Raw genomic sequence first — 72,089 nt, 5'->3', positions numbered from 1 at the left:
CGCATACCAAGGTGATTGGGTAACAAAGAAAAGTTGTTCATCAGGAAAACTATCCCTTATAGGAAGGGAATCATCAGGGGAATCAACAACTAGCCTAGACAAGTGGTCTGCTACTACATTTTCGGCACCCTTTTTGTCTCTAATGTCTGGAGAAAACTCTTGCAACAAAAGTATCCACCTAATCAATCTAGGTTTCGTATCCTTCTTAGACAAAAGATATTTTAAAGCAGCATGATCAGTATATATGACGATCTTAGAACCTAAGAGATAGGGTCTAAACTTGTCTAAGGCAAACACAATGGCTAACAGTTCCTTTTCGGTAGTGGTATAGTTCAACTGGGAAAAATTCAGAGTTTTGCTAGCATAGTAAATCACATGAAGTAATTTGTTTTCTCGCTGACCTAGCACAACACCAATATCATAATCTGAAGCATCACACATGATCTCAAAGGGTAAGTTCCAGTTGGGTGCCTAGACTATGGGGGCGGTAGTGATTAAATTCTTAAGCTTCTCAAAAGCCTCTAAACAAGCATCATCAAAGACAAACTTAACATCTTTTGCAAGCAAGTTGCAAAGAGGTCTAGAAATCAAGCTAAAATCCTTAATGAATCGACGATAAAAACCTGCATGCCCTAAGAATGACCTAATATCTCTTACGGTTTTTGGGACCTGTAAAGTCTTGATAAGGTCAACTTTGGCTTTATATACCTCTATACCCTTAGAAGATACGATATTCCCTAAGACAATTCCTGATCGAACCATGAAATGACATTTCTCCCAATTAGCACTAGATTTTTTTCCTTACACCTAGTCAACACTAATGGAAAATGATGCAAGCACTCATCGAAAGACGAACCAAACACTGAAAAATCATCCATAAAGACCTCTAAAAACTTTTCTACCATATCGGAAAATATGTTCATCATGCAACGCTGAAAAGTCGCAGGGGCGTTACATAGCCCGAAAGGCATGCGTCTATACGCAAAGGTACCAAAGGGAAAGGTAAAAGTAGTTTTTTCTTGGTCTTCTGGGGAAATAACGACCTGATTGTAGCCTGAGTAGCCATCTAGAAAACAGTAATGACTATTTTCCAGCTAATCTCTCTAGCATTTGGTCGATAAAGGGAAGGGGAAAGTGGTCCTTCCTAGTGACCTTGTTCAATTTCCTATAGTCAATACAAACACGCCAACCCGTGGTCACTCGGGTCGGGATTAACTCATTGTTATCATTCTGGACTACAGTAATACCGGATTTCTTGGGAACAACCTGAACGGGGCTGACCCACTTACTGTCTGAAATCGGGTAGATAATTCCTTCATCTAACAGCTTAAGAACCTCGGTTCGAACTACTTCTTTCATATTAGGGTTTAGTCTTCGTTGCATCTCCCTAGAAGGTTTGGTATCTTCCTCTAAATAGATCTTATGCATACACACAGTAGGACTTATACCCTTAATGTCTAATATGGTCCATCCTAAAGCTTCCTTGTTGTTTTGAAGGACGGTCACTAGCCTACTTTCCTGATCACTATCCAAGTCGGAAGCAACAATCACAGGTAAAGTCTTAGACATGCCTAAAAACACATACTTCAGGGTATCTGGCAATGGTTTTAGGTCCAACTTAGGAGGCTCTTCTAACGAAGGAACGAGGGTAGACTTAGAAACTTGTAGTGGTTCGAACTTAGGTTTCCATCCGTTACTAGTGTCTAGCAAAGGGGTTGAATCTAACAAAGCATTCACCTAATTAATCACATTATCATCATCGAAATCAATCCCAAAGTGAGCTATGCATTTCTCTAACGGATCTTCTAACAAAGTGTTTGGTAATGACTCCTCGACTAATGTTCCTATCATGTTTACCTCTTCTATGCTCGGGTCATCTAGTTCAGAGGTTATCTTACTAATATGAAAGACGTTCAACTCAATAGTCATATTACCAAAAGACAAGTTCATAATACCAGTTCGACAATTAATGATCGCATTGGATGTTGCTAAAAATGGGCGACCTAAAATCACTGGTATCTGGTTCTCTGGGTCAGGGAAAAGTTGGGTATCTAGGATAACAAAATCCACTGGATAAATAAACTTGTCGACCTCAATAAGAACATCCTCGATCACACCACGAAGAATTTTAACGGACCTATCAGCTAACTGAAGTGTCATCTGGGTAGGTTTCATATCACCAAGTCCTAGCTTGAGGTACACATGGTATGGAAGTAAATTCACACTGGCTCCTAAGCCAAGCAAAGCTTTCTCAACACGGTATTTACCTATTGTGCAAGAAATGGTAGGGGAACCTGGGTATTTATACTTAGGAGTAGTGTATTCTGAATAATGGAATCACGTGACTAGCTAGGAAGGATTTTTTTGGACACTGAGCTTACGCTTTCGTGTACACAAGTCCTTAAGAAACTTATCATAAGCGGGAATCTGCTTAATCGCATCCAATAATGGTAGGTTGATAATAACCTGCTTAGTTGGAACTAGCAGCTGGGGAAACGGGGCTCTGGGAACAAAGCCAGGCTCAGCAGGACCCTCATTGGTCTCTTTAGAGACTCTATCAGTCTCCTCATTTTCTGGATCAGAAGGGTGAACTACAACATGTTCACTATCAGGCATGGAAACCTTATTGTCAACTTTCTTTCCACTCCTAAGGGTTGTGATAGAGTTCACATGATTGTACGATTTCTCTGCTTTAGGATTGGGTTGAGTTTGACTAGGAAACTTACCTTTTTCCCTCAAAGATTCATTATCTGACTAACCTGGTTTTTTAACTCGGAGATAGCTTGGGAGTTACCATAACCTATATTTTTACTTTCTTTTATCCCTTGAGCAACCATTAGGTTGATTTTATCAGAGTTTTTAATAAACGAGGCTAGAGTGTCTTCTAAACTTGTGATCTTTTTATCCGAAGGGTTCTGAAACTGGGGTTGACCTGAAGAGTTCTTAGCATAACCAAAACCTGGGGGAGGCTGAGAATTACTAGACTGACCTTGATTCTGGCCCTTAGACCAAGAGAAATTAGGATGCTACTTCTATTGACCAAGAGTCTTTTAGGGGGTTCAACACAAGACTCCCACTGTTGGGATTTTTCAGCAATAGCTCCTAAGAAGGTAAAAGCATCATCAACATTTTTACGAGTGAACTCACCAGCGCACATAGACTCGACCATGGCTTTGGTCGAATTGTCTAAACCATTATAAATAATCTCAACAAGTTTCATCTTATCAAATCCATGGTGAGGACACTGGGATAGGATATCATTAAATCTCTCTAAAAATCTATAAAGAGACTCTCCCTCTTGTTGCACACTAGCACTAATTTTCTGCCTAACAGCTGTAGTTTTATGCTTAGGGTAGAATTTCATATAGAAAGCAGCAACAAGTTCCTTCCATGTTTCAATGGACTCAGGTGGTAGGTTGTTCAGCCAGGTCTTGGCTTTATCTATCAAGGAAAAGGGAAACATCTTAAGTTTCAAAACTTCATCAGTGAGGTCTTTTATTCTAACTGTCCCACAGATTTCCTCAAAGTCCCTAATATGAAAATAAGGGTTCTCATCAACTTTTCCTAAGAACATAGGGATCATCTGAAAAATACTAGGTTTTATCTCGAAATTAGCTATACTGGCTGGCAATTTAATGCACGAAGCTCGGTTGGTCCTAGTTGGGAACATGTAATCTTTCAAAGTTGCCATCGCTGGCACAGCTGAAGTACTAGGGGTACCTTCCTCACGAAGAGACAGATTTTCAAAACTGAAGTTTCCAAAAATGGGGCTCTCAAAAGAAGAGTCTTCGAGCTCTCAAAAGAAGAGTCTTCGAGCTCCCCGCTTTCACAAGAAGAACTTCTAGGCTTGTCACTAATCAAACGGCCAAAACTATTTATTTTCCAAGCCCTTCGGGCATACACTAAAAAAAACAAAAGAAAAAGAAAAGTCCTAAAAGGAAGGGAAGTTCTACGCAAACAAAAACAAGGCTGACTCCACCACAGCAAACCTACTGATTTCTAGCAAACAAAAAGCATGATGGCTCCACTTAGATTATTTCTAGACCAACTCCTAATCCTCTCTAATGGGAATTCGTTACAATTTGAGCAAACCCCTCTGGAATCAATCCGAGTCAAAGTAAGTTGAATATAGGTGAGGGAAGCTGCGTAGAGCTTTGATACCCAAGGCCTCACCGCATTCCAAGGCGGAGCAGTCACGCATTCAACTCACAGAAACCATCATGAACTTCGAAGTATGCTCAAAAGAGTAACCAATATTTTTAGAACGACTTTCCTATTAAGCTTGTTACCCTATAAGTCTCGTTCTATTCCAAAATTTAGGTTTAGGTTCGCGTTTGGTTTTGTTTTCCTAAGGCGGGCAAGAAGGGAACGGTGATGAAATCCGAACCCTTATCTTGTATGGCCAGTCCTTGCCATTTACTAGGAAATTAAAGCAGCTGTTTTCAAGTCCTCAGCATATATGCAAACGAAGGAATACAGTAACTCGCTGACAGGGGATTCACGAGTGTTTCGACAAACTTACCTCCTGTTCCAGACGGGCAAAGAACCGCTGAAGTCGACTCGGGCCACAACTCCAATGTCGTGTACGAACCCGAGGGGCCGAGGTGATATCGTAATCACCGTCCTTCTCTGCAAACAGTTTAATATTTAATACTACCCTTCCGTAGGGTTTAAAAATAAAAGAATGTCCAAATGTCCAAGTCCAAAGTCCAAAAGAAAAGGAAAGTCTAAAAAAATATAATAATAAAAATAAAATAAATAAAATGTCTCTTTTTTTTCTCTTTTTTTTTTAATAAAAACAAGAAAAAATTCTTCTTTCGCTTTGTCTTTTACTCCAAGTCTTTAAGTATTCACCAAAGCTTTGGCAAAATTTTCTTTCGCTCCCAATTCCAAAATCTGTAAGGAAAAGACAAAAACCCAAAAAACGTAAAGAAGAACAAATAAAATAAAAACAAATAAAAACCTAAAAAAATCTAAAAACTCTAGCCGACAAGTCCGCGTCGGCGGCGCGAAAAATTTGGTGTAGATTTTAGATAACCAAAATTAATGATTAAATGAAACCCAGTTATATCTGCAAGCGCACAGGTCAATAGTAATATAGATAGCAAATGCGGTTCGTTCCCACAGGGAGTGTGAAATACTCTACCAACTAATACCAAAAATTAAATAATCAACAAGATAATGTTTTAAGGATTTTTAGAAATTCGGAACAAAATGAAATGATAAATAATTCAAAGATAAACAAAACGAGTGTGGGTTATTAGGATTTTCGGTTTCCACCAATTAATTATGCAAACTCTACTAATCTTTAAAAGTATATTTCATGCTTTTTCAAATAATGTTTCTCCGCTATAGTTGTCTTCGCTTCATGAGTAGTGATTCTAAAGCATTACCTATCTATCCTTGCATACCACATCAAGGGATTTAACCGAAGCACGCAGTATCAATTCAAAAGCATAAATAATCTAGAAAATCACATCAACAATAGAATACCAAGCCAAATGAAGAAAAACTACTAATCAATCAACTAATCATTAAGCATATAAATATAGAGTTTTCATAATAAAATTGGGTTCTACCTAGACCGTAACATAGCTTTAGCTAGCCATGGCTTTCACAAAAAACCATAAAAATATTAAAATCAAATAGCTGAGCAAAAATGGAGAAGAAAAACTCCAAACCCCCTTCTCTTGTTTCTCTTCCAGCTCTGTGGTCGGGGCGCCCCCTTAGTATATTTTGAAACAACACATAAATATAGCTCACAAATGAATTCACGTTTTTCTTCTTCGTCGCCACATCACCTCCCAATAGAAGTCTGCAACATGTCATGAAAATATAAATTCACCCAATGATGTTGTGCCGTGTGTCATAATATGACGAGACATTGTAAAGTATCACCGAATCTCCACTTTCCATAGTATATGAATTTCATTTAGAAAGCATGATATTTTCTTGCATGTGTTGGGTCCCACCTTAACTTTATTTGCAAAATGACGTCAGTTGGCTTCAAATAATCTTTCAGATTCTTTATATAAATATAGCAAGAGAACTTATGTAAGGACAAGATATATTAATCTTTCCTTTTTCTTCATTTGCACGTGGTCATGGAGGTGATATTCTTCCATTCTTATGCTAACAATAATAAGGTCACTCTTTACCAATCTTAGGTGGCATTAGTGTGCTGACATCGACTCGCTTCACCATTAAGTCTCACATTTTGATGTTTATTCGCTGGATGATCGAATTCACTTGTACTTTCTGCAAAAGAACTAAAATAGTGTCATTAATCAAAATATTGAGTCCTATATAATATAAATATGAGTATAAAATGTAGCACTTTCGTGCTTATCAGTTAACGGAAAAAAAATAAAATAAAAATAAAAATATAGTAAAACAGATAAGTGTCAAAACATGAAAATTATAGTAAAACAGAATGACCGAGGAAAAATCCAATTAAGACGCAGGGTAAGAACAAAAAAAAGGAAATTCAGGTATGATGAATAATTTATTTAATAGGCGCGAATAGTGACGGACGTATAATAAGGGAATGTATAATTGGTAACGTATGCATTGCAAATATTAACCATATATAGGCGCATAACAGAGGCAGGAATGGAAATGCAAATGTTAACATGAAATGTTATTCGCCTTCATATGATACACTCATGCAACAAGTTATCATTGGATTAATTCTAACTGTTAGAAATTAGAGCATTTTTCTTTTTATTCTTGATCACGTGCAGATATAACACAACGAGAATTTACATTGAAGAAAAAAGCCTCAAATTCTTAAGAGTACACGTTAAAGAAAAGGCCCCAATATCCAGTATACAAAAGAGAAGAACATAATACAAATGACTGATAAAGGATTCACAAGCGCGAAAAGGAAGAAAAGGGAAAAGGATCTATAAAGAGTGCGGCTATTTCCCGCCCATATCATCTTCACCATCTTTCCCAACCTCATAGTCGTTGTTCTCTTTATCAGTTATTTTATCTTCTTCATAATCAACCTCACTATCAGAGATTTCAGAATTTTCTTCATTGGCGAAGACTTCAACAAAGTTATAATCTGGTACATGAATATTATGATCAGTGCAGATCTGCACCGCATTCTTCTTAACAGCCGCATCACGAGCACGGAGGGCGTCCTTAGTCAAGTTGGAAACAATAACCACCAACTTTCTCTTAAGTCTACGGTATTTATCATTTCTGGTGGAAAGCTCCGCCTTCAATCTCCTCAATATCCTTCTCTTCAGTAGATACAAAAGGAATTAAAAAGATTAAAGTCGCATGCGAACGAAATACAGAAAGCAACACAAAATGAAGACAATATAAGATTATAAGCAACCTTCTTTTTCAGAAAGGATAGTCCTAACCAATATCGTGTGGTCAGATTCTAAACTAACATTTGTAGCTAAACCGGTCCTAGCATTGCCCATTCAAACTCATCATCATCCTCTATAAGAAGACGAGAGCGAATCTCATTTTCACGGCCGAGAAGAACATTCTTTTCACTTATAACTTGATCCCTCTCCATCTGAATTTGAAGCTGAACTTCATGAAATTCCTTCAAAGCTTTAGCACCTTTAAGAACCGCTTGATCCTTTTCAGTAATGAGTGCGTTCTTATTCTCCTCAAGCCTCTTAGTTTCCTCCTTATTCTCATGGAGGCGGCGTTTAAAACCATTATTCACAGATAACATGAACCTATGTTCTCTATTAAGGATTTTCTATTTCGAGCGAAGTTCATCCAGGCTAATGTTCTCTAACCCATCATTGGGGAGATTATTCAAGGAAAATTTAAGATGCCCAAGAAGAGTCTCATCATCATCAGGGAGGTTAGATGCTTCATTAGAAAAATTGTAGATTTCTGTGAACACAAGCAATTAAAAGAAGACGAAGGCAATGCGGAAGATATCGAAATGAGGAGGAGCGAAAAATACGTACCCACTAGATGATTGTTCTCTCATGAAGATCAACCACCCTGTTCTCATAAGTGGAAAGCTCATCACTGACTTTCTGATTCCCAGTCTCAAGATGGCGAACTTTCCTATGCAAATCATTGGTGACCGCATATGATATACGAGCATTCTATATCAACACGGAAGAAGAGAGAGAATGAGTAAAATATGAAACCTAAACGAAAACTGACGCACAATAAGAAAACTCACCAAAGACCCAAGCGCGAATTGGAAATTTGGAGTTAAAGTAGAGGCAACCCCTTGCAAAGATTCATGACTCAAAGAGGGAGTATCACAAATCTTGGCAATTGCATCACACGTGCGAGTTAGTTCTCCATCATTAACAGAAGCTAATGAGTTGGAAAATATACTTGACAATTGCTCCATAGAAGATGTTGATGAGGAATTATCAGGAAGAGGTAACGCGTCATCGTAGGAGCTAGTATTTGGGGAGAGGAACATCATTGTTGAGGCTCTCAGCGTCTCCAGTCTCCACCTACGCATACAATGAAAGATAAAAAATAGAGGCAACAATATTGTTAAAATTTAAATGAGTATTTCTTACTTCATTGTCGTGCGAATTTGACGCCTGTGACGCATTCTTGTTAGCCTTCTTATTCTGCTTACCAATCTGAATACTGAGAGAATAATAAGAGAAAGCACTGAAGATAAGCGGAAAGATAAAGTTAAAGATAACGCACCACATCATTTTCCTCGGGCCATTTAAACTCCCAAGGTTTGTAGGCGGCAAGATTCGTAGGGAGTGGAAGAGTTGAACCATCATCACCCTTACCAGATATGTAAGGACCCTCCAAAATGATAGGATATTTCCCCCAACGAACATCCATTGATTTACGAGCTATGTTATTGGAGGTATCATGAAAGTCAACATCTCGCATGATTTTTTGATCTTCTGCGAAACCATCCGCTCTCTTCGAGCGAATGCCCCAACGAGTTGATTCATTCTTCATGATACCAACCTCATAATGGCGGAAGAAATTCTCAACAGTGTACTCTGTTTGGATGATTTCTTTTTGCGCGTGTTTTGGGTTACATATTCTAGGTAAAGAGATTTTAACCTGGCGGCACGACGAGCATATTCTACCATAATTCTAATGCAATCACCACTCATTTAGAATATGCCACACGAAAACCATTTAGGTTCAAGAGAAGAAGTAGATTCTGATCCAGGAGGAATGGATAATGTAAAATCTTTATGATCGAATTCAACCTTTAATCTCTTGAACTCTTTAATATTCTTCCAATCTGGTTTAAATGACATTTTTATAATAGGAATAGAAGATGAGGGGGATCTAATCAAGATGATCATGATCAAAATGATCAAGAAGAAGGTGATAATGAAAAACGGAGTTCGCAACCGAGAAAAAGTAAGAAGAAGATAGGAGAAACAGTTAAAGTTGGAAAGAAAGCGCGAAGTAGAGTATGATGATCAATCAAAAATTGAACAAAATTGAAGAACAACTGAAAGATAAAAGTTGCAGAGAACGGAAAAGGAGAGAAAGAGTAAAAAAGTGAAGAAGAGAGCGTATTGGAGTATATAAAGGATCATATCTCCTTTCCCGATATATCTATTTTTACGGCGCATTAATGACAAGATAGATACGAAGAGACGGTTGTCAGATCCAACAGGGACGTGTCGAATGATGAGTGGTGAAGTAAACACGAGGGAATAGTCATACCGAGATCTCGGAATACTGTCAGTCAAAAGGAATATGAAAAGATGAACGGGTGCGGCAAAAGTAAACCAGAGTTTCTCTCACCGCTCCTTCTTTGAAAGAACGATAAGAGAAGAGGAAAAATGTAGGTGCAAAATACCGCACACTCATTAGTTAAGAGAATTAATACATTTAGTGGAACGAGAATAAGGACGCACATTATATATCCAGAATGACGAACTTGATGATGTCACTAAGTCACAATAAAAGTGTGAAGATCTATGCGACAGTGAAGAATCCGTGCGGCAATATAGATGTCTAAGCGACTTTGACGCGCATCAGATCCGAAATTAGGGGCTTTATTAGCTGTCCTCTACTATGTAAACTCCTATAAAAGGAGCCAACCACCATTGTGCGAGGGAGAGATCTTTTTGGTGAGCTGAGATAGGATATTTAGGAGAGAGAAAGTAATTTGTTTCCCAGGGTTTCATCTCATGTTCTTTGTATTTTCTCTAAGTTTTAATAAAATATTTTAAGTATTTCATCATGGTTTCTTAGTTTACTTGATAGATTCTCATTAGGGTGTAGTTGTTGGATTTCCTGCGACTACATTAGTTGGGATACATAATAACTTCCGGAAGCATTTTTTTCTTATAATATTTATGAGAAAATTCTTTTGCTTCGGACATATCTGATAACAAATCCTCGCGCTCTTTTCTTCAGCTTTCTCTTGTTCTTCTTCATTCAAATATTCTCTTCTTCTTCTTCTTATTTGGTTCTTCTATTTGTTCTTCTCGTACTACATATAAGTACCAGACTTGAGTGAAACTAAGCTTTCAAAATAAAGCTCTTTTTGATACACCCATATCAAGCTAGAAACCATTGGCTCTGTAACACTTCCAGATTTAGGATCATATACAGCTAGACCACGACCCCCTAATAAAATCTCACCACTCTTAAAAGAACACATTAGCTCCGGGAAATAGTCATTTATAATTCTTTCATTCTTCACAATATAATGTTTAGTCCAAGATTTTCCAACTCCATAATTCTGCATTACCCATATTTGAACATGATCTTCAAGGTCTTCTTGTAAACAAAGGAATCCTTCTAGCAGCCCCAACCTATGAATAAAATGCTCGGTATCCGATAGTTGTTCCGGTAGTTCCATTTCTTTAAACATGTCGTTGCTGATATCCAGAGAGATTAAAACATGAGAAGAGTCTTCTTGCCTTTGGGCTAACCTGTTAGTAATTTGATTGAATATATTTGATTGTTTGGAATGATTTTGATATGAAATGGAGATGGGGAAAGTATTTCCTCTCTATCTCTTTGATTTCGTTAACATAAAAGTTTCTTTAATGCTCTTTATATTCTTGGTCAATATAAGACGCAAGGAAAGAGATACATGTGGACCTCCTTTGTCCATTCATTTCTTACACTAAAACAGATGCATTCATAAATGCATGATAGATATGTCTTGTACACAAGACTTGTTCATAAGACTAAAGTAACCTGCATTATAAAGTGCATGTTAAACATAGCTTGTACTAAACACTTGTGCATAAGAACATTACATTAACTCTTAACAATCTTCTCCTTAATGTGATGTTCTCCAACTCCTAGTAGCTCACAGAAATTTTGAAATTTACCTTTGGGAAGTTCCTTGGTGAAGATGTCCGCCAATTGGTCTTCCGTCTTGCAATACTTGACTTCTATCTCACCATCTTCAACCGCTTCTCGAATGAAATGGTACTTGAGTTTAATGTGTCTTGCTCTACAATGCTCAACCGAATTTTTGGACATAGTAATTGCCGATTTGTTGTCGCAAAAACTTACGGTGCCTTCTTCTTGCTTCTGTTGAATGTCTTCCATGATTCTTCTTATCCATACAACATGAGATATAGCTATTGATGCCGAAATGTACTCCGCTTCCGCCGTGGATTGAGCTACGGTTTCTTGCTTCTTCGATGCCCATGTGAATATACCCAAACCAAGAGAAAAAGCATATCCCGATGTACTCTTCATGTCATCAATACACCCTCCCAAGTCGCTATCACAATAGCCAACTAATTTGACATCCAAATTTCTTGAATACATGATTCCATAATTCATAGTTCCTTGAATATACCTTAACAACCTCTTTGCCGCGCCAAGATGTAAATGACTAGGTGAACTCATGAACCTAGAAAGCATACTTGAAGCAAACATTATGTCGGGTCTTTTATGTGTAAGGTACAACAAGTTTCCAATAAGACCTCTATAGTAAGTCTCATCAACCTTTATTCCTCCATCATCCTTCTTGAGTTTCTCATTCACTATAAGTGGTGTATACGTGGGGTTACAATCAAGCATACCAAATTTCTTCAACACCTTTTCGGCATACTTGCTTTGAGAAATGAACACTCCATCTTCACTTTGATGAACTTCTATACCAAGGAAGTACTTGAGCAAACCCATGTCACTCATCTCATATTTCATCATCATTTCTCTCTTGAATTGCTCAATCATATGAGCATCATTACCTGTAAAGATAAGATCATCAACATACAAGGCAACGATGAGAATAGACATACCTTTTATCTTCACATATAGTGTAGGCTCACTCTTGCTTTTGTTGAAGTTTTTCCTTTTGAAGTATCCATCTATCTCACTATACCAAGCTCTTGGTGCTTTCTTTAGGCCACACAAAGCTTTCTTCAACTTGTACACCTTACCTTCTTCTCCTTCCACCACAAAACCTTGTGGTTGTTCTACATAGACCTCTTCATGGATTTCTCCATTCAAAAATGCCGATTTGACATCAAGTTGATAAAGTAACCAACCTTTTTGGGAAGCCATAGCAATCACGTCTCTAATGGTGTCAAGACGAGCAACCGGTGCAAACGTTTCATTATAGTCGGTACCGGGTTGTTGTGAGTAGCCCTTTGCCACCAACCTTGCTTTGTATCTTTGAACCATTCCATCCGCATTGTACTTCACCTTGTATATCCACTTCACACCAATAACTTCTTTTTCACTTGGCCTTGCTACCTTCTCCTATGTATCGTTCTCGTCAATGACAAAAACTTCTTCTTCCATAGCTTTTATCCAAACCGGTTTTTTTGATGCTTCTTCAAAATTTTCCGGTTCAACCACACAATAGTTGCATCTTTCATACACTTCACTCAACCTTCGCAACTTCTTTGGTGCCGACGGTGGTGATGTTGATGCACTAGTACTTGGAGATGCTCATTGTCTTGTATTTGGTGGTGTTTGAGGTAGTTTTTCCATATATTCTTCACCTTCTTCAACTTCATTTGTTTCTGAATTTTCTTGCTCTTCATCAAAAATAATGTTTCTCTTCTCAATTTTACCTTCTTCCCAATTCCGTGAAGCTCCTTCATCAAATAACACATCACGGCTTGTAATCATTGTGTTGTTCTTAAATCTAAACAACCTATAACCTTTTGATTGGAGGCTATAGCCAAGAAATATACACTTCTCACTTGATTCATCAAGCTTTGTTCTCTTCACCTTTGGAATTTGAGAATAACACACACTACCAAAAACTTTGAGATGTCTTACCGATGGCTTTCTCCCACTCCATGCTTCAAAAGGAGTTTTATCCCATACGACTTTTGTTGGACATCTATTCATCAAGTAGACGGCAGTGTTGACGTCTTCGACCCAAAACACTTTAGGCATACCCTTTTCATGAAGCATGGACTTCGCCATCTCCATCACGGTTTGGTTCTTTCTCTCAGAAACACCATTTTGTTGAGGAGTATAACCCACGGTTAGTTGCCTTTCCAAGCCTTCATCTTCACAAAATTTATCAAACTCTTTGTTGTTGTACTCTTTTCCTCTATCACTTCTCAAAACTTTGATGTAGTGATCACTTTGCTTTTCAACAAGGCTCTTGAACTTCTTGAAGATGCTAAAAACTTCGGATTTTTTCCTCATGAGGTACACCCAAGTCATACGACTTAAGTCATCAATGAATAAGATAAAGTATCTATTACCTCCATGAGTTGGTGTGTTCATTGGTCCACACACACCGGTATGTACCAAACCAAGAAGTTCTTTTGCTCTCCATACTACACCTTTTGGGAATGGTTGGCGATGTTGCTTCCCAAGTGCACAACCTTCACATACTCCATCTTTGTGGTTGATATGTTGTGGAAGTCCTTGCACCATGTTCTTGTTGGAAAACACCTTGAGACCATTGAAATTCAAATGCCCAAGTCTTTTATGACATATCCATGTTTCATCAATGGTTTCCATCCTCAATGCTACATTCTTCTCCTTTTCAAAGATAATTGGAAAGCTTTTATTTTTCTCCATCTTGATACTCTTCATGACTTGTCTCTTGTTGTTGTGCTTCTTGTCATAAATGGTGCAATATCCATTTTCAGAATGAACCGCATACCAAGCTCCACAAGTTGCCCAACACTAAGCAAATTTTGTGCCAAATACGGAACATATAATACATCTCTAATGTATTTTGCTCCATTGATAGTTTGCACGCAAATTGTACCTCTTATGTTAGCTTGAACCATGTTTCCATCACCCATCTTCACTAGAGAGTTTATGGATGTATCCATGTCAACAAACAAGCTCTTCACACAGGACATATGAGTTGTACAACCACTATCTACAAACCACACTTCACTCTTAGAAGTCTCCATAGCACTTTGACAAGCATAAAACAAATTTTGTTTTTCTTCTTTCTCTTCGGCTCTACCAGCATGTTCTTCATCTTCTTTGTATCTACAATCTTTCTCCAAATGTCCATACTTCTTACGATGATGACATTGGGGTTTTCCTTTTTTCCAACAATTCTTCTTCAAATGACCATTCTTTTTGCAAAAATTACATCTTGGTACTTGAGAGGAATCACTCTTTGTGTAGTTGTTGGAATTTGCTCCTCCTTTCTTCCATTTTCCCTTTGCTTTGAAGTTAGATGAAGCATCACCCTTGTACTCATTTTTCTTTATTGCTGAATTCTTTGAGTTTAAGTTCAATTTTGATTGAAAAGCACTCTCAATTGAATTTTCGGTGTGTCTTGACAACCTTTGCTCATACACCTTCAAGGAAGCCCATAATTCTTGTGACTTCAATGTAGAAAAATCCTTTGTCTCCTCCAAAACCGTCACAATCGGTTCAAATTTCTCGGACAAACAAATAAGTATCTTCTCACAAATTCTTCTTTCTTCCATCTTCTCACCACACATCAACATATTATTAACAACTTCAACAACTCTTGAAGAAAACTCATTAAAACATTCATTCTCATTCATTTTTAGATTCTCAAAATCTCTTCTATATGAATGTAATTTTAATTTTCTTACCTTCTTATTACCTCCATACTCTTGTTGAAGAATATCCCAAGCTTCTTTAGCTATAGGAAAATGGATTACCCTTGGTAGAATAGTGTCTCCAACTCCTTGTTGGATGTACATGGATGCTTCAGCATTCTTCTTCCTACTCTCCTTGAGTATATCCTTTTGGGGTTGTTCTAGAGTTGATGTATCTTCAATTTCATCATACCCATTTTTTACAATCTCCCACACATCTTGTGACATGAACAAGGTCTTCATTTTGATAGCCCAAAAATCATATTTTTCTCCATGAAAAAGTGGTATTGAAGGTTTTTGAATGTATAGACTTGAGTTACCACTACTTGCCATTGATTTGGTTGAAGATTGATTGAAGAAATTCGGTTTTTTCCTTTTTTGATCTAGAATTTGAAAAGTTTATTTGTTGCTGATTTTTTGATTTAATGGGTAGAAATTGATTTTTTTCACTCTCCAAGATCGGATTCAAACGATCTATGCTCTGATACCAAATGTTAGTAATTTGATTGAATATATTTGATTGTTTGGATTGATTTTGATATGAAATGGAGATGGGGAAAGTATTTCCTCTCTATCTCTTTGATTTCATTAACATAAAAGTTTCTTTAATTCTCTCTCTATTCTTGGTCAATATAAGATCCAAGGAAAGAGATACATGTGGACCTCCTTTGTCCATTCATTTCTTACACTAAAACAAATGCATTCATAAATGCATGATAGATATGTCTTGTACACAAGATTTTTTCATAAGACTAAAGTAACCTGCATTCTAAAGTGCATGTTAAATAAAGATTGTACTAAACACTTTTGCACAAGAACATTACATTAACTCTTAACATAACCAATGTAGATCTCCATTAACAAGCACCCGGATTCCTGGTTAGTAAGAAAATCATAAGGTATGTTTCCAATGCTTTTCCATGTGTTTGAGCCTAACGAAAAGACTTCGAATAAACCTCCAAAACCAACTAGTAACTTGTAATCGTCACTCTTGTGATCATAACCAAGTGCAATCGTACTGACATCATACATTGAATATTTTAGTAGCATCTTGTACTCCCTTGTGGCTGGATTTCAAAGACAAAAGAACCGCTTCCCTTCAAACCATAGGCAAACCAGGCCATCACAACAACACATAAGCTCAACTGATTCACCTAAGGCTTCGAATGGGTAATCTAATTTCACTGCATAATCAAGAAACTTATCCGTCGACAATAACGACTCCAATGAATCATGACGTATTGAGTAGTAAAATTTATGGCTGTCCTAAGTGATCAAAGATTTATCAAACCCTTTAAGCATGAGATTAGGCTTGTTTCTTTGTATAGTAACATTAAGTTGCATCTTGACAAAACCAGAGTCAGAAATTAGGGACAACCATGTCTTGTGACAAAGATTGTCATGACATGGAGTTGTATTCAACATATTCGACCAAGATACAATAGTCTGTTCTTATATACAAGAAACAAAGATACAAAAGGAAACAAGATATACAACATATGCAAGATAAGGGAAACAAAGATATACAAGATATACATGCCATGTAGAAGAAGATTATTATCCCAAAAATTCAGGACAATATCTTTTAACACCCTCCCTCAAACTCAAGATGGTGCAACACACATGTTGAGTTTGGAAATTAAGAACTGGAGACGAACTGAAGTCAGTGTTTTGGTGAAAAGATCAGCGAGTTGCAACTCTGAGCGAACAAATGGTAAGACAATGGTCTGTCGCTTGAAGTGATGTCGTACAAAATGACAATCAATATCAATATGCTTCGTTAGTTCATGAAACACACCATTATGAGCAATGTGAATAGCATCCTTATTATCACAACACAATGGAGTTGGATCTGATAGATGAACTCCCATATCTTCAAGGAGCCATCTTAACCAAACAATCTTAGAAGTTGTATGAGAAAGATCTCGATACTCAGCCTCAACACTAGACCGAGATACTATACTTTGTTTCTTACTACGCCAAGAGATCAAAGAGTCACCTAGAAATACACAATAACCTGTGGTTGAACGTCTATCTGTAATGTCACCATCCCAGTCTGAATCTGAATACGCACGAAGAGAAAGATCAGTAGTATATGAAAATTTCACACCTTGATATAGAGTACCTTTGATATAACGTAATATCTGAAGTACATCAGCATAATGTGTGGATCTTGGAGCTGACATAAACTGACTAACTACATGAACTGCATGGCTGATATCTGGTCTTGTGATAGTCAGATAATTGAGACTTCCAACCAGTTGACGGTACAATGTAGGATTGGATAACGGTTTTCCATCAAAAGGATTGAGCTTTACGTTTAGTTCAAGAGGTGTATCTGCAGTTTTACTATATGTTAACCCAGCACGCTGAAGAATGTCTGAAGCATACTTTACTTGTGAGACGGAGTAACCACCAGATGATTTATCGACTTCTATGCCAAGAACATACCTTAAAAGACCTAAGTCTTTCATTTCAAAACATGAACTGAGATAGAGTTTAAGAGCATTAATTCCTTCCAAATCTTCACCTGTGATAACCATATCATCAACATATAAAAGAAGAATAACCATACCCTTCGTAGTTGATCGAGTGAACATTGCTAAGTCATGTGCACTTTGATTGAATCCGTACTGAAGAATAGCATTGGAAAATTTCTCAAACCAAGGACGTGGTGCTTGTTTGAGGCCATACAAGGCTTTTCGAAGCTTACATACTTAATTTGGAGAATGAGGCATTCCCGGTGGTGGTCTCATATACACTTCTTCTTGAAGTTCTCCATTAAGAAAGGCGTTCTTGACATCCATTTGATGAAGATTCCAATTACAAGCAGCAGCAACAACAAGGAGAGTACGCACAATAGTCATACGAGCAACATGAGAATATGTTTCTTCATAATCTATACCATATTCTTGAGTATACCCTTGAGCAACCAAACGAGATTTGTAACGATCTATCTTACCTTCTGAGTTGGTTTTGATCTTGTACACCCATCTGCTTCCAATGATAGATTTTCCTGGTGGTAAGTCAACCATATCCCATGTACCATCATCCTTGTGTGCAGTTAGTTCTTGTCCCATTGATGTTTGCCAGACTGGACTTAATGATGCTTCCCTGTAAGATTTTGGTTCATGTATAGATAAAATGGATGATAAAGAGCAGTGGTAATCTGATAACCTGGCTGGTGGTCGAAGAACGCGTGGAGGTAATGCATCATTTTCAGGCACAAGATCCCTTTCTTGAGATGCATTGTCAGGATTGTCCATAGAGTAGTCATGAGCAGCTTCAGAACTTTCAGAACTTTCTGTAGGAATGACTTCTGTATCAACGGAAGGAATAGTTGTGATGGAAGGAATAGTGGTTGCCGGATAGCTAGGTAGAGACACATTATCAAAAGGATCTAGATAAGTAAATTTTTCTAGATATGATGACTTACTGATAGGAAGAGACCAGAAAGGTATATTTTCCCAAAAGGTAACATGACGAGAAACACGTAATCGTCGACTCTCTGGATCATAACATTGATAACCCTTTTGTTCAATACCATATCCGAAAAACAAACATATATCATTCTTATTGCTAAGTTTGTTTAGTTCTCGTTCTGTGAGAAGAACAAAACATGTTGAACCAAATGTATGAAGTTCAGAATAATTTGGTTTCTTACCATAGAGACATTCATATGGTGATATTCCTCCAATGACTATAGATGGAATGCGATTGATTGTATAAACTGCAGTAAAAACTGAATCACCCCAAAAATTAGAGGGAACAGATGATGAAAGAAGTTGAGTTCTAGATGTTTCTATGATGTGACGATGTTTTCTTTCTTCTATACCATTTTGCTCTGGAGTTTCAGTACAAGATAACTGAAGAAGAGTACCTTTTGTTTTAAGGAAGTCTTTGAAAGGAGTTGATATGTATTCACCCCCTTGATCATCACGAAAGGTTTTGGTTGATTTTCCAAATTGAGTTTTGGTCGTTCTAGAAAAATCTGTGTATATTTTCAAAAATTATGTCATATAACTGAAGAGATATAACCATGTAAAACGAGAGAAATCATCAATGAAGATGAAATAATATAAAGCCCCTCCCTTAGTGGCAATGAGAGACTTTCACCACACATCTGAGTGAATAAGATCAAATGGTTTAACAGAATGAGTAATGCTATTATTAAAAGGGAGTGCAGGTTGTTTACCCAACTTACAGGAGATGCAATGAGGTTCTTTATCAACCAGAATTGTTCCTAATAATCCTTTATTGATCATATATCTAAGACGAGAAAAGGAAACATGTCATAACTTAGAATGCCAAGACATAAACTGAGACACAGTGGAGGTGAGGGAAGTTGCAGCAACAAATTCATTCTTTGACAGTTGAGGAACAATGAGTGTTTCAACGAGATATAGTCGACCAACTCTACGGCTTATCCCAACAAGATTCTCTGTCTTGGGATCTTGTATTACACAACAAAAGGAGAAGAAATAGATGTTAAGACCTTGATTACACAGTTGCCCAATTGATATAAGATTCATTTTTAACTCTGTAACAAGTAGTACATCTGATATATGTATCTTATCTGAGACTTTAACCTGACCAATATGACTAGCATCTATTTCAGATCCATCTGAAGTTTGTATTTTAGGTGTAATAATGGGATGCTTGTTCTCAAAAACATTAGAGTTATATGTCATATGATTAGAAGCACCTGAGTCAAGAAACCATCCATTTAAAAGAGTACCTGATGGAACTCAGAAGGCAGAGGCTGTTGTAGAATTATTATTACCAATTGCAAGGGCTTGTTTGAGCATCTCTTGGATGTCTGCAAGATTATTTGATGTAGGTGCTGATAATTCATGGCTTCGTTCCAATTTAGGTGCTGCAAGAATAAATGGTGATGGTGTATATGTTGATGCAAATCCATTTAGCCTTCTTCTTTCTATCATATTTCTTGAAGATGGAGATGTGCAGTTTCCTACAGTATGACCAGGTTCTTTACAGTAGTTGCACACCATTTGAGAGTTTGATCCTTGATGTGTTGGAGCATGAGAGACTGGTGTTTGTGACACACTCTGTGTAGATGGTACGGTGCAGTTCTTTGCCAAGTGACTAGGTTTCTTACAGTTATAGCACTGAATCTGTGATATATCTCGATAGTTTCTCTGAGAGTTGAGATGATTGTTAAAACTTGTACGTGAAGGCACTGCAAACACAGCAGGTATCTTAGGTTTAATCCTTTTTCGAGTTTCTTCAGTAATAAGTTCGGATAATGCAGCTTCTACGGTTGGAAGAGGTGATCGATGAAGGATTGAGGCTCTTACAGTCTCGAAATCATCTCTTAATGCCATTAGGAGTTGAACAACCCGTGATTCTTCTTTGTATTTTTGCCATAGCTCGATATTTGTTGTCCAATTGGGTTCCATAAGCGCCAGTTGATTCCAAATAATTGATATCTCAGAATGAAAATATGAGATTGATTGATCCATCTGTTGCTTCATAGATCTGATTTCTTGTTCTAGTTTGTAGCGTTGAGCAAAGTTGATTTGGGTGTATCTCTTTGAAAGAAAATCCCAGGCTTCTTTGGCAGTTTCAAAACCAGTAAGCTGCATACTTATGGAGGTGATTATCGTATTGCTTATCCATGTCAGTATTTTGTGGTTGTTAACCTCCCAGCTTTCAGCAGTTTCTCCTTCAGACTCTTTGCCTTTCTCACTAATAACAACACCAGCTGCAGGCTTCTTGGCTTTACCGTCAATGTATTTACACATAGCTTTTCCTTTGAGAAAACTTCTCATAAGGAAAGACCAATGATTATAGTTTGTTCCATCAAACTTTACGGTGATCGGTTGATAATCTTCACGCGACATATTGGACGTTAGCAGAAAGGATATAAAAATACCAGGGTTTCAGTTTTTCACGATTTAACACAGGTGAGGCTAATAACTAAGAGACGGATAATGGATTGATAGGGAGTGGAATTGATCTTGTTGTTGTTGTTGCAGCAGAAGATGGATTGTTAGATCTTGTCAGGTTCTGATGCCATGACAAAAGGAATAATGGAGTTGTATTCAACGTATTCAACCATGTAGAAGAAGATACAAAAGGAAACAAGATATACAAGATATGCAAGATAAAGGAAACAAATATATACAAGATATACATGCCATGTAGAAGAAAATTATTATCCCAAGAATTCAGGACAATATCTTTTAACATCTTGCATACAAGCTTACAAGCTAATAAGGATTTCATTGGTACCCTTAAAATAATTTCAAGATAAATCTCCGATGGAATATAGCTCGACATTGTTTCTCCTTCGTATAATCTTCAAAAAAATTGTATAAATAAACGGAGTTCCCATTACATTCATGAAAAGGCTTAAATAGACTCATCAAAGCCTAAAACTTTAGACTCTAACATGATTAGGAAATACCCGTATATAGTTCAATTAGGAAATATTTAATATTAGGAAATCGGTAATTAATGACTAGTCTAGATTTAGTGCTGCCATCGTGTTCTGATCTAGGACGCTCTGGTCACTGTTATGTAAGAATATTTCTGTATATAGAAATATTCCTTTGGGCCATGTAATAATTTTGGTTAATTAGAGAATATTGCTAAATTATGTCGGTTACCATTTCTGGGATTATTTCCTAATTATCTCTTCCTTGATGGACGGTCGAGATCTAATGTCTAATATAAAACCCTAGGAACTTGGTCCTCTCTCTACCTATGAAGGAGAAACAATAACCATCACTATTGTATTTAAGGAATTAACAACTCATTACGGTTAAGGTCAAGAGAGAGAAACCATGACCCCACAAGGTATTATCGCTGCCTCAAAGTTGATCGGCGTATGTTGGATTAGCGCTACCAGGTATTCCGTATAAACTATTCTTGCGTATAATTATCGTGTGATTATCATGAAGTTCAACGATCCTTAATTAACGATCTATAAAATTAAAACTTATAGTTGGCATCTAGAGTTTGTGTTTAGAACTCATGATCGTCCATTGATGATATGCAATAACGTGTTATTTTGTGTTTACGACTATATTCATATCAAGCTCATTTCACGGCCATGATGTTGCATTATGGAAAATGGGTCATTTGTCCAAATATTTTTAAATCACGGTTCAAATGGACGAGTAAAAAATAGTTTGGGTGAAATAGCCAAAAAAAAAATAGTAAGCTTAAATTTTAAAAATAGCAAGGATGTGGATACATCCAGTGTAAATTAAAAATAAGAAAAAATATTTGAAAATGGGCACGATGAAACTGGTTACATCCTGCCTATTTTTACATTTTTGTCCATTTAAACAGTATCAAAATCTAACTGTCCATTTCACCAAGAAATTATTGATTTTGATCTTTTTAATCAATTTTGTGTTTGTATTAGTCTATCTGTTCGTAAAACCTAAATCGTATTATAAATTACAGATAAAAGTTGCGGTTGTATTAGTGATTAGGTTTCTTTTGTCTCTTCTGTATGTTTGGAAGGCAAAAGAGAATATCATCATGTGGGGCTTGTGGGCAGTGGGATAATAATGGGTATGTGGGCTAATGATGATAGTAACTGTAAGTTCAAAATATGGACTGTTTTCGGCGTGTGAGTGAACCATTAAATAATTAATGGTTAAAATTGTCCATCCTTTCATCTTAATTGGCCGAGAGGTGAGAGCCATAATGTTTAATGGGGTCGTAGCTTATGCTCTTCCCAAACTTTACCAGATTGATTATTTTCTTAAGCAAATAAGCGTTGGAGTTTGTGCGATAATGTAAAGGCATGTTTTACTTGTTTAAGAAAATGGGCTCTTAAAACTTTTTTAGGTCGTGTATTTAAATAATTTGGTCCTTTGCTTAAATGGTTCATTCTGCTCGTTTCATTTTGTTTTGGATAGTTAAAGAGGTCATCTCGATTGTCTCTCATCATCTGACCTTGACTGAATGGGTTTTGAACTGATCTGGTTCTGATTTTTGACGATTCAAACAGAATTAATTTTAAATTTATTCATTATGGAACCCTGTTATAAACAGTATCGTTCTATAATTAAAACCAAATTTAAATTATAATATTATGAAGGTGGTCTTTATCTAGACAGATGTAGATTAACCGTTATTACGCTTCCGCTTTATCGAAACACTGAAACGTTTTCTTGTTGAATTTCATTATAAATTTTATGATCAGAAACATTTTTGACACCATTAAATCTGTGTGTGCATTATTTCTTTCATATTTTTTTTTCTTTGAATTTTATGAGATTATACTTGAAATTATTATGTGACTCTTTAGTTATCACCACAGTGATACTAGAGTGTTATATCTCAGTATAATCATAATGTTATTACAAACATGAATTTGCAAACCGTAAAGTGTAGGTTTAACAGTTATCAACATCATGTGATAATGACATTATTTTAGTTGATTGGCTATCACCACAGTGACGTCAAATCACTTTTGGTCATGATCAAATTTTTTGTCAAATGCTTGTAATCATGTTTTTCTTAAATATATCAGAACAAAATTTACCGACAGGAAATTGGAGTTCACATATTTAAGAAAATACTGATTGATATGATTGTTGATCATATGGATATGAACTGATTTGAATCTTGAGGGTGTCTAGTGTCATTATGTTTCACTTTTCTCCCAATGTTAATGATAATTTCAGTTGTGCGTATAAAATTATTGTGCTTAAGATTCTTAGGCCATAATTATTTAGTTATCACCACAGTGATACTAGAGTGTTTTGTCTTAACAATAATAATAATTTTATTGTAAGCACGAATACGCCAAGCCGTAAAGGAAAGGTTTAGTAGTTATTATGGCATTTTTGAGTTGTTTGGCAATCACCACAGTGATGTCAAATAATTTTTCCATTCATAATCGTTAATATGTCAAGTGCTTATAATGTTGTTTTTCTTAAATGTATTAGAACAACGATTACCCACAGGTAATTTGAGTTCACATGTTTAAGATAACATTGAAGTGTACAATACTGATCATACATTATGGTAATTAAATAATTGGCACATGATTAAACGTTATTTCTTAAAAGTGCATAAAAGAAAATTTACATAAATTAACTCATTATCGAGTTGAATAACCTATTACGAATTTTTTTTTCATATTTTCATGAATATTTTTATTATGTTATCCAAAACTTATTGCATCCTCTATGAAATTGAGGTTTTATTTTTGATAAATTTCTCCATATTTATGAAAATGATATTCAATGACTACTTAACACCTTTCATATTAATTCATTATATATTCGTTATTTATCATGATCTTTAAGTATGTACCATATTTAAATGAGCGATGCATCAAAGAATTTTTCTTCAACGAAATTTCATTGTTGAATTATACTTGTAGACTTGATTAATGCTCGATTTTGTTTTACGAAAAGTTCATTATGTTTGGACATTTCAATTAAAGGGTGTTATTATTTTTACAATTTATGTATGATTACTTGCCTTTAAGTAAAGGTTTATGATTAATGTTTTAGGGTTACTCATAATTGTTTATAATCGACTAATTTTATGATCAGATCAAGGATGTCCATATCATTGATTAGGACCATGCAATGTTACAAGAAAATCTAGTGTGATATTTGCAATTCTACATATTTGCTGGATTGTTTAGTTATCGCCACAGTGATGCTAAATTCTTATCTTGTAAGTGTTGTATATTTTGAGTCCTCTTAGTTTGATTTAACTATTAGAACAATGCTGCTCACAAGTAGTTTTGGTTCATAAATTTAAACAAGCATTAAGGTTATCTAAATGTTTCATATACATGTGAAATAATAGCCACCCACAGGTGACTACAACTCACATTATATTAGGTTGAACATATTTAGAATTATTGGAGTTTGTTAATACATTTTAGGACGTGAGTTTCCCACAGGTGATTCTAGTTATGGTATTAAACAAACATAATGTTGTGTGTATGAGAAGGTAAAATATGTACTAATGCTTTTCATGTCTCACATTGTTCCTTGATAAGGTTTTACCCACAGGAGAATCTTATTGAAGGTATGTAACTATTGTAAGCTTAATTGTCATTTATCTCTATTATAAATTTTAGATTTTGTTCTTATTAATTGTAGATTATGATTATTTTGTAGACTTTTAATGGTTCAATTTTGGAAGATAAAATTGTTTATCACCTGATGATTTTTCGCGTTACTGTGTAAATCTATCGATTGCATTATGAATCTCAATCCATGGATGTATTATCGAACATTCATTATTGAAATTGAGAGTCAATTATAGATAAAATGAAAAATTATAAAGTCTGACAAAGGTGGTGAATATTGTGAAAGGTATGATAAAAAAGGATAATATCTTAAATCTTTTGCATAGTATCTTCAAAAGTTTGGAATTGTTGCTCAATACACAAGGCCAACTTATCCTTGGCATAATGGTAAATAACAAAAGTCAAAATCATACTTTTATGAAAATGGTTAGAAGCATGATGAGTTATGCATGATGACCACATATCAGTGAATGTATGTTTTTTCAACAACTGTGTAATTTAAATAGATTTTCGAGTAAAGCAGTTTCAAAGACACACTTTGGACTAGAATGGCTGGAAACCTAGTTTAAATCACATTTAAGTTATGGTTGTTCAGTTGGAGGTGAGGGATTACATTCCAAAGAATGAAAATTGGATTTGGAAACTATTATTGGTTCATTGGTTTTCCTAAATAATCCAAATGGTATTCTTTAACGTTCTAACCGTAGTATGAGACTTATTGAAACCGAAAATATAAATTCGTTAATGATGGCATAATCAGTGGGAGTACGTGGATATATCTGTTCAAGAAATCATGATAATGATCCCTTTATTTAAGATTTATACAGATATTGTGAATCTTCTCATTATCAGAATGTTAGATAATGAAAGCCCACAAATTACTGATCCAATACTCCATAATATGCCAATAAAGAAATTTTTTGATAACAACATGGACCAGCATTAAGAAGGTCTCAACAGAGATTGAAAGAAAGTTATTCATGTTGTTTCAGTGATTTTCTTACAAGAATTTATTACATTTTGATATGGAGTGGCAAAGACTCGGTTTTAGGTTCACAAATATTATGTGTAATAATTTTGATTAATGGATTGATACTATGTGAGCAAAAATCATTGGTAGAAAGTCAAGTCTCGGATATTGTTTAATTGCTCGAAAGACACAAATCAGTTGTATGAAAGTGGGTCTTTCTGACCTAATACGACTGTAATAGCAATTTTAAACGGTATAAAGAAAGACTTATAGCCAAAGATTTTACTCCGAAACGATGCATTGATTATAAATAAGTTTTTCTCTCGTGTCAAAGAAAGACTTATTCAGAATTGTCATAGTATTATTAGTAGCTCAGTATGACCTAAGAGTTGCATTAATTAAATGTGAAAATAGCCTTTATTAATGATAAATTTTAGTCTACAAATTTTAGAAATCAAAGTATGAAATTTAAGCATCCTCCCATAATGGTATATGAAATTCAACAAAACTATAAATGTTTCAAGTTTTGGATGAAATTATTACAGATTTATGCATATACCTCAAGATCAGTGGGAGAATTTCATACTCTTGGTCTTGTATGCTAAGACATACTACGTACGAGTAGTGATCTTGACTTTATGCATATCTCTATATTTTTTGAAATAAAGGATATGAATGAAGCTTACCATGTGATAGTAATATCATATGGATTAATAAAGCTCTCATATAAGGCATATATCGAATATTCAAGAAATTTTGAGATAATAACATATTTAACAGATTTTATTTCATGTTGGATAGAAGATATAAATTTAATCTTCATTACGTCTTAATTCTGATATGAAACTTATAACAAGTTGTTGATATGTTAACTAAATGCCTTAAGAATCGAAGAACAAATTACGGGAAAGCTATCAAAAATTTTGAAATATTATCTTAACTTATGTCTTATAATTAGTTAGAAAACCCAACTAGAGTTGATTGGGTTTTCAGACTTCAATTTTGTGGGTGTATGGATTCTATAAATGAAGAATCCATTAATGCTAGTCCCACAATTGAGTTTGAATATTTATGACTGCGATATTAAGAGACTTAAGGTTTGTCTCTACATTGCTGAAATTTATCGTCTTAACTTCGCAGCATCAAAGCACGATATGATACAAAAGGAACAAAACACATGAACCTTGAGTATATATGCGTGATTAAGCAATTCAGAAACCATAGTTGTTCATGTATCACTTAAGCACAATTGCATTCGGAGATGCACTTAATGAACAATTACCTTTTAAGACCTCTTAAGAAAAGATTAAAATCTTAGGTCTGTGGGAATAATTGATTACTGAATCAGCTAATTTATGTGCTTCATTTTGAACACTTATTGAGCTCTTATTAATGTCATTCTGACTATTTCTGTATCCATGTTTAGTATACATTTATGTGAATGGATGAATGTTAACAAAAATTGTCTTTCTTTTGAAGACATCAGTGGACCATTATGATATCCCAACTTAAGGCCTAGTTAAGTAAGTTATTTGTGTTGTGGTGCATGGAAGGGAACATGTTGATAACAGAACAACGTGCGACCTCCATGACTCGCATAAGTGATTTACTTGGTTAAGGTATTATGTTTGAACCATTAAATTTTATTTAGCAATTATGCGCGCTTATGTTTTTCTACGATTAACCGTTAAATAGATTATCACATGGACCAGTGGGAGAATGTAAGAACATTTCTGTATATAGAAATATTCCTTTGGGCCATGTAATAATTTTGGTTAATTAAAGAATATTGCTAAATTATGTCGGTTACCATTTCTAGGATTATTTCCTAATTATCTCTTCCTTGGTGGACGGTCGAGATCTAATGTCTAATATAAAAATGTAGGAACTTAGTCCTCTCTCTACCTATGAAGGGGAAACAATAACCATCACTATTGTATCTAAGGAATTAACAACTCATTACGGTTAAGGTCAAGAGAGAGAAACCATGACCCCACAAGGTATTATCGCTGCCTCAAAGTTGATCGGCGTATGTTGGATTAGCGCTACCAGGTATTCCGTATAAACTATTCTTGCGTATAATTATCGTGTGATTATCATGAAGTTCAACGATCCTTAATTAACGATCTATAAAATTAAAACTTATATGCTATGCAATTGAAAATCGGAAGCATGCAAACATTTCAGACTCAGTTGCAAACTCGCTTGTTGTGGGAATGTATGGGAGATGTAAAAAATCTAACACACGCGGATAGACTGTTCCATACGGGTGCACAACTTGGAATACGTTGATTGCTGCTTATACTCATCATAGTGGACATTTTATATCTCTTTGAATTCGAACAGATGATTTCAGCTGGCGTCCAAACTAATTCAGTGACAATGAAAACTATTCTGTTGTCAACTTGATCTTATCAAGCAGCATCAGTGCATGGCGAAACGGTTTATAGTTGCATCAAAGAAATAGGTTTGAAGTTTGATTTATGCTCAATGCGGGAACTTGAGTTATCAAGTGAAATATTTGATTCCATGCCTAAAAGAGATATAATTTCATGGAGTGTTATGATCTCAGGGTATGGAATTCATGGAGATGCAAATGCTGCAGTTGAGCTGTTCCGGCAGATGGAAGACTCGGGTGTTAGACCTATTGGAATTAGCTTCCTCGCGGTCCTACGGGAGTGTATTCATGCAGGTCTTGTCGAAGCGGGAAAGGATATGTTCAGTAGGATGAAACGCTATGCAATTCTACCAACTTTGAAACACTGTTCTTGTATGGTTGATCTTCTTGGCCGAGCAGGGTATCTACTTGATTCAGGGACTGTTTAACTGCAATTCTACTTCATTTAGGAATTACGAATCCAATTGATGGTCCAACTCGAATTCCTACTCTTTGTTTTGCTTTCGAACTCTGCTTCATTCAGGAATTGCTTAGCTTAGTCAAATTCCTGTTGATGCTCAAATTCCTCGTCTTTTGCTGTATTGGTTCTCCTATTTCCTCTATGAATCTGCTTTTGTTTTTGCGTTCTATAAATATATGCAGAGTCTCATGGTATCCATCACACAAAAAAATTTCAGAGTAGCTCTCTACAAGCTGCATCTATCAACTTTTTCTCTTCTAGAGTGTTAAAAACTTTTGATTGATTTCTAGGGTTCTAGAAGTAAACACCTTTGATTGATTTCTAGGGGTTTTCTTCTAGAAGTAAACGCCTTAGATTGATTTCTAGGGTTCTAGAAGTAAAAACCTTTGATTGATTTCTAGGGTTTGTGGTTGTGATAACGGAGATGGAAGATAAACTGGAAAAGATGGAACATGGAAAGAAAGAAGGGGAAAAAGAACTTACTACAGAAGAGATATTTGAAGGGAAAGAAGTACTATCATGGACATCTGTGTGCAAGAAATTCGGTTGGTCATACCACCCTTTTACTCGACAAGAAAATACAGTTATTGAGACTTGTGTTGTTGCTATCTCTGGAATAGCTTTTAGCAGTGGATATGCAAGTTATATGCTTGGCATGACGAAGAATATTGCAGATCAAGGACCATCCATAGCTAACACAACAAATAATGTTGTGACTCTCGACTTCAAGTTGATGTTTGGTTTTCTTTTTGTTATCAGTTTTCTAGGCCTCTTCTCTATTCTTCCTTTGAGAAAGATTATGATAATTGATTACAAGCTGACTTACCCGAGCGGAACGGCTACAGCTCTGCTTATAAACAGCGTCCATACACCCAAAGGAGAAAAGCTAGCAAAGGAACAGGTCAGAACGCTTTTCAAGTGGTTCGGTGGAAGTTTTGTCTGGGCATTGTTTCAGTGGTTCTTTACAGGTGGAAACAAGTGTGGATTTGCATCTTTCCCGATTTTGGGTCGTAAAGCATTTGGCCACAATTTTTACTTTGATTTCTCAACTACCTATGTTGGGGTAGGAATGATCACCCCTCACATGATAAACTTATCTTTGTTGCTTGGATCCATTGTCTCGTGGGGATTAATGTGGCCACTTATTGAACAACAGAAAGGTAAGTGGTATAGTGCAGATCTTCCGGATAGTAGTCTAAGTGGTATGCAAGGGTATAGGGTCTTTACAGCAATAGCAATGATCCTAGGTGATGGTTTATTCCAATTTGTTGTTCTGTTAAGCAAAACCTTATACAGCATATGGAAGAAAACTTTAGAGAAAGAGCATAATTCAACGAATACTACTACTATACCTGCAATGAGCTATGATGATCAACGTCGAACTGAATACTTTTTGAAGGATCAGATCCTACTTTGGTTCGCTGCACTCGTCTATGTTTTGCTCGCAGTCGCCGCTATCATTGTTGTTCCCATACTATTCCCTTCGTTAAAATACTACCACATTATGGTAATATACATCATTGCACCTGTCTTGACCTTTTGCAACTCTTATGGAACCGGTTTGTCATATTGGTCTTTAGCTTCTACCTATGGTAAACTTTCCATTTTCATATTTGGTGCCTGGGTTGGTTCAAGTAACGGAGGAATCATCGCTGGTTTAGCTGCATGCGGTGTTATGATGAATATAGTATCGACAGCTGCAGATTTGATGCAAGATTTCAAGACGGGTTACCTAACCCTTGCTTCTCCAAGATCTATGTTTGCTAGCCAACTAATCGGAACCATAATTGACGTCATTCTTTCTCCCTTGGTCTTCTGGTTCTTCTTTTACAATTCCAGTCTTGGGCAATCTGACAGTTCATCTCCGGCTCCTTTCGGAGTTGTATATCGTGGTATCGCTCTTATTGCTATTGAAGGAGTATCAGGCCTACCCAAGAATTGCTTGGCTCTATGCATTGGATGTTTCCTCTTTGCTGTGTTATTGAAGGTAATCAAAGAAGTTATGATGCATTTCAACATCAAGGCTCACAAGTATGTTCCAAGTGCCATGGCTATGGCCATCCCATTCTACTTGGGTGGGTATTTTGCGATCGATATGTGTGTTGGAAGTCTATATAGGTTGTGGAAGGAGTGGAAAAACAAAGATGAAGCTGATGCTTTTGTACCTGCGGTGGCGTCAGGGATGATTTGCGGTGACTCTCTGTGGGGAATGCCGGCTTCTATACTTTCATCATTCAATGTGAAGCCTCCTTTGTGCATGAAGTTTTTTACCGACGGCAAGGTTGTTGAATTCTTGAAAGCCTCTAAGTAGATTCGTTCAAACAGTTTTACTCTACAAGTTTGGTTTTTTTTCTTTTGTCCCCGGAACTTATTTATTTAGGGTAGTTTGATTTCGTGTTTCTGGGTTGTTTTCATGGACAACTGCCTGGTTCATGATACTATGTGTTAATTTCTCTTCTTTTTATATTAATATATATATCTATTTAATTAGCTTGCCTATTATCTTTATTTACTGTCCTTGGTTATTCGGAGTTCCTGACATGTTTTCCGGAAGCATATATATAACAAATTTAGACATGTCTCGTATCCCTGTGTGTTTGTTTATGTTTGAGTTATGATGTATAACTGAATTTATTCATACATATAGTTTTAAGAGAGAACAGGAAAAACGAAAACATAAGTTGTTAGTTGTTGATAGAGATGCTTGTTATTCTTGTTGTTTAAGCAACACAGATTTTATCGATGCATAATACCGTCAGATGCTTACGAACCTGGTTGAATATCAGTAGTGACATGCATATGAGTTATCGATACTGCTGCGGTCAGATTTTATCTTACACTGAAGAAGATGCCATATTTGTTTAATGACTCTTCAGCCAAACTGCGTGTTTCAACCAATCGAAAAACAAAGCCTTTTGCAGCGTTTCACTTGTTAGTCATGTTCAAACTAGCTATACAACAATGGTCACGTCTTTTTGCATCCTAAAATAAGCTTTTACACTCTCTGACAACCCATTTACTAATCTACAGTGTATAAGTTATAGAGAATTACATACAAAGAACAACTACCAAAAGAAAGAAAAAGGAAAAAACAAGAGAAGCTCATTTTGTTCGATGGCTAAGAAGAACGCTCTATTTTTATGCTTTTTCATCCTTCTGATATTCATCATCCCTGGTGGCCGAGCAAGCCAAAACGCAGAGGCGTGCCAATTTGCAAGACATTTAGCGCCATGCATGACAGACAAGGATTGCGAAGCGCATTGTGTCCACGGTCAAGGTCCAGTGTCACCTAGTTGTCATCCACCTTATTGCGTGTGCTGGTATTGTTAGTAAAAATAGCATTACATAAGAGAGATTTTGTCATCCAAAATGCAATGATGGATCCATAAAAATTCTCCACCGCCAAGGTTGTTGAATTCTTGAGAGCCTAAATTAGTAGATTCATTCTATCAGTTTTACTCTGCAAGTTTTTCTTTTTTTTTTTTCTTTCTTTACTTTGCTTCAGATGTATTTCTCTTCTTTTCATTTTAATGAACAAGTTATATATCTGTTTAGCTTGCCTGCCTATAATTTTTATTTACCGGTCTCATATCCTCTGTTATTCTGATTTCCAACATGTTTTCCGAGTATCAGAAGTATACCAGAAACAAATTTAGACATGTCTCGTATCCCTGTGTGTGCGCGCTTCACCTGTTACCCCTAAGTCGATTCCCCCAGTTGCTGGGAGAATCTACAGAAGTATCTTCAGAATCTAGAACATACGATTCATCAGGCTATAAAGGCGATGCTACAGTTTTTGATACAGAAAACCGCAGACAGAAGAAAACTTGATGTACATTGAATAAGAGGATAAATGTTCAATGAAATTGAGATAATTATCTTATACATTCTCATTCTTATTACAGAAATGCTAACCTGGGCTATATATGTTATGCTAAGTTGAATATGTCTTGATACCTTGGATTCAAGTCATTGCCCTCCAGAACACCAAAACGGTCGAGCCATTGACTTGGGCTAGGGGTAATTTCAGTCTCCTCCACCCAATCTGAAGTCATATCTATATCATCAACTAAAATAGGATCGATATCTGTTGGGTTAATTTTCATCCGACTTGCTAATTTGAGATTGTAATTTATGTAGATAAGGTCTGCTAAAGTTTCTTTATCTAGCTTATTTCTTTTCTCCGAATGTATCTGCTGAAAAGTGCTCCAATTCCTCTCAAATGTCGAAGCACTGCAAACTTGACTCAATATCCTAACTGCAACTCTTTGTAGCCCTGGTGCTGAATCACCGTATTGTTCCCACCACAAACCTGCAATTTCTCATAGATGCATTGTAAGAATCAGCAGTTAACAGTTCAACATGGCTTTGTGACCCATCATACAGATAATCTAAGGGAACCTTACATGGGGATCGCTCCTTAGAAGATGCATTGAGGTCTATCTAAAACTTTAAGCCTATACAAGTGTTTGTTATAAGGAGGTCATCTAAGACCAGACTAACAGGTAATTCGTTTCATTCTGACTCAACTGACTCGTCTGAATCTCACAGGTGGCCTGTGCGAGTGAGAATCCAAACAAACAAGGTGCAAGTCATCTATCTCCATGAGGTATTCACAGTTGGTCTTGTTAAACTACAAATATGCATAAAAATACAATAAAACAATACATACCAGGTGCGACAGTGTTGCGTGCCTCTCGAGCAAGATTACATCCAAACAACCCTTGAGATTTTTTGAATACGAAAATTTGTGATGTGATATCATGTCTCAGTTCTGGTGTCGGAAGAAGTTTCTCTAAAACCTTTAAAAACTCTTCCTTTATACGTCCAAGAAATTTAACATCTGGATTGTATTGGATACTTGGATTTAAGAATGCTGCAGCCGCATGTAGAGGTGAATGGAGTTGGTTCTGCCACCTCCTATCAAGTATGTCTAAGAATGTCTTGCATTTATTCTCGTCCATAATGTAGTACGTTCTTATAGATTCCTTTGCTCTGGTCATTGATTCGTATATAAACCCAACAGCAGGTTTCCCTCCAGCAATCTCCCTTATTACTTTAAGAATAGGCTCAGAAACTGCGACACACTCTTCAACCGTCCTCCAAAAATCGTTATCCTCTAGAATGGAGAAACACGATATACTCTGTGGTTTATTTGCATAAGAAGGATCTGTCGAATACTCTGGACTACTGAACATATGTTTCAACCTTGATCTTTGCTTCAACATAGACTGCAGAGAAATAAAATCGGATGTGGACTTAGTAATACTTGTACGAACTAGCTCTTGCCCCCCTGTAAACCTTTTCATCAGATTCAGCACCCAGGAATGATTGTATATGTACTTCGAAATTGATTGTGCTTGTAAGATACATTCGTTCACCCAATCGATTTGAGAAAAATCTTCCAAGATAGAATTCAAACAATCCGCAGCACAAGGAGTACAAAAAATAGAGCTATAGCTCTGCATTATATGACTCCGAACACCAACATAATTCAAATGATTATCCATAACTACCTGCACCACATTCTCCACCCCGAAATCTTGAATAACCGAATCAAACAAATCCCCAAGATATTTCGTGTTCTTAAAATACGTCGAAGCATCAACAGTCCTATGAAAAAACATCCCTGCAGGCGAAGAAACCAAAAAATTAATAATCGCCCTCGTTTTATTATCAGTCCACGTGTCCGCTATAATCGTACACCCAGTCGTCCCCCATTCTTTCATAATCTCTCTCGACTGCCCCATAACTTCACCTTTCACCCTCTCCAACCAATTCGTTTTCAAATCATCACATGACGGCCCTCTAAACCCATATCCACCACCACCACCACCACATTTCGCAACAGCATTCATCATTACCTGATACGAACTCGACCTTGCAACACTAAAATCCAACTTATTCTCATAGAAAAACAACGCAATACTCCGTTCGGCATTCTCCCTATCATACACAGTCCCCCCAGCTGAACCCAAAACCTGCGGCACTATCACCCCAGAACCAAACACCTTGGACGACACGGGCAGCAAACTAGCCGCCGCTGTCTCAATACCCGCCAATACATTCGGTTTTGCCGCTGCAACCATACTCAATTGGGCAGCATTGGCATTAGAACTAGACTTATTATTGTTTTCGTGTGCAATTCGTTGTTTTTTGCGACTAGGTGATTCTTTACCTTGTTCTTTAGAAGCTATAATGATTTTAACACGATCGGTAACATCGTCTCGGACTTTACTACATGGATGAACTCCTTTACTAGGTAATCTTGATAAATGATGTTTTAATCTACTAATCCCACCGTTTAAGACTTTCAGACAGAATTTACATCGTACCTTGTTTCCTTCTAGTTTCTCACAGTACTCCCAGCATACATCTTTCTCTCGTACCATTGATGATTGATGATGATACCCTGAACCCTGAAATCAAAACATAAACAGCTGATTAGTACTTCCATTTGTCGGATTGATTGAATTTCCGGCAAGTGAACGAGATTCCGGAAATTGAAATTTTAGGTTTGAAGGAAAAAAAAAAAAGAAGAGGGAAATGGAATGAAATGAGAAATGGAAAGGAGAGGAGAAATTACTTACTGATGAGATGTTCTCGGGGGTGAGAAGAGATACCGGAAAATTTGTTGCCCGAAAATAAAGAGAGATTTGAGATTAGATTTTTGCAGAGAGAGGAGATTTGGGATTTTATTTTGAGATATCGCGAGATATTGAATTTGATCTTAGGGTTTTGATTTGGATGAGTTTGTTAATGTATGGTGGAGCTGGATATTGAGATTGGTGCATCATGGGTATTGACCGTTGATGATTGAGGGTTGAATTTTGAGTGTGGGATTTAGGGTTAGATTTGTGATGTATAGTAAGGTAAGTTGTGGTTTGTTGGAGGGGAATATTTACTCATTTGTAGACGTTATTTGTGTCTGTCTTGAAATTATCGAAATGATGATGATGATAAGATTAGTAGTTCTTCTCTTGTCAGGTATTCAAGTTAAATACGCCAACTTTGTGTGGCCAGATTTAAAAACAATTTATACATTGTGCAACCCCTATGACGCGTTCGTTTGTATGGAAGCTCGCTTCAAGCCAGGATAGGAGCGATTCTACACCCACGGTGAGCTGGGCATCCGGAATAACCGTCCTTCTCTACAGACCGAGAAAACAAAACCAGTTAAAAACTTATAGTTTTTTCCTTTTTTTTTTGTGGGTCCCAGTAGGCACAGCCCTTCGGATGACGTGCAGGGAGTGGGTTTGTGCGTGGCGGTTTTCACCTGGTTTTTTCAGCTCGGTCTGTAAAGACTTTTTATCTGAATAATACCAGGTGACTCAGTCACAGTGGGCCTTTTTGGGTGTTTGGTAGCGGCAGTTTTCGGGTTGGGTGGGGCCCACTTTGAATGTATCACGGGGGATCATCCGCGATGCCCGGCTCAACGATGGATAAGTCATTTTTTTAAAATAAAATACTTAAAACCACAAGTTGATCAAGCAACGGCTATAATCAGGGTGGGATATTTGTATCGATTCAGAGTTAGTACGATGAAAATGACAAAGTTAAACCAGTACAATACTTGAAATATATATAAAGCATCTACATGAATGGATCCATTTTATCCCGGCCTTGACAGCTCCACAGACGGGTGCAGTACTTGACAGAAAGAAAAAATCCTTACCAGAAATGAAATTAGCCTTATATTGGCAGAAAGATATTTCCCATTAGATGTCATTGATTCCAGAGTTTTTGGTTCCTCATATTGGACTGATGTTTCCTCCTCCTCTGAGATCTTTGGCCAAGACTTATATACATCATGCTCTTCGGGATGGATCAATTCATGAAGCATGAAGGCCGGAACCAACTACTTATGGAAAAATAACATCATATTTTATCGTATAATAAGAGTACTTCAATTATGCTGGGTGAATAAGGCTAAAAACTTACTCGAAAAAAGTTCTACAGTAGTTGTTGCAACAATGTTTGAAGATTTAGGATTCAATTCTGTGACATATCAGAACCGAGGTATTTGTTTCCTTAACAGAAAATGGCTGATAAAAATGACTACTATTATTAGGGGAAATCAAATACCTTTCCCCCGATCTAGTACCACCAAAAAGTACAGTATAAACAGAGTCTCCAGAAGGAACAAGCAGATTCATAAAGTGGATACAAACAAAATGATAATTATCAAACTTTCTACACAATAGTTTCCGCACTAGTAGACGAAGGTACGGGTTTCGTTACCTACTAGTAGTCGGTGCTTCAGTCGTAGAGAAAATTCAGTGGAATGTGTTGTTATTCCTTTTGAATATCCTTTATTCTTGTGTCGAAGGTCGCTTTAAAAGTCTGACCAAAACTCTAGACTGAATAAAATCAAACCTATGAAACAACCAACTACTATCATTTCTTCATCATAGATTGAGATATTCTTTGCTACTATCATTTCTTCATCATAGATTGAGATATTCTTTGAACTTGATGCACAACGAAAGAGAATGGCGGAAAATAAAATATTTTTGTCCTTCATGTTCATTTTTGATGGCCGACCAATACTGCACACCATCATTTAGCTATCAAAATTCTTTTCCAGATAGTCGGTCATATGCATATGAGTAACTGGGGGATTGTTCATGGCCTGAAAGATATTTTAGAGGCTCATAAAACGAGCTAAGATAGATAGAAATAAACGAATGGATTACCTCCAGTTGTTTCACTATATCTAATATATTTCAAAAAGTATGAGTCCACAGAAGCGGCGTAAGCAGAATTCATATGTGCTACATGTGAGGCCTGGATTGAAGAGGACATGGAATTTACTTACTGACTCTTTAGATCCTCACATGTAGGACATCTAAGTCTCGATAGAGTCTTGAGGCCTTTTAGATTTACTCAACTAAAATAGGAGAGGAGCTCATTTTTTCACATATGAGGTTCCTTGGGGAATCGAAGGTAAATGAAAGAGTGTTCACATACTTTCCTTATTATAATATGGAAAAGGCAAAACTAAGAACTAGATCACACTGCAAAGCCTCAACTTTCAAGTTTTCCAACCCGACCTTGAGACTCTATCTTCCCGATTTATATGGACTCCTGCACAAGTAGGTCTGAATATTCGACCGTAGAGGTCTCTCCTTTTAGACGAGTAACTAACCCGACTATGGGAGATTACCAAATTTCATGAAAAACTACCAATCTAGTGAAAATGGTGGTTACTAGAGAGGATTTTTGGGTAGATATTCAAGATTTGGTGATGAGAAGTTTCAAACTCAGGTAACGGTATTATCACCCAATGCCTTTTCGTTTTGAAATAAAAACTCAGGTAAGTTTTGGTGCTGATAATACCCGAAAAGGTATTATCACCCAATGCCTTTTCGGGTTATATGTATTAAATTCTCCAGTAGTTGTAGACTAATATTACTGTGGTAGAATTATTACATTCCCAATCTATTTCCACTATGTTTGGCAGGCAGGTAAAATCTTTTGATCTGTCATATCCATTTTTGATGGATGACCGATGTTGAACACCATCATTTAGTTATTGAAATTATTTCCTGATAGCCAGTCACATGTATAGGACTAACTGGGAGATTGGTCATGACCTGAAAGATATTTTAGAGGCTCATAACACGAGCTAAGATAGATAAAAAGAAATGAGTGGACTAGTTCCAGTTGTTTCGCTATATCTAATATATTTCATAAAGTAGGAGTCTGCAGAAACAGGGTAAGCAGAACTCATATATCTTACATGTGAGGCCTGGAGGGGATTGGACTGAAGAGGAAAAAGAGTTTACTTACTGACTCTTTAGGCCCTCAAATGAAGGACATACGAGTATTTAAAGAGTCTTAAATTCTTTTATGTAATCAACAAAAATTGGAGAAGAGCTTCTTTGTTCCATATATAAAGTCCCTTGGGGACCCGAATGCAGATGAAAGAGTGTTTACATAATTTACTTATTATAATAAGGAAGGGGCAACACTAAGAACTAGACCATACTGCGAAGACTCGGCTTTCAAGTCGTCCGACCCGACCTTGAGAATCTATCTTCCCGGTCTATATGGACTCCTGCAAAAGTAGGTTCGGAGATTCAAAAGGACTCGACCGCAGTGAGTAACCGGGCTGTGGGAGAATACCAAAATTTCATGGAAAACTACCAATCTAGTGAAAAGATTGGTTACTAAAGAGGATTTTTGAGCAACAATATTCAAGATTTGGTAATGACAAGTTTCGAACTCAGGTCACTAGTATCATTACCCAATGACTTTTTTTTTTTAGAAATAAAAAGAAATGTCGGGTTACATGTATTAAATTCTCATGTAGTTGCAAACTAATACTACTGTGGTAGAGTTAATCCATTCTCTATTAAGTCTCTCAACTCTTTCCTTTTTCGAAAGTAAACCTGCTATTTTTTATCATGATAAGAATCGTCTGAGTTGATAGTAAAACCCCCGTAGAAGGAGGTAACCGATGAATGTTTCTTTTGTGTTGTTTCTCTTCTTTGGATGGGAATGTTTCTTTTGTGTTGTTTCTCTTCTTTGGATGGGAATATCATGTTGTTTTGTTCTTAGATAAGTCTTCCGCATTTAGATCTTCTCAGGAGTGGGATCACAATTTCCAACTCAAGTCACTGGTGTTATCGCCCAATAATTTTATCACTAAATAACGATATCGGTGAAATACTTCTTTTTTTCTTTAGTTTAGAGATCAAACTAAAATAGTCATTAATAAGTTTGGCTAATAACAGGACATAACCACCAGAGGATTACACTGAAATGCATGTAGGCAAAAATAAAGTAGGAGAAAACGCAAAAAAAAAGTGTGCGAGTGTTTTATCAGAGCCAGGTTTCGATCCTGGGACCTGTGGGTTATGGGCCCACCACGCTTCCGCTGCGCCACTCTGATTAGTTGGCATGATATTGCAAGTCCACTAATCCGTTCTGTATCTAAACCTGGTATTTATCCCAGATGCAATGATTCTCCAAACACGTTATGAAACGTTTTTATTTGTTTGTCATCAAACGATACATCATGTTTAAACGTTTTGTCGGGAATTCATTTTCAAGATTCTGTAAAATTGAATCTTGATTTTGGGTTTTGAATCGGCTTTCTTCTGCTCAACTAGTGGTTCGTTCAGAGTCAACTTCAGCTGCCTCAGATCCTTGGTGTACTATCAATTTCCACTCACCACAACTGACCTCCGGCCAGTTCCGGTGGCAATACGCATCAATTAGCCTCACGGGAGCAGTCACAGGCCACAAATCTTCAACTCTCTATTAATTTTAGTAATTACTGTTTGAGTAATTGAATTGAAACCTCCGAGGTGATATGAGTACTCTATTACTACTATTAATTGTTGTTCTGGGGTTGTTCCTTTACCTATGCTACGGCGGATCTCTAAATTCCACCACCACCACCACTGACTGGTTTCTATGCCAGTATAACTCGTCTAATTTAACTCCTTACAGGAGGAGATTAGGTGGTGATTATGACAAAATTGTATTGTTAGAGGAATTCACATTTGGTGTAAATTCTGTTCCGTTCAATAGTTGTCATGCTTCTACTATTGTTGAAGTTGAGAAAGACCATTTTTTAGTGGCGTACTTCGGAGGAAGTTCCGAAGGAGCGCCAGATGTGAGGATTTGGTTGCAGAGATACAAGGATGGATGCTGGCATTCACCGATTGTAGCTGATGAGCAGATTAATGTTCCAATGTGGAATCCTGTGTTGTTTAAGGTTTCTAGTGATGAGTTGCTTATGTTTTATAAAGTTGGTCAGGAAGTGCAGAAATGGAGTGGGTGTATGAAGAGGTCTTATGATAGAGGTATGACTTGGACGGAGCGCGAACAACTCCCGCCGGGAGTGTTGGGGCCGATTAAGAATAAGCCGATTTTGCTGAATGGGAATTTGTTCTGCGGATCATCTGTGGAGAGTTGGAATTCGTGGGGTGCGTGGGTTGAGGTTACAAGGGATGCAGGAAAAACGTGGAAAAAGTATGGACCAATTCACATTGAAGGTGAAACATTAGGAGTGATTCAACCAGTCCCGTATCATACTGCTAATGGTGCATTGCGTGTTCTACTGCGGTCATTCAGTGGGTTAGAGAAGATTTACATGTCAGAGTCGTATGATGGTGGAATTAACTGGAGTTATGCAAAGCCTACGGAGCTTCCGAATCCGAATTCTGGAATTGATGGTGTTAAACTGAATGACGGTCGCTTGTTACTTGCTTATAACACAATATCAAGAGGTGTGCTCAATGTGTCTGTGTCCAAAGATGATGGTGATTCCTGGAGTGATTTGGTGACACTGGAGGAGGATTTAGGCATGGAATTCTCTTATTCTGCTGTCATACAAAGCAATGATGGGTTAGTGCACATTACATACACATACAATAGGACCCAAATTAAGCATGTTGTTATACAGCCTTTCGAAATCTAATACATGTTCTGCTGCATTTCTTTACTCGGTGTTTCTTAGTCTTTCAAATTTGAGCTTTTTACAGGTGATATGTTGTATGTTCTGTCCTTTCTTTCCCGTGTTGTCTTGATGTTTCTGTGCAATTGATCAGCAGTGCATTCTCCATTACATTGATGAGAAAAAAGAAAACTTTTGTAGTTGAATTTTCTTTTGTGATATTTTGGAAGAGGCCTTGAAACAGCAGAAATTGAAGGCATGGCGGAGTTGAATCACTGAACCGATGACCTTACTCCAATCTCATAATGAAGACCACTGTGTTTGGCAGCCAGGTGACGCTTCATTCTCAGTTGCTTCTTGTTATGGATTTAGTTGAAGTAAATGGGTTTATCTCCTTCCTCCACGAGAGTCGATGGAATCCTAAATGGTTTTATCTCTTCCATGGTGTGGACTCTTTGTCATAAGTGCTCATACTGCTGTGGAATTCCTAAGGAAGTCTGGGAAAATCATGATAATGGATGCTTGATGTGCAAAGCTGCAGAATTGATTGGGTCATCCAATAATGTGTTGACAACTCTATTTGGGAATGTACCGCAAGAAGGGCAACTCAGATGAGGAAGTTAATCTAGGATTTTATTCTATTTGCCACTTGGTGGTGTACAGTTTGGTTGGAAAGAAATGGGAGAATGGTCTTAGGAAAATACAAGTCCAGACTCCACAGACATGATAATCGTAATCTAGGCTTAATACATGTTCTGCAGTATTTCTTTTCTAAATGTTTTCGAAATTGAGTTTTATACATGGGACAATGTATCGTGTTTTTTCTGGCCTTTCTTTCCTGCTTTATCTCATGACTTCTTTGTAATAGATCAGCAGTCAGCAACATCATGTACATTCTCCACTATATTGGTAGAAAAATGAAATATTTTGTTATGGAATTTCCCTTTGTGATGCTTTAGAAGAGGGCTTGCAACAGCAGAAGAGAAATTGAAGACAGGGCAGAGTTGTTTCACTTAATCCATGACAAGCAGGTAAGGGGTTCATGGGAATATAAACAAAAAAAAAAAATCGGAAGCCACTCTGTGTATCAGAGCCAGGTTTCGATCCTGGGACCTGTGGGTTATGGGCCCACCACGCTTCCGCTGCGCCACTCTGATTTGTTGACCATCTCCTGCAAAAACGTTTACATAAAAGCGGCAATTAGTTTTTGTCACCGTTCGAGTATGACAGACCTGAGTAGGTAGTTTCCCTGTCATTCTCTCGCCTGAATATGACTTGGGGCGAACCAGTTTGTCATTGGGATTTGGGGTGACTAAAAATAAATAAATACTTGCACTCTTTCCCGTTGTGCGAGTTGCCAACTACTTTAGCTTGTATTATTGTTATAATTGTAATTAGCGTGTCATGCACGGGTCTGCTTCTTGCTTATGAGATATCGACAGCTTGTTATGAAAAATATTTAAAAAATGAGCGACCAGCTTTTCTTATAAACAACAAATCAATAGCCGAATATCTGAGTTGGTGTGTATGAAAATCAAATGAACCAAAAAAGGCTAAAACAAATTTAAGAGACAACCTCAATAAATGAATAACCTCGCCAAATGAATAATTTTCTCTGATCTCGATTTGGGTCAAGGTGATAAATGAATAACCTCGCTTAATGCATTAATGAATTAAAAAAAATTGAATCCTTAAAGGCCGTATAGAAATATAAACGAATAACCACCAAATTCCATATAAAAAATATATATATAAGAATAAAACAAAATACATAATCAGTAAATTTTACATAAAAATATAAGTAGAAATAAACTCAAAAAAATTCATTTATGGTTAAATGTCTTTTTTTTTCCACCCAAACCAAAATGCATCGCATCCTTAATTTTATGTAATGCTTGCACAATTTCTGGAATATTTTGCTCGTGCTGTATCAAGTAATTTTTTAAAGCGACCATCGCTTGAAAGGCATCTTGAGATGAAACATTTGGTACGACGCTACTATCATCTGGTTCAGTATCATTCTTGTCATTCAATGCTGACTCAATAATTTCTCCGTCTGTTGGAGATTCCATAACTGCATCATTCTCGTTAGGATAGTTTAAAACATGTTCGACGTCCATCACATTTCTATAACGTAAATCAAAAATGACACCAGTTAATCCTTGGATATCTGCTTCTAATTTACCATTTTCTGGTTCTGGATCATCTATATCTTCGAACCAAATCTTACAATGGCTAAAACAGTTTGAAATTGCGTTTTCCCTCTAGCTACATTTGTACATCTTTTCTTATACAATTTAACTTCTTAATTAAGAAAATATTGTCTAAATGAATAAAAATTCATTTATCGATAAATAAATAACCCCGCTAAACGAATATTTCTACTTGGTCTCGAGGCCATTCATTATCGAGGTTTGACTGTATTTGCATGGAAATAACTTGTTTTCCGTCGTTTGATCAAAAATCTATTGTAGAAAAAAGCATGGCCTAATATATATTTTAAACTTAATTCCATGGAGAGCTTTTCCTTGCCTCCCCGGGAAACTTATTTCATGGTGTTTCCTTTCTCTATTATAAAACACAACCTTACTATCAACAATTCTAAAGCACCGCCCATATCGAACGAAACTTCAAAGAAATATTTGCCAAGTTCTCTTAATAACCTTTTGATTTATTGAGTTGCAATATATAGGAAATACAGGCATGGACACAATCCAAAATCACGGGAATGATATTAGTCAATTGTGTGATCTTTATGATGGCGATGTTCCTTTGCATTGTTAGACCCATTTAATAAACATCATAGAAAAGAAGAACTGTGTAAACTGCTAACATATATAGAATTACAATGGAAGTAATGGGGTTTGATTCGATATACATGTATTTGAACCTGCATTTTCAGGGGAAACCTAAATAGATTTAGGGACGACGACTTTCTTATACCCATCTTTAAACAGATGGCTACTTAAAAATAGAAATTGTATATATTGTCCTTCATCTTTATACTAAATTTAAACCTATATCCTTTATTTTTGTAATCATAACATTCATGTTCTCTTTTTTTATTTTAACGTATTTGAAAGAAAAAAAAAATCATCGTTTTGATTTTGCTTAAAACCAAATAACGTCGACCAAACAAATATTGGGATTAATTATTTAAAATTAACACCCAAAATTCATTAACCTTAAAAGTTGAAATTTAGAACATTAAAAAAGAAAATTCGAGTTAGACAAACAAAACGGATAAATGATAGTAGTTGTGATCCAAAATTAGGATTTGATTGATTGAAATCAAAAACTTGATCGGAAATATTTCTAGGATTTATAATTGCAGAAATATAATCGGTAGCCAAAATAGATTGTTATCTAACAATTGTTTTTGCGTCAAAAAATCCAATTTCTTTGTACCAAAATTTAAGCATAATTGGTAATTGGTAGATATCATCCACACGTGTTTACCGATTGTGAAAGTAAAGAAATTCGAAATTCTATTAGTTTTTGTAAAATTAGAATTTGGGGTACTATTATCACAGTCAGCAGACAGTAAACATCCCGAAACTACCGATCGGTAGATTATAAATATCAAAAAACTACAGATTATGAAAGTAGAAAAATTCGAAACTTTATTAACCTTTGAAAAGTTAAATTTTGGGGTTACTATCACAATCGGTAGATAATGAACATCATAAAACTACCGACCGTGTCATCGGTAAAACTACCGATTGTGCTTGACCAAATTTTTCTCTTAACTGGGACAAAAACGTAGAATTACTCTATTAGCAAAACTTGAGTAGTAATATCAATGGTTAATTAATATCCTTAAATGGAGTTTCCGTTTGTTTGGCACTTGCAGCGAGCGAGATAAGAATGACTAAGAAAACCTGGCCATACAATAACTAAGACACTCCCTCACAATAAAACCCTTTAGCCCAAATGAGGTAATGAATTTAAAAGAATGTTATAAATTATAATATCTAAATCCCCACATCCATTTAAGCATTCCATGACCCATTCGATAATCAATGCAGATAGATAATCAAATGAAAGTGCTTAGACTGTGACCAATTAGGTAAAATACAACTTCCTAGCTTTAATATCAATAAAAATAGTTGTAAATGCATGTATTTATATGAGAAACCCGAGTCTTGACTTTAACGACTATTTGGTTCTTGAAAGCTACACTGTACAACCCATGGGTAAGCAACTAAATTGAAAGTGTCTTACTAGAAGATTTAAAAATGTAAATGAGAAAACAAAGATTACCTTGAACAACATCCAAGAACTGTTGTTGCTATGCTATTACTGTTAATGGAGGGTACTCAAAACTCTTATTTCCATTACTGTGCCGCCACCATGAGGAGTTGTATAACTGAATTGGGGTTAGGATATACGTGTGTAATCACATAGGCCTATGGGCGCATCAAAGATTAAACAGATAAATACTAACTAAATTCATACATACGCGTCATCCTCCCCTTCGTGTCCCGTTTGGTAAGTCGCAGTTCATGTAAACCAATAGTCAACTAATACTATATAGTGTTGACAGTTCCGAACGAAACCATCAATTTGTGTATCCACCTTTGCTAGCATCTGAACCAACCTCATTGCATAGTCAATGTATCCACCTTCTTTGCTAGCATCTGAACCACCTTCGTTGCGTCTGGCACATATGATAGAACTTACTACTAAACAATTCTGTTGGCAAAAACAACAAACATACATATAACAAAACTGGTCCAGTGAAATGTGATCCATATTATCGGGCAGGAACTCCAGGAGTAGGTCATAACTCATGAGTGTTAAAAAAAAGAGTAGAAAACACTCAAAATGTTGATACCATAATGTATCATATTGCAATATCTTGTTAATAATCCTTTGAAGCCTCACCCAAAAGGATAAATACGTTAACTCTCAGTGCAATATTTAGTAGCTTGGTATACCAATCTTCTATCCAACCGATGGTTTCTTTCTGCAGGCTTAAATATCTTATAAATGAAGTTAATAGTAAATTAAAAGAGAAAAAGGAAAATTGGACACGAAGATATTAAAAGTTTACTACAGCTATTAACATAGAAAAGTTAAACACAGATGACTTATTAACATAGAAAAGTTAAACACAATTTAAAACAATGAGCAACAATAAAAATTCAGAACACGCACCTTGGTTGTACTGGAGAAACACAATCAATAACAAACCTTGTGTTCTGAACTTCAAACATCTCATTTTGCAACGTCTTGCTCACTTCAATGTTTTCTTTTTCAGACGTACCATTATTAAAGATGGTAAAAATAAAAATCAATATTTCTCAACACGATAAATAAGAAAGTTAACATATTAACAGAAGCAAACCTACAATAGCTGTTTTTTAGACGTCAAAGTACTTATTATCTCAGCAATCTTATCAAGAGAAAGTTTCTCCTCTTTTGCCGATTCTTCCTGCATAGGAAAAACAAATAATTAGCAACCCTTCTTCGCAAAGATAAAAGAAAGAACCAACGGTGAAGCATCAGAAGAAAATTTTGAAGAAAATAGGAAATCTAACCCGAGAAAGAAAAAATATTTTAGCCAATGAAAGGTTCTATAGTCATGAACAACATAGATGAAAAGAGTTCGAAAACAGATGAGGTAGGCTAGGTCATAAAAATGCAAACAATAACCGTAGATACAATGACACGATAGAAAGTTAAACTAATATAACAGAATAAAATATATGCAACACTGAATATAGTAACAATCATAAAATCAGTTTGGTATGTTACATTTTCGTCTAGGAGGTACTATCCATGTCTGTAGCTTCTTTGGTTGCCACAAAATCCTTCTTGTTTCTCTTCGTTGGCACTATCTACCTTGTACTAGATTGAACTTCTGATGATAATGCTTGTAACGTTAATTTATACAATCCCGTAAAATAGAATCGATCAAACATCTATGAAAGAGAGACATTTACCAATTTTTTCATGCCATCGGGCTTATTTTGGATAATGCAAATTGAGATACCTGTAAAACAAACAAAGAGCTTATAGATAAATCGAAAAACAAATAAAAAACCAAACCTAGAAGAGATAAAAAGCGGCTCCGAAGCAATGGCGTTTGACTTTTGGGGTAATGGTTTATATAGATAGAGACACCAACCGAACCCATAAATAAGACGATTTTCTTTTGGAAATAATATTATTTAAAAATATCAAGAATGTCTATATTTTTGGTAACTCGTGCCGACTACGAACCAAGAAAATAATTTGTTTACCTATTTGTATTATATTTTTCACCTAATGTTATCAAATAGCTAGTACTGTGTCCTTTCTTTGGTATGTGAAGGTAGCAATAAAATCATAATATTATTTTGTTCAAAAAATATTAGGCATATGTATAGAAATAATAAAAAAAATCATCTTTAAATATTATTAAAATTAATTTAAATCATACAAATTAAAAAAAAAATTGTTCAAGAAATATATTTTTTTTTATTTATATTTTTTTGCTTTTCATTCCAAGAATATAAAAATTTAAGGTTTTATACTTTTGGTTGGCAACCGAGCTACAAGCTGGGCACCAACTCCTTTTTGAATAGCATAACCCAATCTATGAAAAATAAATCTATCTGGACCACTACCAGCATCATTACTAACTAAACAATTCTTCATACGCTTGAAAAAACAAATAGTATCTTCACTAATCTCCTCTAAAGTAGTGAAAGCTAAAACACCCAAACCATAACCATGCGAGACACATTCGTCCAAGTATTTAGTACGTTTATGCGAAATTGCTTTAGAAATGGTCTGGCCTGGGATAAAAGCACGAACCCCCTCGCCCGTGAAAGGTGAAACGCCCGTGACATCCATACACGCGTCTTGGCCGTTTTCCCAATTGAGAACAAGGATGTCTGTTGGACGTAAATCCTTGTTATCATCAGACAGAAAACCTAAAGCAACTTCTTTGCGCGCAGGTACACCAGCCTTGTAACAAATATCAACGATTACATCACGAACACTAGTGGAAAATAGAAGTTTAACCACTGTCAGGACAAGAGGTAATATCGCTAAAACCGACTGTGTTTATCAGCTGTAATTTAGAAGTGGTTTTTTCCAAAACGACTGTTTCTCACAAACGTTGACGTTAAAAAACTACTTTCTTCAGCTGCTCTATCAATACTGATTGACACAGTTGTTTATTTCGATTATCATACCAAAAAAAATGGGGAGATGATTCAGCTGAATCAAGCTGATTCACCTGAACCTTAAGTTAAAATCAAATATGATTAAAACAAGTTGAAACCTAAATTGTAAACTGATATTTAATGAAAATTATATTAACTAAACTCATTTTACAACTTCAACAATCTATTATCACTTATCCAATCTGAATATTGATGTTATTTAGTTACAATCCACATTGCGAATTAAAGAAATGCAACCTGGTTTTCTAACACACGAAAAAAAAAATGATCATACAATTATATGCCATGGTCCTTCCACCCTTGGGGTAAGGAGTTGCTTGATCCAGAAACAAATACTGTCTACAAATGACACCTTTAAGGATCCTCCAACAATCTCCATTTATCATTCAGACTTTGAAGTTAAACATGCTCAAGCTGAGATGAAGAACAACCAATTCAATAGCACTGGACAATCACCACTACCAGCAGCTTCATTTTTCATCGTAACTTCCTGCAAACAAAAGATGATAGTTAGTTTGGATCTAAAGCATTCAAAAAATAACACAAACAAGAAGTAAAACAGAGTTATAACTCTTGATCCAGCTAAGATGACAAACTGCAAGGTTACAAGTTTCATTCACGAAACAGAGGCTCAGAAAGCTATTCATGTATTAAGCATATCAAAATATGAGTACACAAGTACTCAACTAATCTTAAGCATACAGATAACCAGCAAATGTTTAAACATGTTAATTCACCGACATAACTAATCTCAAAGCTGCTATGTATAAGGTCTAGCATGGCAGGAAGACAATATGGCATAATTACAATTAAAATTACTGAGAACATAACAAAACATTGATGCTCTAAGAATTTACAAAGCCCAAATAAACCCAACACTCATGAAAAAGTATAGCGTCAATTCATTGGTTGGAGAAAATAAATCTCAGTACCTGTCAGAACTATAACTAGCATAACAACAAATGCAAAGCTACGGCATCATACCACCCTTCTTTGGAACCCTAAAAATGTAAACTTAAATAGGTAAGAACATGATATGCTTTAAAAAAATTGAGGAACATATATTGCAATATATCATTACCATTTTAAAAAGGAATTCATTCACATGCATGTGAATTGAAATTTAGATGAATTCTGCATAACAGAACTCTTAAGAGCGTATTTAACCAACATAAATTATTGTTAACAAACAACAGTAAGGCTCAACACTTATTTTTGTACTAGTCTAAACACGTGGTAGAGCACAAATTAAACAACTACTACCATGTACTTGTAGTACCATACGTCAACACAGCATACATACACGGATTAACTAAACATGTAGCTCCAGCCACATATTATTCATGAACATAAATGTGCAGGAAGAACAACAAGTACAACCTATGAAGGTAAAACAATCACTTCCTATAAATTAAACATTTGGTGACAAATATTCACCTGGATGTAAATTTGTTCAATCCATCATTCAAATCCTCACCTACTCAAATTGTAAAACCTGCTCAAATTGTAAACTTCATTTTCTACATATTAAACACGACCACCAACAGAATCGCAATCAAAAACCTAAAACCAAGTTTTGTAAAATTTGCTCAATCTATCATAATTCATCAAATCTTTACGTGCTCAGATTGTAAAAGTTTGTTAAATACACCTTTAGTTTTTTGTTGGTTCCAGCAATTTCGTATCAAATTCCTTTCCTCTGGCTGTGAAATTCCTTTCCCCTGGCTTTAGATCTTAACACCTTGATGCTTATATGATCCATATAATACCAACAGGCGATAAATTTCAAATTACACATGCAATAAATTTCAAATTACATCAAGGATATATTACAAAATTTTAATACCAACACCCTTACACAGGCAATAAATTTCAAATTATATCAACGATATATAACAGAATTTATCATCAATTACCTTGCTTGAAATCACAAGACCATGGCCAAAGAAACCTACATACAAAAAATTATAAATTGCAAAATCCATCAGGTATTAAGCAAAATTAAATTCTGCAAACACTTCCAATGAATCAAACCAAACCTGAACTAGTTCTGCTCATCATACAATTTCTCGACCAGGTTGTTTTCCCTTCTCTCGGTAGCCACATCCCACATGATTACTGATACACATCTGCTGCAAAATTAACATAATCAATGAAGTATAAGTAGTCATAAGAAGAAAATCTAAGAAAATTAGGGTTTTTATTTTGTGTTTCTTACCCTGCCAATTGTAGATGTAATACTGATAATTACCCATAACACGAAGAAATCCACTGATAATTCCCAGTAGAGAAGAATTGCTTCAAATCAATACCTCTTCATCACTGATTTCTGTTGTGCTCTTCATTGATATACTACTAATGACGAAATCAAAAGAGGTTCGATTTCTTCATTAGTTATAGGACGAAATAGAAGAAGAATTGATTAGAACCGATCGAAGAAATTGATGAAAGAAGATAGTGTTACAGATCCAAGAAATTAATGAGAGAAGAAAATATCACAGATCGAAGAAATTGAAGAAGAAGAAAATATTACAGATCAAGGAAATTTAAATAAGAAGAAAGCATTACAGATCGAAGAAATTAATGCAAAGTTAGAGAACGAATCATGGGTTCAGGGAGAAACGAATCTTGGATCGAATGAAGTACATTAGTATGAACGATTTATAATGAAACGAGGGGTTCAGGGTTAGGGTTTGGTAGTTTCAGTTTGGTGGAAAAGATGAAGAAGATGAAGAGAAACCGCATCTGGGTTAGAGAAAAGAGATAAAGTTTGAGGAGATATAATTCTAGGGCTATAGAAACCATTTGCTCTCACAGTAGTTCTTAAAAATCTACTTTTCTACATAAATACCCTCTTAAAAAATGATTGTGATAGAGACAAGTTTTATTTTTTTTATTTTTTTCCCGAAAAAACCATTGTGACTCACAGCACCTACGGTTATGTCAGCCCAGCAACAGTAGTATTTGTGAAGCTCAGAAAGTGGTTTAAAACTCATTTTCCACTAGTGGAACCAAGTCATGTCGAAACTTAAGACCAACATCATTAGCACAGTGAAACGCATGATCCCCAAAAATATCCATAGATTTATTACAACACGAGCACAAACCATCCTCAACAAACAAGGGGATACCAAGGCGATAACAAACTACATATTTGAACTGTCTGGGCCCAAGGAATTGATCCAACCCACTGATTGGAACAACTAGAAGGTAATCTTGCGCGTTTTTGACACGGTTGCATTGCTACAGAATAGAGTCTCTTGCAGATAATGAAAATTAGACAGGGATTTGCTTCTTAACTGCATCAAAATAAGTGACTGCCAAGGATTGCATAGAAGGGGGGCAGTATTATCGACGCAATAGGTTGAAGACAAACCACATACCTGAATAAAATTCTGAAGAGCCGTCTGGTAAGCAGAACCATCCTCTGGCGAAAATAAATCACCAAGAATAACTTTCCGTGTCGGAGCAGTCTGACTCTGGGAAGCAAGATAACAATAGCTGCGGGTGTCAGACATAGTATATATACCAAAACCACCGTCTTTGATAGGAAAAGTAGCCAATCTCTGTTGCAAAGGCCCGAAATCAGCTCCATCTCCCGTGATTAAAAGTCTCAAATACTGAAGAAGATGGTCGTCATAAAGATCGGTGGCCTTTTGTAGAGCTGCAGGATTGGTGGTACGCATCGCAAAGTATAGTCTGGACACACCGACGCAGTTGCGAAGTAACGACATCTCACTCTGAGGGTCCTTGAGTTTTTTGATAGCAGGCATTAGTTGAATGGCCTTGTTCACCCTACTCAAAACTATGTCGCTCATGTAGTCCAAGTCCAAACTCACAGGTCCACCAAGAAGTTTAACACCGTTGCTGGGCCTACCAATATCCTTGGGGAAAACACCTTCAACAATGCTACGTGGATCAACTGAAGGCCAAAAGACCTCAGTTTTCGTAATATTCAGATGTAAACCCCTGCATGGACCTTCAGATTATATTATACTCAAATCTCTATCAACCTCAAGCGTATCACAATGATAGTACCATCATCCAAGTACCATGCATACAGATCAAGTTTACACTGAGAGGCAATGGACTTCACAAGAGGGTGAAGAGTCAGAGCAAACAAAAGGGGACCGAGTGGATCACCTTGCTGAACACCAATGGCGGAGGACAAAATGTGTTGATCATAGTACATTCTAGCAGGCCTAGCATAACATAACTCAACCCAACGAGAAATACCCGGACAATGAAGCCGGACCTCCTTAATGAGATGGGATCTGCTCACCATGTTGAACGCATTCGAGAAGTCAATAAGTAACATTGACGTCTTATCTGAATGACCCTTCAATTCCATTAAACCATTTACTGCATGAAGAATGCTTTCCCCTCCAACCGGCATACCAACACCAAATTGGTGATCGCCTAAATAAGAAGACATGGCCTTACCAACAGAAAAGGCAGCTACCTTAGAGACCAAACGACGCCAAATGTGATGTAGTACCTCTTTTTATGTATCAACTATGACAGTTGACTCCTGAGCATGTATCAACTGTGACAATTGATCCCTCGTAATTGTATCAACTATAACAGTTGATCCATTCTGTCAGTTTCAGTTTACTTTCCTTGCAAGTATTTTTTCTTTCCTACTTTTGTTTAGCTTTCCTTTTCTTTTCTGTTTAGTCGGTTCTTGAGAACCTATTTAAAGGCTATGCCTCCTTGTTTTGAAAACACATCTTATTATCAATTTTATTAATCAATTATTCAAGTTTACTATCAAACCCTAAAGTCTTGATCCTTGAATCAAACTTTATTAAGTTTCCGACGAAACTTAAACCTATCCTATTACTTTCAGCAACCAGTTTGTTTTCTATCTTATTATGTGCTACACTAGTTGGTATCAGTTACCTCAGATTTTGGATTTTTATCTAAAGTCCGATCCTAAAAGCTTCTGCAATTCAAAACCCTACAAACGAGCCCTAGTTTTTCTTTTTCCAAACTCAATGGCAGATAAATCTTTCACCTTAGCTGACATTGAAAAACTCCTTGACACAAAGATTGGGACCAACTTCAAACTTCCATTACTTCTTTAGAAACCAAGATTGCAACCAATGAAAAAAGCACCAAAGTTCTCACGGAAAAGTTTGAAACTATGGAAAAGAGGTTAGTTTTCCAATGAGATTATGTGAACAAGTTATTGAAACAAACTGGTTTAGAAAAAGAAGACATACCTGAGTTAGTCGATGATACAGAAGACGAAACAATGAAAACTGGAGAAACTGAGGATGATAAAGGTGAAGAAGCAAAGAAATCTGGAGAAAACGTAAAACCAAATATTTTCTACCAGAATACTTCTATCCCTAAGAACGTCTCGCATCATCTTTCCCACAATGAGCCGTTAGAAGGTTTTCTGGACAAAAAACCTACTCCTGTGAATATCCACAGTGATGAGGAAGATCAAATTGAAGCAGTTGAAAAACAAAAGTGAATAGAAGATAAAAGATTGAAGTCTAGTATGAGTCCTTATGGAAGTATACCAGAATATAAACTTAAAGCTGATATTCCTAGTTTTCACGGGGGTTTACACATTGAAGAATTACTGGATTGGTTTTATGAAGTGGAATCCTTTTTCAAATTTATGGATGTCCCAGAATCTTCTAAAGTGAAGTTAGTTGCAATATAAACTAAAAGGTGGAGCTGCAGCTTGGTGGGAAACACTCTCTGAAGATCGAGATAAGTATCACAAACCTCATATATGCACTTGGGATCGAATGAGACATTTATTAAGAGCTAAGTTTTTACCAAAGGATTATAAAAAACAATTGTTTATTAAACTTCAAAACTGTCGACAAGAAGCTAGGCTAGTTGAAGAATATATAGTTGAGTTCTATGCATTAGTTGCTCGTAACCATTTGAATGAAATGGTAGGCTCAAAAACCCACAATAAAATACTGCAAGTGCACAACGTCTAACTAGTAGACAATGGCAAGTACAGGTCGTTCCCACGAGGAGTGTGAAATAGTACTACTGACTAATACCAACAATTAACTAACCGAATAAGATGATGTTTTAACGATGTTTAGGATAATTGGGATGAAATAAAATAATAATGATTCTGACAATACACAAAACAGGAAAGGGTTACTAGGGTTTTCGATTTCCATCAATTCAATCATATAAAACTCTACTAATCTCTATTTATTACTCAAGACAAATTTCGAAATTAATCTCATGTCCCGGAAGATGTTATATTAAATTCTAAAGTATAGTTTCTCCGCTGTAACTTCCTTCGCTTCATGGGTAGTGATTCTAAAGCATTACCTATCAATCCTTTCATGCCTCGTCTAGGGATTTAACCGAATCACGAAATATCAATTCAAAAGCATAAATAATCTAGAAAATCACATGAACGATAAAACACCAAGCCATATGAAGAGAAATCACTAATCAATGAATCATTATTAGAAATATCATCGTAGAGTTCATATAAATAAATTGGTTTCTATCTAAACTCTACATGACTCTAGCTAGCCATGGCTTTCTCAAAAGCCATAAACAAAATGGAAAAATCAACACTAGCCAAGCAAAAACGAAAATGGGAGAAATTAATCCTCAAACCCTACTCCCTCTTCACGGCTATGTGCCGCGGCCGTCTTCCCAAAAGAACTCCCTCCCTCTCTGTATTTCTGTCTCATCTCTATATACGTCTTGCGACAAGAGTGATTAGACCTAACAGATCATTTTCCAAGAGCCCAAAATGGACCGTACAATAATTTCCCAAAGGCCCATTCAAAACACTGACACCAACTTCCGAAATTGGACCCAGCAGCACGTTTTACTTTCTGTCAGTTTCTACCAGTAGCTTGCTTTCCATCTCCACTAATGTAAACACGATCTGCAATTAGGCCCACAGTCACCACCAGCATCAATTAAAACACGCAGTAAGAAGACATTCCAGTTCGTCTTCATTCGAACCAACACCCCTATGGAAATCCAATTCAGCCGGCATATACATCTCTTCTTCCTTCGTCGAGCTAACAGTGACCAGCTAATACCCTCCGGCATAACCACCTAATCCACATTCTACTTCCTGATTCGAAGCTTCCTTTTCAGGCATCTCGCATTCGAAATAATCTCTCGAGCACAATCACAGCAACCATGGCAGCGATGCCAGCTCCTTGCCATTGAATGTAAGAACGAAACTCCAAACCCATCAAACCTAAGCCACTACATAACCGAGTCTCACTCAAATCCAGTACCAAAAACCCTTGTCTCGCCGCTGCCAAGCTAAACCCATTACTTCCATAACCCCAATGATCTTGCTGCCGTAGAGAGCTTGAGAATCACCTAATGCCAAATCTGATCTTCATTCACAATCGTAGTTGCTGCCAGGTTCGCCTCTTCACCTTTCAATATGCAGTTTCATGGAGTGCACGCAGACAACTTCGATTACGAACTCCTCTTGTTACTTCCACCACGACCAACAACATTCTTGTTCTCTGACCAGCTAGAACAGCTTGCTTCACCGGAAACAGCAGCTTAGTCATTTCAAAATGCGTCTAATTATTATCACCTGCATTAGCACCTAGATTTTCTGCTGCCTTTCCATTCGAGTGCTTGGAAGTTCAAATACAAACCGGCCATCACAAACATCAATAACCAACAAATTCCATTGATACACAGAGAACAAACCCCGCCGGAATCGAGCTGGCCATCAACCACACAACCATTACTTGTTGTAACGGCTCTTCTTTGCATCTGCAATTCGACTTCAATTAGATCGCAAAACTCATTTACATAGAACCCAATACCACCAGCAGATCCACTCCACCACCTCCTGTGTCTATTGACCAACCAATTCTCTTGGCCACCACTGTCCACCATTTGCCTGCAACTCTTCCATCCATGACAACCAGTTCAGTTCCATGACCTTCGTAACTCCAGTCACAACATCACATTTACCATCTGCAGTAATCTCTCCACTTCCAACTGTGCATTTCAATTCTCAGTAAAGAATCCTTCTTGCATTGCTCATACTTCCATCGTAGGTAGCGCCGAACACCATTTTTCTTCGCCACTGGAGAATACAGCTCAACACTCAAACTTCTCAGCAAAGGCAGCACCCAATGCTCTTATCTCGACACTAAATCAAGTTCGCAGCACCACTTCCTTTCTGTTTTCAGCCCGTCCAACTCTTGGCAACTTCGGTCGAGACCATTTAGCATCGCACCTTCTTTCTCATGTCCGGCCAAGCATTTATCACTGTCTGAAATTTCATCTTGCCTTCCGTTTGCAAACCTGCATCTTCTGCATCTCCGCTGCCTTGAGTCCGTATGTTCACAGCTCCATTCTTCTTCTCACTGACTACAACACCCTTCTTGTTTGTTGTGCAGCTAGGGAGTAAGAACTCCTTTTGCCAAAAGATTGCACAAATGTGCTAGGCACTCCAACATCCCGCGTGAACCCTTCTTTAATTAATTCTTAGTGGACTCATACGTAAGCAGGTAGTAAACAAGAGAGAATACTCTGCTTCTCAATATCATCCTCTCTGGCCGAGAAATGTAAGTAAGCAGTTGGTGAGACCATGTGTTATCTTTAGCTTAACAATTGAATTGTCACTTATCTGGTGCCATGAGTAACTCAAGTGGTTGCTGATATATTGAAATACCAGGCCAACCCTATTCGATCATTGTGGTTGCTGATATATGGAAATACCAGGCCAACCACATTTGCCCATTTTCGTCACAAAGACCATTAAGTCTCACATTTTGTTGTTTATTCGCCGGATGATCGAATTCACTTGTACTTTCTACAAATACACTAAAATAGTATTAGTAACTAAAATATCGAGTCCTAGCTAATATAAATATGGGTATAAAATGTAGCACTTACGTACTTATCAACACCCCCACACTTATATTTTTCTAATCCTCGAGCAAAACAAAGAATTGACCAGCTACACAGCTGGTCATATCATAAGAGAGAGTTAGACCCGCTACACTGCTGGTCATAAAATGAAAATTGAAATACCATACCAAGACCCGCTACACAGCTGGTCATGACAAATATCATACACAAGACCCGCTACACAGCTGGTCATAACCCCTAAAAATCATAATGATATATTTTTTTTTAAAACCCACTACACAGCTGATCATCTTTTAATTTTTAGACCCGCTACACAGCTGGTTGATGATCGAATTCACTTGTACTTTTTACAAAAACACTAAAATAGTATTAGTAACTAAAATATCGAGTCCTAACTAATATAAATATGGGTATAAAATGTAGCACTTACGTGCTTATCATGAAACTGAAGAGCAATTAGTTGCACGTTTTGTAGACGGTTTGAACAACTTAATCCAACAAGGAATGACACAATCAGCGTTTACTATGGTTGAAGCAATACATTAAGTTATTAAGGTTGAAAGACGTGTACTCAGTACTTCTCGCCAACCAACTCCAAGACAGGCTCGTTATCAACATTTTTACAAAGCTGCCAGACCATATAATTCCTATGGTTACCAGGGTGAAAAAGGATCAACAGTCGTTGTTGATCCATCTTCACAGGGATCAACTGTCTTTGTTGATCTACACGACAGAAGTGCAAACCAACCATATCTACAACAACAAACTACTTCTGTTCCTACAAAACCTGCTCCTACAATGCATATTTCATCTGTTAAGCCATCTCCGACTCCTCCACAACGAAATTTTTTGTTCGAAATACTCGAGGTAATCTATTTCCACAAGAATTTCCTCCTTTATCTAAACCCTCTAATCATTATTTAAAGTTTCGAAGAGATAAGTGTAACAAGTGCAACCAAACTGGCCATACTTCTACTGATTGTCGCAAGTTTCATGCTTACATTAATGAAACTCAAGAAGAAACACAAGAAGAAGAAGCATTAGGAGATGAAGAGTTATTTTATCTTCAAGAACACGAGACTTATGATGCAGAGTTCCTTGGAATGATTCGACCAGTTTTAATCACTGAACCATGTCCTACTCAGAGACATAATATTTTCAGATCTCATTGTTTCATTGAAGAGAAGCTTTGCACCATGATCATTGATAGTGGAAGTACAGAAAACTGTGTTTCTGCAAAGTTGGTTGAGAAACTTGGTTTGCCTGTTACTCTATATCCAAAGCCGTATTCAGTTGGATGGATAAACAACTCTTCCACTCAGTAAATTAATCATCAATGTTTGGTGAAGTTTTCTTTCCCTGGATATTCAGAATATGCTTTGTCGTGTGATGTTATTTACATGACTGCAACCGGTTTATTATTGGGAAGACCATGGCAGTATGATATTCGTGATGTTCATAACTGCTATGCAAATACTTATACCTTTGTTCATGAAGGGTTTACTAAAGTTTTATGGCCTTTACAATCTTTTACTTCAGTCAAGGAACCAACAGATAAGAAGACAAATGCATTAGTTGCCACCATTGTTCATTCTTTACAACCAAATCATTCTTTGAGTTCTCATGAAGCTGAAAAACTAATGGTGGAGATTCCAGACAAGGTACAACCTTTATTGTTTTCTTTTAGTGACTTATTTCCTAATGAATTACCCAATGTTTTACCTCCATTAGGAGATCTACAATATCAGATAGACTTTATACCTGGAACTCTTATTCCTAATCAACCTCATTATAGGTTAAGTCCTAAAGAACATGAGAATTTACAAGGTCAGGTTGATGATTTTTTACAAAAAGGTTTGATAAGACTTAACAAAAGTCCTTGTGCTAGTCCATCCTTTTTAGTAGACAAAAAAGATGGTGGTCATCGTATGTGTATTGATTGTAGAGCATTAAACAGAGTTACTATACCATATAGGTTTCCCATACCAAGAGTTACTATACAAAAATTATCCGCTACACCTGTTCTTGCCATGCCAAATTTTGATAAACCTTTGGAGATTCATTGTGATGCTTCTGTTGTTAGCATTGGTGCTGTGTTATCTCAAGAAGGACATCCAGTTGCATATTATAGTGAAAAGAATTCAGATACAAGGAAGAAGTGGTCAACTTATGAGTTGGAATTAATTGCTCTTGTTCAAGCTCTTAAGAATTGACATCCTTATCTTATTCATAGTGAGTTTGTTGTTAACACTGATAATCAAGCTCTCAAGTTCTTAAAAACTTCGGCAAAGGTCAATAGGATGCATGATAGGTGGTTATCAACTATCAATCAATATACATTTTCCATTAAACATCAAAGTGGAAAACTTAATCAAGTTTTTGATGCATTGAGTAGGAGAGCTCATCTTTTAGTTACTCTTAAAAATGAGAGTTTAGCTTTTGACTTCTTGAAAGATCTGTATGGTGAAGATAAAGATTTTAAGAATCTATGGGAAAAGTGTGGTTCTTCAACAGGCAGTGTTGATGATTATCTCATTCATGATGGTTTTCTTTTTAAAGGAAATCGTTTATGTATACCACAGTGTTCTTTACGTCTTCATTTGATCCAACAATTACATGGAAGTGGTTTAGGAGGACATTTTGGACGTGATAAAACCATTGCTTTGGTTGAGGAACGATATTTTTAGCCTTCAATAAAACGAGACATACAGAAGTACGTACAAAAATGCATGTTTGTCAGTAGTCTAAAGGTAATATTTAGAACACTGATTATATACTCCACTTTCAATTCCTGATGCACCTTGGGTGGATATTAGTATGGACTTTGTGCTTGGTTTACCACGTACTTCCAGAAGGAATGATTCTATTATGGTGGTTGTTGATCGTTACTCAAAAATCGCTCACTTCATAACATGTAAGAAAACTACAGATGACTCCAATGTTGCTTATTTATTCTTCAAAGAAGTAGTACGTCTGCATGGAATTCCCAAGACAATTACTTCTGATCGAGACACTAAGTTTTTGAGCTACTTTTGGAAGTCTTTATGGATGCGTCTGGGAACTAAATTTCAGTATAGTACAACTGCTCATTCTCAAACAGATGGGAAAACTGAAGTTGTCAATCGATCTCTAGGGAATCTGATTGGAGCAAAGGTTATTGGCGGAAAAGAGAAGCAATGTGACAATTTCCTCCCTAACATGGAATTTTGTTATATTCAGTCAATCGATCCATAAGTAAGACACCTTTTGAGATTGTTTATTCTAAGGTTCCTAATCATATTTTGGATCTGGTGGTGCTTCCCAAGATGCGTAAATCAAATGCTAAGGAAGACAATTTTGTTGAGAAAGATTCACTCATACATCAAGAAGTAAAGTCAAAGCTTGCAGATTCTAACAACAAGTACAAGGAAGATGCAAATCAGCATAGAAGACTTAAGACTTTTGATGAAGGAGAATTGGTTTTGATTCATCTCAGAAAAGAAAGATTTCCTAATGGGACTTACAATAAAACCAAGATAAAGAAATATGGACCATTCAAGATTTTGAAGAAAATCAGTGATAATGCATATGTTATTGATCTTCCATCCAATTGGAACATCTCTAATATATTTAATGTGCAAGAAATTTTAAATTTTCATGGAGAGAATGAAGTTATTTCTATTCATTAACTCGAGGACGAGTTTCTTTCATGAAGGGGGGACTGATGTAGTACATCTTTTTATGTATCAACTATGACAGTTGACTCCTGAGCGTGTATCAACTATGACAGTTGATCCCTCATAATTGTATCAACTATAACATTTGATCCATTCCGTCAGTTTCGGTTTACTTGCCTTGCAAGTATTTTTTTCTTTCCTAGTTTTGTTTAGCTTTCCTTTTCTTTTCTGTTTAGTCGGTTCTTGAGAACCTATTTAAAGGCTATGCCTCCTTATTTTGAAAACACATCTTATTATCAATTTTATTAATCAATTATTCAAGTTTATTATCAAACCCTAAAGTCTTGATAACTTGAATCGAACTTTATTAAGTTTCTGACGAAACTTAACCTACCCTGTTACTTTCAGCAACCAGTTTGTTTTCTATCTTATTCTGTGCTACACTAAAATGGTACCAACCGCAATAGACCTAAGTCCTCCCTCTGGCTTGAGTAGTGGCGTAAGAGGTGCACTGGCAATGTATTCACCTAGAGAACTAGGGCATTTACCTGCCAACCAAAGGTTGACTACCCCTGTAATGGAGGCCACTAACTCGTCTGCAACTGCCGCTACTGCGCCACTCAAAGCATCAACTAAGTGTTGTGCACGCAAACCATCACGACCACACGAAGTCCCTTTTGGGAAACTCTTAATGGAACCCAAGACCGCTCTTGAATCGACAGTTATGGGGTCACTGCAACAGTCTTGTATTCGGAATGGAAGGTGGAGGGGAAGCCGGATGTTTGGCCTCAAGCTCAGCCAAGGTGTTATCATCGCGAGGGGCAACGCCATTCGAGGACAAAACCCGGATTCAGCTGCATAATGTCCATAACCAATCTTCTTACGACAGGTACTCAGGTTGGCAGCTTCCGGCTTCTTCTTACTGTGCCATTTAGTGTGTTGATGACTCGGTTGATGCAAAAGCTTTGATATCAGCGTGTAACACCCATTAGGTTCCTTCCAAATCAATAAAGCTTGTTGAATCGCAACAACTTGAAGTCTCTTCCTATTGCTCGACTTCTTCTCCGCTGTGCGTTTGGGTTTGTAGAGAGACAAGGTACAAATTGGGAGGAGCAGGAGTCGTAACCAAGCATTCAAGTCAGCCGGTCTGCTAAGCACACTATCTAGGCAGTTCTTCAAAGTCCATGAAAAACTGAGTCTGCACTGATGCGGTACACTGGAAACAGTGGTGAAACGCCGTTGGAAAACAGCGTTGAGGAGTTCGGTTGACAAGGAGAAAGACTCAACCTTCGGGGCATCGACACTACTCACCTCTGCAACTATAGCAGCATCAACCAAAACCGGTAAGACTTAACTCTTCGGCTTGCCAATACCATGGATGACGAATTCTGCAGAAGTACCGTTAAGTGGTCCAGGGATGATATCACGATGATCACCTCTATGTCCTTTGCAGGGAGATCTCCAAGCGTGCAGGCTCATGCACGTACTGTATAGCCACATGTGAAGCTGTGAGAGGACCCTTTCGACAGATTCGTAAACCTGCAAGTCACCGGCAATGGAAGCTCTGCAACTATTCTTGTTTACCGCCGAGAAGTGCTTACGGTGTATGTGACTAATGATAGAAGCCCTGGCATATCCCCTGCCATTTACACCATCGTTGCATCCATTGAGATGTTTGAACGAACAATGGTAGTAAGTGATCTGCTCCTCTCTTGGAATCGTAAGATGAAGCTCTGTGGTCTGTGGAGATGAAGGAGACGGCTGGGATGTGGAAGGTTGAGAGTTTCGAACCGCAGCAAAACGAGTAGACGTAGGCATGGTAGGAAAAAACACCAGCTGATGATAAACCCTAAAACGAAAATTGAAAAACAAAACCCTAGAAAAACCGGTAGCAGCAACTCAAAAAACCCGTGGAGAAAAAAACGGAAATCTAAGGGAAGAAAAAAAATGGAAGAAATCAAATCAAAAGGATGCCGGGAATGAGACCAATCCATTGAATTCGCTGGCTTTCAATCGCCGCCGGAGCTCATTTCGCCGGAGCTCTTTAAGAAAAATAAGATCGGAACTCATTATTGTTTATTGCACTTTTGTGCTAATATTCTTGTTATTCATTCTCAAAGTTTTGTTGAATCTTATGTTTTAATACCTCCACAATATTCTATTAATTATTTTGCGTTTCCATTATTATTGGACATGATTGATGATCATTCTTTTTTTCGGGAAGAGGGAATATCCTTTAGCATTCGTGTAAGCATCTACAACTTTATTTATTTATTATATAAAGAGTTTTTAATTTCTTTAAGAGTGTAATTTTAAATTTCAATTAAGGTTTGTTTAGTTCTTGATAGTTTGTAAAAAAGGCGCGATTGGGATATCAAAACTAATTGGGGAAGGAAAAAAATGACAAAAACTGGATCCAAATATCAAATCAAGATCACCCTTTATCTAATTAATTTTTTAATTCCTAATCTAACCCTCACTAATCAGGTTTAGTGGTTAATAATAATTAGTAAAATCTTAAGATTTTTGATAAATGATTAGTGTGTATTATTATTTGAATTTGTGTGAGTGTGGTGAGAGTAGAAGGAGGGAATTTTTTTTTTTGAGAGGGAACGTTTTTTGTCAAAATGGAAGATGATTGTGAGGAGAGAATTGCGACTGCTGAATCTTTAGCTCAACTACAACAAGAAGCATATCTTCAATCTTTGATTAATGATAACAACTCACAATTGAAAATATATGAAGAACCAACACCCTTGGATCATGATTTTTGTGAGCATGAAGTGTTTTTTGAAGAACCAACTCAAGAAAGTAAACCGGTTCAACATACAAGCATCCCTAATACACAGGTATGCTGCTAAGAAGTCGAAAACTTGATTATTATTTTTTGAATCCGCCATTTTTTCTTTGAAAAAGCTCTGTGCCGGCATAGAAATAGTATGAATACCATGCCGACACCATCAATACCGACATCATATTCATACTATTTCCATGCCGGCTAACAATATCCCCATTTTGAAACATTTACCGGCATGGTCTTCAACCAAAAATTCCATGCCGGCGCGTAGTAAACTTTTTACCTACCACCGAATATTCTATGGAATATTAAGCCGGCATGGTTCACTCCTAACTTTACCATGCCGGTACACCAACAAAAATATCCAGGAGTTAAAGAATTTTGAATTTCAAAACCGGCGTGGTATATAAATTAGCGAGCACTGATAGACGCATTTATGTGTCTAATATGTCTCTATTGTATGTATTGTTAGTGCTCAATTTTGTATTTATTGTGTTCTTTTATGTCTTTGTAGGAATTTTTAGATAAATAAGCCCTTGCGGCGAAATGGGCTCAAAAAGCAGTGTTTTACACCCCGGAGAAATGTATCGTAGGCACCCCAGAAATGCACCGGAAGAACCCCAGAAATGTCCTGGAGGAACCCCAGAAAAATTACTATTTCCACCCAAATTGCTAAGGGGACACCACTGTTTGCTAAGGGGACACCATATTCACGATTCAAAAAAATTGAATTTGGAGGGAAGAAAACATGCAGACGCTGTTGAAGTTTGGTCGGATTGTTGGAGGAATTCTAGCGAGATTCAATCGCTGGAAATTATTCGGTTAAGCCTGTTAAGGCTAAACAGGCCGAATGCAAATGATTTTAGCGATCAAGTTGGGATGAAATGACCGGGAGAGAAGATCAAAGTCCAAACAGGGGATAGAAATATTTTTGGAAACAGAGAGAGAATATCGAGTTCTCTGTTGGGTTTGTGGAAGATACTCGAGTAATCATAGAAGATTGAAAAAACGAAATATCTGCCATTAATGCGTGAACAGAGTCCACAGGGAAAGAAACATCGAATATGGCTGTGAAGAATATTGGAAGATATTCGGGATTAAATCAAGGATATTTTGAAGGTTGTTGGGTATAAAAGGACCCCTTGGGTTTAGTAGAGAGGCTGTCGAGAGTTGGGAGGAGAGAAGGAACGCTGCAGAATAGAGAACCATGATTTCCCTCTGCTGCTGCTGCTGCCATTGATGAAGATGAAGAACACGAAGAACGGACTCGCAGCAGCAGTCGTTTATCAACAGTGTCTAAGACGCACACTCGTGGGTCGTAGTTCGTCGTACAACAACAGTTATCATTTATCGTTCTTCTTGTAACAGCTGAACAGCGCCTTTGCAACAGTTATTTCTGTTGCGATTTTTCTGTTCAATTGTTTTATACCTTTTCATCATTTGTAAACCACTTTTTGAGCAATAAATAATTATTTTGAGAGCATTTTTACTATGATGAGCTAAAACCCAACACTGGGACGACGGAGGAGGCCAAACTTCATACTTGGGGTAATTTCATTTAATTCTTTTTTATGACTTTTGCATTAATTTAAAATTTAAATATGATTTGAATTAATTGGTTGTTATTTAATTTGATGATGTATGCTTGTCTTAGGTGTTTTGATACATCATGCTTAGGACTTACAATCAATGTTTTGAAAATCTACTTTGGCAAAATAAGAGTCCATATAATTTATGTTTTGAGCGATTATTGTCGAGAATAAATCATTGAGCCCTATTTATGAAGATTGGCCGAATCATTAGTCCCAGTACCTCTCGCCCATTGTGACAAATATTGTGTATATATTTTTATTTTTAAATCTTTACAAGTCCGAGCAACGAACTTTTACTACCACTTTCAAAATTACAACAAAATGGCGCCGCCGACGCGGACTTGTATATAGATTGATTTATTTTTTTTAAGTTTATTATTTTTTTTAGAATTGTTTGTTCCTTTTTACGTTTCTTTTTTTCTTTATTTTGCAGGTTCAAAGTGAAAACTAAGGACTTGGAGAGGAAAAATCTTAAAGCGAAAAGCGAAAAGAGAAGAAAAAAAGGACAATTTTAGGATTTAATTTTTAATTTGTAATTTTTTTAGAGTGTGTGAGGAAAACTGTAATTTTTTATTTATTTATTTTGGACTTTGGACTTTAAACAATTGGACTTTGTTTTTTTTTTAACCTTACGTAAGGGTATTATTATTAAAAAACAATTATTATATAAACTGTGTGCAGGGAAGGACGACGATTACTATATCGTCTCGGCCCCTCGGGTTCGCACACGGCATAGGAGTCGTGGCCCGAGTCGACGACAACGGTTCATCGCCCGTCTGGTACGGGAGGTAAGTCCAATCGAAACACCCGCGAATCTCCTGCAAGCGGGTTACTGTCTGCCTTAAGGTGATAATTGTTTGAGGACGAACCAGACTGTCTTTATTTTCCTAGTAAAGGGCAAGGCCTGGCCTAAACAAGATAAGGGTTCGGATTTCATCACCGTTCCCTTCTTGCCCGCCTTAGGAAAACGAAACCTAACGCGAACCCAAGCTTAAAATTTGGAATAGAACGAGACCGATAGGGTAACAAGCTTAATAGGAAACTCGTTCGAAAAATATTGGTTGCTCTTTTAGCACACTCCAAAGTTCATGATGGTTTCTGTGAGTTGAATGCGTGACTGCGCCGCCTTGTGATAGCGATGAGGCCTTGGGTATCAAAGCTCCACTGAGCTTCCCTCTCCTCAATTCAACTTACTTTGACTCGGATTGATTCCAGAGGGGTTTTCTCAAATTGCAACGAATTGCCTTTCGAAAGATAGAAGCGGGTCTAGAAACAATCTAAGTGGAGCCATCATGCTTTTTGTTTACTAGAAATCTTTAGGTTTGTTTTAGTGAAGTCGAGTCGGCCTTGTTTGTGGTTGTGTAGAATTCCCTTGCAATTAAGAATGTCGAGCTGGTATGATAGAAGTCAATGCAATGAATATCGACCTGAATTTGAATATGGACATCATCCTTTTTATGACCATGTTGGGAATAGTGGTTGGGAACGCCATCCTTTGGAAGGATATGGGTCATACCCTGGTGAGCCCAATTACTATCCACACATGCATCAGTCTTACGAGCAAGAAGATTATAGTACTAGTTCTTCGTCTCTAGAGGAGACAATCAAACTATTGAAAACTAGTCCCTATTATGATCCTTCTGAACCTGTTCTTCCTCTAGAAGAGTCTCTCAAACAATTAACTGAGAATACAAATAGGTTTGTGTTAGAAATGAATAAACAAAATGCACCCATGAGTGAACCTTTTATACACAATACCATAAGGAAGCCATGTGAGTCGATTCAAAAGCTTTTATTAGAGGCCCAGAACAGAACTGCTCAAGATAGTCTTAATTTCCAATATAGTGTTTCCAATAGTACCCTTGAAAATGAGGATAGTTGTTTTCCTAATTTAGAGGACGAGGTTAGAATTGGTAACACTACTTGTTTTGATAAGGTTCGATCTTTTTCATGTTATTATAGTGATGATTATGATGAGGATAATATTGATGAAGAACATGAAATATGTAGGCATAGTGATCAGGAATTTGTTACTCCGATTGAGCTTTATAATGATAGTGTTGTTTCTAATAAAAATCCAAATAATTTTAATAATTATTTACCTATTCAAAAGGACGAGGATTTAACTAGAGATACCACCGTTTTAGACGATGTAGTTCATGATCCTTTATCCTGCAGTATGTTGGATAATCCATTATTTGATGTGCCTATTAGTGAATCGGAGGAGGTAACTATGATTAAAACCTTAGTTTATGAGCCTTTCACTGATAATCCTTTATATGATTGTGATGATGGTTTAGAGGAAAGAGTTTACCCTGAGAATACTGTTTTAGAATCTAGCGATTTAGAAACACTAGTCTTAGAAGATGATAAACTCGTAGAAATGAGTGAGGATGAACCCAACTTAGAAGAATCTATTGACCATTTCCAGGAATCTGATGACCTAGAAATTAGGGAAGTTGTGACTAATCTTTCTAGAGACACAGAAAACTCTAAGTTTGGGGGTGATTATCATTCTCTGTGTGTTTTAACTCTTAGTAAGTACCCTCCTGTAGGACTTAACATTTGTGCCTCAACCATCTTACAAGATTATCTTCATACACGTTTTTCCGAACCTAATGATGTCCATAAAGAAGCTCAGTTGTTAGAAACCCATCCTATGGTTGATGTGGTTAACCCAGGCTATGATACCAAGATTGACTTTGTTTTCCCACCAAAAACTTTTCAACCAATTGTGGGAACTTTTGATTTTAAGATGTGTCGGTTATTAAGTTTTGAGACTAAACCTAATCACTTTAGGATATTAGGGTCGACACATTTTCTTCAGGAAGACCACCTCTTTCATTGTGATCAGCTGTGTGAGTCAAATCTGATTGACTTAGAGGATCCCCAGTTATTCAGGTTGTTGTTATGTGCTTATAAGTTCTTAGTTGAGTTTTTCCAGACTCTAATACCTGAACCAGATCTTAGCTTTGAGGAAATCCAACCGATGAAAACCTGTTATCTAGACCCAGTTATAGAACCTGAACCTGAGCCACAACTAGATGTAGTTGTCTTAAACAAGGGTATGTTTGGCATCTTTTTGGTCTGTTGCAGTTTCCTCTTCTTGTGGGTAATACTTTTTGATCCAGATGACCCACAGTTATTCGGACTACTTCTATATGATTCTATGAGGTGACTAATTCCTTCTGATGTCTGGCTGAAGACTTTAAACTTAGAACTTCTTGGGAGGTAACCCAATCTCAGGCAACCCGGTAATATCCTTCCTTCACTCTTTTGCTTCAAATAGTAACTGTCTCTCCTTGTTCATGCTTTTAATTTCATCTTTAGAACATTGAGGACAATGTTAATTTTAAGTTTGGGGGTATGGGAGAAACTTTTTAGTTGCAATAAATAAACTCCAGAGCCTAGAAATTTACGCCTATTAAGGATAGCACTAACCAATCTAAGTGGATGGAAACATTTTTGTTTTAGGAGTTGAGGAACCAATCTGACTAGATGGAAACATCTATAGAGTATTCATAAAAGCACAGAGCTCAGGTGTTAGAAATAACATGATAGTTTCCCCATATCTTGTCGAGTCCTTTTCACTTTCTATTTTTAGTTTTCTTTTGTTTCAAGTGATTTTGTGGGGCACACGATTCAAGTTGTTACCTTTGCTAGGGTGAAATAGAATGACTGAGTTACCTTTTCCAAAAAATAAAAAAAAAAGATCGGACCAGTTAGACCAATCGGAATAAGTATTAACACTTGGATAGCAATATGCGTGTGTTCTCCCTGTTTCCGTCGCCTAAGCAAGCGTGGAATGCAGGACCCGTGGGAACTATCGTGTAATATGCTGACAAGAAGCATGCGCTTGGATCAAAAAGATCTATTCATGCCGTTAAGTTAAAAAAATAAAAATGGTTATTGTTATGTGTAGTCAACTGCTGGTTCCCTTGTATTTGCCAGTTTGTTGATCAAGATTTAAGTTATTGACCACTGGTTCCCTTGTATATGCCAGTGTGTTAATATTAGTCAGACCGGTATCTCAGTCATTTAGGTTAGGTTCATCTTAGCAGAGGCCTTCAGACAGATATGGAAAACACCGTTCGCTTTTCAACCATCTACATTTTTCTTTTTCCATCTTCTTAATCTTTTCATGTGATTAGTCTGACTCCGAGTATGATGTCCATCGTGAAACTATCTTAGTAGAGCTCTGTCACTTATATGAATTTTAGTATGCTTGAGTGCAAACTCGTATACAGCAATTGGAATTTCGCATCAGGGTTCTTCCTCTTAGAGTCAATAATTGTATGCCAACCAAGGAGGTTCTTTAGTGCTTTCCAAGGTTCTGCGTAGATATCTAGGGTCTGGAGTATTGGTTTTTTGTGGGTACACCTCTGATAAACCCACCCGAGATTAACCCGGTCACTTTTCAAGAATAAATTTTTCTCGAGGACTAGCAAATAATAAGTTTGGGGGTGTTGATAGACGCATTTAAGTGTCTAATATGTCTCTATTGTATGTATTGTTAGTGCTCAATTTTGTATTTATTGTGTTCTTTTATGTCTTTGTAGGAATTTTTAGATAAATAAGCCCTTGCGGCGAAATGGGCTCAAAAAGCAGTGTTTTACACCCCGGAGAAATGTATCGTAGGCACCCCAGAAATGCACCGGAAGAACCCCATAAATGTCCCGGAGGAACCCCAGAAAAATTACTATTTCCACCCAAATCGCTAAGGGGACACCACTGTTTGCTAAGGGGACACCATATTCACGATTCAAAAAAAATGAATTTGGTGGGAAGAAAACATGCAGACGCTGTTGAAGTTTGGTCGGATTGTTGGAGGAATTCTAGCGAGATTCAATCGCAGGAAATTATTGGGTTAAGCCTGTTAAGGCTAAACAGGCCGAGTTGGGATGAAATGACCGGGAGAGAAGATCAAAGTCCAAACAGGGGATATCAATATTTTTGGAAACAGAGAGAGAATATCGAGTTCTCTGTTGGGTTTGTGGAAGATACTCGAGTAATCATATAAGATTGAAAAAACGAAATATCTGCCATTAATGCGTGAACAGAGTCCACAGGGAAAGAAACATCGAATATGGCTGTGAAGAATATTGGAAGATATTCGGGATTAAATCAAGGATATTTTGAAGGTTGTTGGGTATAAAAGGACCCCTTGGGTTTAGTAGAGAGGCTGTCGAGAGTTGGGAGGAGAGAAGGAACGCTGCAGAATCGAGAACCATGATTTCTCTCTGCTGCTGCTGCTGCCATTGATGAAGATGACGAACACGAAGAACGGACTCGCAGCAGCAGTCGTTTATCAACAGTGTCTAAGACGCACACTCGTGGGTCGTAGTTCGTCGTACAACAGCAGTTATCATTTATCGTTCTTCTTGTAACAGCTGAACAGCGCCTTTGCAACAGTTATTTCTGTTGCGATTTTTCTGTTCAATTGTTTTATACCTTTTCATCATTTGTAAACCACTTTTTGAGCAATAAATAATTATTTTGAGAGCATTTTTACTATGATGAGCTAAAACCCAACACTGGGACGACGGAGGAGGCCAAACTTCATACTTGGGGTCATTTCATTTAATTCTTTTTTATGACTTTTGTATTAATTTAAAATTTAAATATGATTTGAATTAATTGGTTGTTATTTAATTTGATGATGTATGCTTGGCTTAGGTGTTTTGATACATCATGCTTAGGACTTACAATCAATGTTTTGAAAATCTACTTCGGAAAAATAAGAGTCCATATAATTTATGTTTTGAGCGATTATTGTCGAGAATAAATCATTGAGCCCTATTTATGAAGATTGGCCGAATCATTAGTCCCAGTACCTCTCGCCCATTGTGACAAATATTGTGTATATATTTTTATTTTTAAATCTTTACAAGTCCGAGCAACGAACTTTTACTACCACTTTCAAAATTACAACAAGCACGCTGGTACTACATTCCGGCTTTGAACCTTATAAAAACAGCATGCCGGTACCACAAGAAAAACATCCATAAGTTAGTGATTTTGGTAGTAGTATACCGGCTTGTTTTTTAAATTATCGACCGCGGCGGATCTTGGTTCCGGCGTTGAAACTTGTGTAACGAGCATGCCGACAACTCCATTACCGCATTCATTTTCAAGAAAATACAATGTCGGTCCTGTTTAAAATTAGGTCCTCTTTTTGAAGTGCAGTTCCAGAATTTCGGAACATTATTCGAGAATGCCGACACCGATTTCCGGCTTTGGTTGTTTTGAGATTAATATGCCAGAGCTGTCGTCGAGCATGCCAGAACCAGTACCCGGCATAGTAATTTAATTATATTTGGAACTAATTCAATTTTTTTTCATTCATTCCTTAGATTGTGACATACATTGATCCCACAAATTCCCAACCGCTTGATCCGGATACGTCCGAATACTATAAAATGCCTCCAGTATGTTACCAAACAATACTTTTCACCTAGTTTTTAGAACTTTATGTGGGATTGCTTGTAATGAACCTTATAATCTCCCATTGTTGTCCTTATGTAGGGAATAAAATCTCTAGAGGAAGCAATTGCTTGGGCCAAAGAGGCGACTCTTAAGAACATGTGTGTGTTGGTGAGGAATACCCAACGTTCAGATAATCGTTTTGAGATGGTTTGCGAGAGAAGAAGGCGATACAAGAAGAAGGATAGCCATAAGAGAAAGGACTATGTATATCCAAAGAAGACTAATAGGGTATATAAGACTCGTACGAGGAAGGATAATTGCCCCTTT

The 72,089-nt window shown here is 36.7% G+C and overlaps 4 protein-coding genes, 1 long non-coding RNA gene and 2 other non-coding genes across 9 annotated transcripts; 3 read left to right on the top strand and 4 right to left on the bottom strand.

The window, feature by feature from the left end:
• The first annotated feature begins 29,266 nt into the window (after positions 1-29,266).
• On the top strand, positions 29,267-31,153 carry LOC113325222 (probable metal-nicotianamine transporter YSL7). Its single transcript, XM_026573433.1, has one exon. It carries the CDS (start codon positions 29,267-29,269, stop codon positions 31,151-31,153), a length of 1,887 nt encoding a protein of 628 aa, XP_026429218.1.
• A 1,507-nt stretch (positions 31,154-32,660) lies between these two features.
• Positions 32,661-35,680, bottom strand: LOC113323564. The gene is made up of 3 exons (XM_026571884.1): positions 35,433-35,680; positions 33,515-35,261; positions 32,661-33,154 (listed from the first exon to the last, which is right to left on the bottom strand). Exons 2-3 carry the CDS (start codon positions 35,232-35,234, stop codon positions 32,772-32,774), a joined length of 2,103 nt encoding a protein of 700 aa, XP_026427669.1. The 5' UTR covers positions 35,235-35,261; positions 35,433-35,680; the 3' UTR covers positions 32,661-32,771.
• A 3,987-nt stretch (positions 35,681-39,667) lies between these two features.
• On the bottom strand, positions 39,668-39,739 carry TRNAM-CAU. The gene has a single exon. It is a non-coding gene; the product is annotated as a tRNA-Met (tRNA).
• A 112-nt stretch (positions 39,740-39,851) lies between these two features.
• LOC113320357 lies at positions 39,852-42,178 on the top strand. Its single transcript, XM_026568269.1, has 2 exons — positions 39,852-41,583; positions 41,717-42,178. Exon 1 carries the CDS (start codon positions 40,163-40,165, stop codon positions 41,273-41,275), a length of 1,113 nt encoding a protein of 370 aa, XP_026424054.1. The 5' UTR covers positions 39,852-40,162; the 3' UTR covers positions 41,276-41,583; positions 41,717-42,178.
• Positions 42,179-42,336: 158 nt separating this feature from the next.
• TRNAM-CAU lies at positions 42,337-42,408 on the bottom strand. The gene has a single exon. It is a non-coding gene; the product is annotated as a tRNA-Met (tRNA).
• Positions 42,409-48,520: 6,112 nt separating this feature from the next.
• On the bottom strand, positions 48,521-51,240 carry LOC113320572. 3 transcript variants are annotated; one of them, XR_003346177.1, is made up of 6 exons: positions 50,648-51,240; positions 50,469-50,561; positions 50,081-50,380; positions 49,867-49,924; positions 49,362-49,430; positions 48,521-48,919 (listed from the first exon to the last, which is right to left on the bottom strand). It is a non-coding gene; the product is annotated as an uncharacterized LOC113320572 (long non-coding RNA). The 3 variants fall into 3 exon arrangements; XR_003346178.1 differs by having other exon boundaries at positions 49,867-49,992; positions 50,469-50,558; XR_003346176.1 differs by having other exon boundaries at positions 50,469-50,558.
• An 8,351-nt stretch (positions 51,241-59,591) lies between these two features.
• LOC113325221 lies at positions 59,592-59,978 on the top strand. The gene has a single exon (XM_026573432.1). The coding sequence runs from the start codon at positions 59,592-59,594 to the stop codon at positions 59,976-59,978; it is 387 nt and encodes a 128-aa protein (XP_026429217.1).
• Positions 59,979-72,089: the final 12,111 nt, after the last annotated feature.

This window comes from Papaver somniferum, chromosome 11, assembly GCF_003573695.1.
Source record: "Papaver somniferum cultivar HN1 chromosome 11, ASM357369v1, whole genome shotgun sequence".
Lineage (NCBI taxonomy): Eukaryota > Viridiplantae > Streptophyta > Magnoliopsida > Ranunculales > Papaveraceae > Papaver > Papaver somniferum.
Note: the sequence above shows the minus strand (reverse complement) of the source record. Positions and strands in the feature narration are given on the sequence as shown.

Coding starts and splice junctions, on each gene's coding strand:
- LOC113325222 (XM_026573433.1), top strand. CDS start 29,267: ATGGAAGATAAACTGGAAAAGATGGAACATGGAAAGAAAGAAGGGGAA.
- LOC113323564 (XM_026571884.1), bottom strand. CDS start 35,234: ATGGTACGAGAGAAAGATGTATGCTGGGAGTACTGTGAGAAACTAGAA. Junction 33,155..33,514: donor ACGCAACACTGTCGCACCTG/GTATGTATTGTT, acceptor GAGAAATTGCAG/GTTTGTGGTGGGAACAATAC.
- LOC113320357 (XM_026568269.1), top strand. CDS start 40,163: ATGAGTACTCTATTACTACTATTAATTGTTGTTCTGGGGTTGTTCCTT.
- LOC113325221 (XM_026573432.1), top strand. CDS start 59,592: ATGCATGATAGGTGGTTATCAACTATCAATCAATATACATTTTCCATT.